The sequence below is a fragment of the Dromiciops gliroides genome, chromosome 1 (genome assembly GCF_019393635.1).
Source record: "Dromiciops gliroides isolate mDroGli1 chromosome 1, mDroGli1.pri, whole genome shotgun sequence".
NCBI classification, from domain to species: domain Eukaryota; kingdom Metazoa; phylum Chordata; class Mammalia; order Microbiotheria; family Microbiotheriidae; genus Dromiciops; species Dromiciops gliroides.
Window position 1 is genome coordinate 630248721 of NC_057861.1, and position 72089 is coordinate 630320809.

Here is a 72089-nt window from a genome sequence, read left to right on the forward strand (position 1 = left end):
CCACCGCAGAAGAGAAGCTGGTTTTTGTTTTTTTGTGGGACAATGAGGGTTAAGTGACTTGCCCAGAGTCACACAGCTAGTAAGTGTCAAGTGTCTGAGGCTGTATTTGAACTCAGGTCCTCCTCAATCCAGAGCCAGTGCTCTATCCACCACACCACCTAGCTGCCCCCCTCATTTCTAAAATATATAGGTAACTAAGTCAAATTTATAAGAGCACAAGTCATTCCCCAATTGAGAAATGGTCAAAGGATATGAATAGACAGTTTTCAGATGAAGAAATCAAAGCTATCTACTGCCATATGAAAAAATGCTCTAAAACACTATTGATTAGAGAAATGCAAATTAAAACAACTCTGAGGTACCACCTCACACCTATCAGATTGGCTAAGATGACAAAAAAGGCAAATAATGAATATTGGAGAACCTGTAGAAAAATTGGAATACTAATGCATTGTTGGTGGAATTGTGAACTGATCCAACCATTCTGGAGAACAATTTGAAACTATGCCCAAAGGGCTATTGGGCTGTGAATACCCTTTGACCCAGTAATACTACTACCAGGTCTGTATCCCAAAGAGATCATAAAAAAGAGAAAAAGACCCACATGTACAAAAATATTTATAGCAGCTCTCTTTGTGGTGGCAAAGAATTGGAAATCCAGAAGATGCCCATCAGTTGGGGAATGGCTGAATAAATTGTGGTATATGAATGTAATGGAATACTATTGTGCTATAAGAAATGATGAGCAGGCAGATTTCAGAAAAACCTGAAAAGACTTAAGTAGACTGAGCTAAGCAAAGTATGCAGAACCAAGAGAAGATTGTACACTGATAATCAGCTGTGATAGTCTTAGCTCCTCTCAGTAAAACAATGATCCAAGACAATTCCAAAGGACTCACAATGGAAAATGCTCTCCACATCCAGAAAAAAGAACTGTGGAATCTGAATGCAGATTGAACCATACTATTTCTACTTTTTTTTGTTTTTTGTTTTTCTTTTTTGAGATTTTTCCCTTTTGTTCTGGTTCTCTTTTCACATGACTAATGAAGAAATATGTTTAATGTAATTGTACATATATAATCTATATCAGATTGCTTTTTCTCTTGGAGGGGGGGAGGGAAGGGAAGGAGGGAAAAAATTTGAAACTCAAAATCTTATAAAAACAAATGTTGAAAACTATCTTTAGTCTTAGTTTAGTAACTGGAAAAAATACCAGTAAGATTGAAAAAAAGATTAAAAACAAAAAAGAAAAATATCCATAGGGAATGAAATGAACAAAATAAGAACAACAATTTATATTATATAACAACAGCCTCATAAAAATGAACAACATGTGAAACTATTTTTTTTTGGTGGGGCAATGAGGGTTAAGTGATTTGCCCAGGGTCACACTGCTAGTAAGTGTCAAGTGTCTGAGGCCAGATTTGAACTCAGGTCCTCCTGAATCCAGGGCCAATGCTTCATCCACTACACCACCTAGCTGCCCCCACATTTGGGACTCAACTCAAATCCATGTAATGACCACCTTTGATTCCAAAGAACTGATGAAGAATGCTACCCACCTCCTGACAAAGAGGTCACATGCTAAATATGAAGAATAAAACATTTTTGGACATGACCAATATAGAAATTTGTTTTGCTTGACCATGTGTATTTGTTACAAAGGTGTTTTCTCCCCACCCCCCCTACCCCCCTCATTGCCTCCCACCCCCCAACCCCTCCCCACACCAATAGAAGGGATGGTGAGAGGAGTTGGGAAAGAAGGGAAATAATTGCTTGCTATTTTTAACAAAGGTTTGATATTTAACATCTTCCCTAATTACATGTAAAAACAATTTTTAACATTCATTAAAAAATTTTTAGTTCCAAATTCTCTCCTTCCCTCCCTCTTCCCTCCTCCTTTTGAGAAGGCAAACAATTTGATATCTTATACATGTACAATAATTCAAAACGTATTTCAATATTAGTCATGTTGTAGAAAAAAACCACACACACCCCCATACACACACAAAAAATAGTTTTTTTTTAAAAAGTATGCTTCAATCTGTATTCAGTTCTTTCTCTGGAGGTGATAACATTTTTCATCATAAGTCCTTTGGAATTTACATGAACTAACACATAGTGAAATAAACCAGGAGAATGTTATATACAGTAACAGCAATATTATTCAACAAAGAATTGTAAATAATAGCTTTTCTCAGTAATATCACGATCCAAGACAATCCCAAAGTACTAATGATGAAGTGTACTATCCACTTCCAGGGAAACAATTGCTATTGCACACATATAACCAATATATGATTGTTTGCCATCTCAGGGAGGGGGGAAGTAAGAGAAGGAGAAAGGGAGGGACAGAATTTGGAACTCAAAATTTTAAATAAAAATGTTTTTTAAAATAAATCTTTTGGGGGGCAGCTAGGTGGCGAAGTGGATAACGGAGGACCTGAGTTCAAATCCGGCCTCAGACACTTGACACTTACTAGCTGTGTGACCCTGGGCAAGTCACTTAACCCCAATTGTCTCACTAAAAAAAAAAAAAGCTTTTGGAATTGTCTTGGATCATTATATTGATGAGAATACCTGTCATTCACAGCTGATCATTGTACAGTATAGCTGTTATGATATACAATGTTCTTCTAATTCTGCTTTTTAAAAAAAACATTATGTAGGTTATATATTTTTTATTATGTTAAACATTTCCCAATATCATTTTAATCTAGTTTGGGCCCTCAAGTTTGACACCTCTGATTTCCTTCCCCCCCACCATGGGTATATCAATTTGGGGTTCAGGTTTAATTTGGTTGAGTTAGAGTCATAGACAATAAATCTGAAATAAGGTTCCAACATCCTAAAGAGCTGGAAGTTGAATAACCTTAGTACATATCTATAAGGAAAAGAAGTAAATCCTTAATAATGACAACATCTTACCTTTCCATGTCACCAAATAAAATCAAGAATGCTCTGTTGAGCAACTAAACAAGCTAAACCACTAACATTTAAGTTAGTGGATAAGTACCGAGTACTTATATTTTATGAGTGACATCATACGCAAATAATTTCATATCTTAAACACTTTTATATTTCTTTTAAAATAATATGTATGAATATTCATTCTGACTGCATTTAGTAAGAATTTCTGAACCACCACTACAAATTTTTTCCCCTTTAGGAATTACTAGGTTTTTCTTGACTGAATATACCACAAAGTTAATGAATGCCTACTGTCATAGCCATAGCCAGCAGTAAGTTATATTGTTACATGAAGTATAGACCTAGTTCTCCTTTAGTGCTCAATATATAACTGATATTATTTAACAATGCATACTTTTAAGAGTACTAGTTCTGCTCATTTCACTTTGCTTCAGTTCATGTAAATCTTTCCAGGTTTTTCTGAGAGCATCCTCTTTGTTGTCCTTAATAGAACAATAGTATTTCATCACAACATGTTCAGCCATTCCTCAATTGATGGATATCCCTTCAATTTCCAATTCATTGCCACCACTAAATGAACTGTTATAAATACTTTTATACAAATACATCCGTTTTCTTTTCCTTTTTTATTTCCTTGAGATACAGACCTAGTAGTAGTATTGCTGGGTCAAAGGTTATGCCTGGTTTTATAGCCCTTGGGGCATAATTCCAAATTGCCCTCCAGAATGGTTGAATGAATTCACAACTCCACCAACAGTACATTAGTGTCTCAAATTTCCCACATCCCCTCCAACATTTTTTATTTTCCTTTTCTGTTATATTAGCCAATCTGATAGGTGTAGTATGTACCTCAGAGTTGTTTTGACTTGCATTTCTCTAATCAATAGTGATTTTAAATATTTTTTCGTGCCACTATAGAAAACAACTTTATTACTTCATCTGAAAACTTCCTATTCAAATCCTTTGACCATCTATTAATTGGGGAATGATTTGTATTCTTATAAATTTGACTCCATTTTCTATATATTTGAGAAATGAGGCATTTATCAGAGAAACTTGCTGTAAAAAGATTTTCAGTTATGATTACTATTTTCCTCCATCCTATTCCACCCCCATCCTCACCCCTTTCCCATTTATCCTAGTCTCTCCTTTCACTCTGCCCATCTGCAATCTGCCTCTCCCAATCTACACTACCTTCTACCAGCCCTCCCACACTTCTTTTTATCACTTTCCCTTCTTACTTTCCTGTAGGGTAAGGTAGATTTCTATACCCAACTGACTGTGTATGTTATTCTCTCAGCCAATTCCAATGAGAGGGAGGTTCAAACACTCTCCATGCCCCAAGTCCCCCATCTTCCCCTCCACTATAAAAGCTCTTTCATGCCTCTTTTATGTGAGATAATTTACCCCATTCTACCTCTCCCTTCCTCTTCTCCCAGGGCATTTCTCTCACCCCTTAATTTTATATTTTGATATATCATCCCATCATAATTAACTCATACACATGCCCCCTGTCTCTATGTAATCCTTCTAACTGCCCTAATAATGATAATGTTCTTAGGAGTTACAAGTATCATCTCCCCAAAAAGGAATGTAAACAATTTAACCTTATTAAATCCCTTATTATTTCTCTTTCTTGTTTACCTTTTTATGCTTGAGTCTTGTATTTGAAAGTCAAAGTTTCTATTCAGTTCTGGCCTTTTCATCAGGAATATCTGAAAATCCTCTATTTCATTGAATATCCTTTTTCCCCCTGAAAGATTATACTGTTTTACTGGGCTGGTGATTCCTGGTTGTAATAACAGTGCCTTTGCCCTCTGAAATGTCATATTCCAAGCCCTGTGATCCTTTACTGTAAAGCTGCTAAATTTTGTGTTATCCTGACTGTGGTTCCATGATCTTGGAATTGCTTCTTTCTCATCGCTTACAGTATTTTATCCTTGGCCTAGGGACTCTGGAATTTGGTTATAATATTCCCAAGAGTTTTCATTTTGGGATATCTTTCTGAAGGTTATTGGTGGATTCTTTCAATTTCTGTTTTATCCTCTGGCTCTAGAATATCAGGGCAGTTTCCCTTGATAATTTCTTTTGTTTTGTTTTGTTTTTTTGGGTTGTTTTTTTTTTAGTGAGGCAATTGGGGTTAAGTGATTTGCCCAGGGTCACACAGCTAGTAAGTGTTAAGTGTCTGAGGCTGGATTTGAACTCAGGTACTCCTGACTCCAAGGCTAGTGCTCTATCCGATAATTTCTTAAAAGATGATGCCTAGGTTATTTTTTTTGATCATGGCTTTCAGTCAGTCAAATAATTCTTAAATTTTCTCTCCTTGATCTATTTTCCAAGTCAACTGTGTTTCTAATAAAATATTTCACATTTTCTTCTATTTTTAAATTTTCAAAATTTTGTTTTATTGTTTATTTGTCTCATAGAGTCATTAGTTTCCACTTGCCCAGTTCTAATTTTTAAGGAATTATTTTCTTCAGTGAACTTTTGTACTCATTTTCCACGTGGCAAATTCTGCTTTTAATGGAGTTCTCTTCAGTGAATTTTTGTACATCCTTTCCCATATGGCCAATTCTACTTTTTAAGGAGTTCTCCTCATTGGATTTTTGTACCTCTTTTACCATTTGGCCTATTCTTTTTTTTTTTTTAGTATTATTTTCTCCAGTATTTTTTTGGTACCTCCTTTACCTCCTTTACTGTTGACTTTTTTCAGGATTTTCTTGCGTCACTGTTATTTCTTTTCCCAATTTTTTCTCTACCTCTCTTATTTGAGTTTTAAAATCCTTTTTGAGATCCTTCAAGGAATTCTTTTTGGATCTGAGACCAATTCACATTTTTCTTTGAGGCTTTGGATGTATCAGTTTGACTTTATTGTCTGCTGAGTTTGTGTTTGATCTTCCCTGTCACCACAATAACTTTCTAAGATCAGTCTCTTTTTGTTGTTGTTTGTTTGCTCATTTTTCTATCCTATTTCTTCACTTTTAACTCTGTTAGAGTGGGGCTCTGCTCCCAGGGTGAAGGGGGCACTGTCCCAAGCATCATGTTTTTTGTGCAGCTATTTCAGATTTAATTGGGAGGGGTAATATAAGTTTTCAGTTCTTTCAAGGTGATATGATCTAAGAAGTGTATTTACTGGAGTTAGTGAATCTTCCTTCTCCCAATAATCCCTTCTAGTACCCTTTTTTTTTTCTTTTTCTTTTTTGATTCAGGGCATTTATTTTAACAAACAGTTGACTCCTCAAGATGAACTAGATGCTGCAACAGATGCTTTCTTGGGTTTAGGTGTTGTTCCTTCATGGAATCCATTCCTGAATCAGCGGTAGACAATGTTTAGGTGCCTCATTCGACCAGTACCAGTAGTGTTGCATCACTTAGCCTTTGCACTCCAATTATACTTTCTCTTGCGTTTGGCAGGATACCCGCATTTGCCGCAGGTTGACTTCTGAAGATGGTACGCCTTAGAGCCACAGCAACGACCCAAAGTGTGCATCTTATTCCGGTGCTTACCAAACGAAAACGTTCCCTTCGTCATCTTCCTCCTGCTGCCAGGACCAAAGAGTAGTACCCTTTTTTTCAATCTCCAGTTCACTCTAGGCAAAAGGAATACCAGGGACAGCTCCATTTCTCTTCCCCCTTGCCATTAACAGCTATCCTTGGTTAGATTCCCATCTCCACCCCACTGCTTCATATGATGTAATTAATCAAGGCTCAGGTTTTGATAAGAGAAAGCAGCCAAGGTGCAGGAGAGGGTGTCCTACTGACCCTCCTTCATCATCCCTCTCACCCTCTTCCTCTACTTGTATTATCATTTTTTTTTATAAAGTGGATGCCTTACTTTTTTGATAAATATTTTTGAAGCTGGCATTTCTATTTCTTTTGTTGTTTTTTAAAGTGTTTTCAGATTTTTTTTCTGGGTTAGACAAGAAAGCCTGGATTATGATCTTCTTGTATCTTTGGGTTGGTTTGGGTTTTAGGTTTGGTTGTATTTGTTTATTTGTTTTTGATGTAATAATTTTTTTTTTTAGTAAGGCAATTGGGGTTAAGTGACTTGCCCAGGGTCACACAGCTAGTAAGTGTTAAGTGTCTGAGGCCAGATTTGAACTCAGGTACTCCTGAATCCAGGGCTGGTGCTCTATCCACTGCGCCATCTAGCTGCCCCTTGTAATAAAATTTTAAAATGGAAAAAAACTGTATTTACTATTCTCCTGGACTGTGCTCTGGTCTGTGATTGACCACAAGTATTCTTTTCTGCCCTAGAATTGTTATCATGGTCCCCCTGTGGCCAAAAAGATCTGGTGTGCTAATGCTTCTCCTTATCCTGGGACTATGACCCAGGACTGAGACCCTGATCTAAGTATAGCAATACAACAAAGTCCTGCACCCAGTGCCAGCAAAGGGACCCTTGGAAACTCCTTTTGACCAGTTGTCCAACCCCCTTATCTATAGGTTAAGACTTCTGAAAGCCAATGTTACCAATTCAGTTGCCCTCAAAGCCTGTTGCTTACTTGCCTGTGCTGAACTGCACTCCACTATCACCCCCATATAACAGACCTTTCCTGCCCACCTTCTATGTTGTCTTGGGGAGAAAATAATTTCAACCTGTCCTTTTGTGGGTTCTACTAATCCAGAATTTATTCTGAGGAATTACCTTAAAATTGTTTGGAGGGTTGAATCCCTCCCTTTTTTCATCATGACACTTTTATTGACAAAAATAATCCAACAAATGATATTCACAGATGGTGACTATGGTGACCACCCTTTCTGCAAGTGCTGTCAGAGGGGATTGGAGTGACATCCTCAGTCCACCCAATCTTCATTCCAGAACATGCCAGGGCTCTCAGGGCTGACTGTGCACCAGGGCCAGGTGTCTTAGTCCTATTTCCCCCTGTGGCCCGATGTTTGATGTGAAGGGCAGTGATGCCTAGTTCTTTACATCTCTGGGCAACGTCCTGAGTGGCTAACATAGCAGCATAGGGAGAAGGTCCATCTCTGTCAACCATGACCTTCATCCCACCAGTCACTCGGCAGATGGTTTCTTTGCCAGAGAGATGAGTCACATGGACAAAGGTGTCATTGAAGGAAGCAAAAATATGTCAGACACCAAACACATTCTCTCCCTCTGCAACCTGAGGTCCAAGGCTGATGACCTCCTCTTCCTTCTTTTCCTTCCCCTTGGGAGGTGCCATTTCTTTTTTTTTTTTTTTTTAGTGAGGCAATTGGGGTTAAGTGACTTGCCCAAGGTCACACAGCTCGTACGTGTTAAGTGTGTGAGGCTGGATTTGAACTCAGGTACTCCTGACTCCAGGGCCAGTGCTCTATCTACTGCGCCACCTAGCTGCCCTGAGAGGTACCATTTCTGCTCCTTCGCTTGGGCCACCAACACCGGAAAAGGCCTCCCTTTTTTTCTACTATCTTCATTCTTCCCCTTGAAAACAAATTTTTTAAAAGAAATCTATCGGGGCAGCTAGGTGGCACAGTGGATAGAGCACCGGCCCTGGATTCAGGAGTTCCTGAGTTCAAATTTGACCTCAGACACTTGACACGTACTAGCTGTGTGACCCTGGGCAAGTCACTTAACCCCAACTGCCTCACAAAAAGAAAGAAAGAAAGAAAGAAATATTGCAAGAAGTAATATAATAAAGTGAAAGCCCCTTGAGGGCAAGAATTCTCTCTCTCTCTCTCTCTCTCTCTCTCTCTCTCTCTCTCTCTCTCTCTCTCACACACACACACACACACACACACGTAAAAATCTTGTTCTCATTACGTCAAAAATCGGAATAATTCAGCCCAACACCTTATAGCTACCTAAAGGTAGGCATGCCCAAAAGTACCTCAAAATCTGTAAGTGCTTCTTTCTTTTAAGAACCTATGTTCATATTTCCTTTCTTCTATCCCTTTAAAAATTCTCCAGCATCCTTGTTAGCAACAGATCTATTCTCATGTTCTGAGAAATAAAAATTGTTATTAAAAGCCACTTACAATTCTATAGCACTTTAAGGTATACAAAGGGTACTTCCCATATAATACCAAGTGAGATGAATAGTACAAATACTACTGTCCCTAATTTATATCAATACATTCAAGTATCTCTGACTTTACTGGTATAGGAATTCCCTCCACTGTCACAGATTTTAATGTCTATTATTTGACCAATGAGTTGTAGAGTTACAAGGCAGAATTTAACCCAGGTCTTCCTTGTCCCAAGTCCATCACTCTAATCATTATGACATGTTGCCTTTCATCTTCATTTTACAGATAAAGAAACTGAGGCTCAAAGAAGTGATGTACTCATGGCCATACAACTTACAAGTGTTGGGGCCAGGATTTGGATGTTGGTCTTTCTGTTTCAAGGTTCATGCTCGTTTTACTATATCAAACTGTGTATCTGTAGAGACATTCAAAAGTGCCCAAGGAGAGAAAAAAACCATCTCTTTACATGGCTCTACCCCTTATAGAAATGGCATCCCAAAGTCCCCAAAGCAAAGTCTCTTTCACAAGATTTGTAAGTTTGGATGTGTCAGGGACTTTCTCAAAGGTGTCACCCCACACAAACACACTCAGAGAGCACATGGGTGGACAGAGGGAGGGAAATGTTCTATGGTGTAATCATCATTACCAAGCAATCATGTAGTACCAGTATATTTGGAGTGACAGGTATGAACCTTCCCTTGAATAGATTGTTACATCCCCAACACTCCTGAGACTATGAGAGTAGCCACTTGGGCAATTTAGATTCTGAAGTGATAAAATGTTTAGGGCTACCTGCCTGAGGGAACACGGTGTTCTGATTTGGGTTTGGGAATGTCTTCACAGAATTGTTTCAACTGTCAAAAACAATATACTCATTTCTATGTCAAACACATTCATTTTGAATACCACATGAACAATAATCCTTAGCAAATATCTTGATTGTGGGAACAAAAACCCATCAACAACACAAAAATCAGAATAGAGTTGTGAGAAGCCATTGGGTTCAAACAGTAATCAAAATATTGATAGGCACGATGGCATAATGGATCATGTTCTGGACTGAGTCAGGAAGACCGGAGTTCAAATCCTGCCTCTGATACTTACTAGCTATTTGATTTTAAGAAACTTACATAACCTTTGAGCTTCAGTTTTCTCATCTATAAAATGAGGGGGTTGAATTAGATGGCTCCTAAGCTTTCAGCTCCAAATCTACAATGAAGTGTCTACTGTGTACCAATTCCCCCATTTGAGTACCAATGCTGAGATACTCAAAACCAAGACACCTTGCTGCTCTCCAATTATCATTTATTCCAGTCTTTTTTTTTTTTAGTGAGGCAATTGGGGTTAAGTGACTTGCCCAGGGTCACACAGCTAGTAAATGTCAAGTGTCTGAAGATGCATTTGAATTTAGGTCGTCCTGAATCCAGGGCCAGTGCTTTAACCACTGTGTCACCTAGCTGCCCCAAAATTGAAGTTTTTAATCTAATGGGGCAAATGAGTTCCAGCTCCAGGTGCCACACAGCAAGAAATGGTCAAGCTGCACACAGGAAGGATTAGAAGCATCTCATAGTTTCACAAGATGTTGTTTTCCATTAACAAGAAAATGATTATAGAGAAAGCTTGGGAATCTCTGGAGGGGAGAGTTTGGGACATTTACAAAATAGTTTGAGGGATACTGTCTGATCGGCCTCGGGCAATTAATAGGGTCTGGGAATGGGGACTAGATCAGATTCAGTCAGCAGAGTTCGACCGAGGCCACAACTTTTGAGATACTCTTTTTAGACATTCAGGCACTGGGGACATGAAAAACCACAGAAGTTAGGAGGTTGCACCTCTATTCCTATCTTTGGGGATTGAAGGCAATATCAGGAAAGCTGAATCAGACACTGTGAGCTAACCAATCTGGAAATGGCCTGTGAAGGGTCTAGTCTGGGAGTACGGTTGAGGGGAGAGCAGATGGAGAAATGGACAGGACAGTTTCCCAAAAATTTCTTGAATGGGAAAAAGGCTAGAAAAAATAGTTCAAACCCTCAGTACTACTTTGCGTTTCCTATTTCCTCTCCAGTGCTTATAATCCGTGATCCTGAGAGAGGTCCCATATTCACAATCCCTTCCATGACCTTTGGAAGCAGGTGGTTTAAGTCTATTCCCTAGGTACCCCAAAGAAGTGGAAGAAGGTTTGGAGACTACTGGATAAAGCATTCCGCAAGTGCCAGACACGCAGCTTCTTTGCAATTTACTTTGTCTAATAAACCATAACGCCACCAGAAAAGTTGATTGCCTGTGAGCCATCAATATTTTTTTTGTTAAATTAATAAAGTATTTTATTTTTTTCCGTTACATGTAAAGATAGTTCTCAACCTTTGTTTATACAAGCTTTACTATTTCAGATTTTTCTCCCTCCCTCCCCCCTCCCCTAGACAACAGGTAATCTGATATAGATTATATATATATACACACATAATAACATTAATCCTATTTCTGCATTAGTCATGTTATAAGAGAAAAAAATCAGAGCAATGATGGAAAATCTCAAAATAGGAAAAAACAACAGCATCAAAAACAAAAGAAATAGTATGGTTCATTTAGCATCTATACTCCGCAGTTCTTTTTTTTTTTTTTCCTGGATTTGGAGATCCTCTTCCATCACGAGTTCCCTGGAACTCTTCTGTGCCATTGCATTGGTGAGAAGAATATAGTCCTTCACAGTAGATCAACACTCAATGCTGATGTTACTGTGTACAATGTTCTTCTGGTTCTGCTCATCTCACTCATCATCAGCCCATGCAAGACCCTCCAGGTTTCTCTGAACTCCTCCTGCTCATCGTTTCTTATAGCACAATAGTATTCCATTGTATTCATATACCACAACTTGTCCAGCCATTCCCCAATTGATGGGCACCCCCTCAACTTCCAATTCTTTGCCACCACTTAAAGAGCCGCTATAAATATTTTTGTACATGTGGGTCTCTTTCCCCCTTCCATGATCTCTTTGGGAAAAAGACGCAAAAGTGGTATTGCTGGGTCAAAGGGTATGCACAGCTTTATCGCCCTTTGGGCATAATTCCAAATTGTGAGCCATCAATATTGATAAATGTTAATAATACAGGAAGCCCTAGAGGTGGAAGTGGGAAGGGTAGTGCCATAGAGATCTCCTTATTTTAATAATCTTGAGACTGTTTTTAAAAAAACCACCCTGTCTCCCACAAAATGAGAAACCAGAGGGAAGCACAATTATCTAGACAAATACCCATTTTATTTCTCTTCAGCAAGATGGCATGCAATGCAAGGGGAAATCTGGAGAGAGACTCACCCGCTCCCTCCCTGCATTACTCAAGGAAGGGGATATTTAAACAGCCAGGCCACAGTTTTGGGGGGTACAGCTAAGATTTATGACCTTGTTTGTTCCCGGTAAGCTAGATGTCTGTACAGTCAGGAATCTGAAGGTGCTGATGACAAACACTTGGGTTCCTCATTCCATTCACAATCTGACACTTCAAGGCAAAGGCAAAGGGAAAGTCTCTGTAGATAAAGTGGAGCTGCTTCAGAGAGTTACCTCCTGGTCACTCCAAGGGATTGTTGGTCTGTTTTGACTGAGGTTACTTGCACAGGCTCACAAAAGGAATCTTGTGCATGGATATCAGTGTTGATGGAACCACTGGACTGGTGGCTGGAGTAGCTTATCATGTGGTCAGTCAAGTTATAAACCACATATACTTGCTAGTCTTTCTGTAGGCTTACAGAGAGCAGGATATGAGCCAATATAGCTATTGCTATTGCAGCCCTTTATGTTGTTTGGGATAGCCACCAGGCGAAATGCACTTTGCACCAAATGTTCCATACATGTGGGATAACCTGAGGCCCAGTGAAGGTAAGAGACTATGTATACATGAATATAAATATATATATATGCATATATAGATATATAATAAATGAGCATCACATATGTGATCAGCCACCTTGACCACTATCTCTCCTCAGACCCTGATGGAGGCAGCCCAGTGCCTTGAACCTAAGAGCCTTAGGAACAACCATGCTTCCAGCCCAGTAGCCTCCCCTCCGCCATAATCCTGGGAGGTATCCCCTGTGTAGATGCAGCCTGGAAACAGTTCCTTCCAGGCTATAGTCACAGTTACTGAAAGCCCAGAAGTCAAAGTTCTCGTGACCCAAGCCCTTGACATCGTCAAATGTCTCAACATCAGAAACTGCTATGATTTCATCAGTGGATATGACATTAAAGAAGCATTCCTAACTGCTCTGTTGCAGCACCCTAAGAACCAGGGCACTTTCCACCTGATCTGCAACTGAAACCTTCCAGATGTGTTTTCCTCCCACTTAGACTGTGAGCTCCTTGAGAGCAGGGACTGCCTTACTTGCATCCCCAGCATTTATCACTGCGCTTTGTGAATTGTGAGCACTTAATGAATGCTTCATTCTTACTTCTTTGCCTGCCATTGAACTTCAGTTAGTCTTAGCTGTGAATTTATAAGCACCTCAAAATGAGCCCTTTTCCCAGCTTCAGGAAGGACTAAGCTTGCTATATGGATGCGCTTGTCACACATGCATGACAAACCAACTTATACATGCTGAGCACTCACTGTGAGACAACCAGACAGGTCCTAAGCATCCTCTGCACATGTGTAGTTTTTAGCCGCCTAATTGGCAAGTTCAGCCCAGACTCCATACAGAGGTGAAGGAGGCAGAAGCAGCAGAATAGGCAGCCAGGGTAAGTGTTCTAAGGGAGCTTGCTTCTCTCCTCTTGGCAAAGAGAAATAGAAATGCAGAATGACATACATGTACCTTTTCATACATGCCCAATGACTATATTTGTTATAAGGGAGAGAAGGGAAGTTAGAAAGAAGTGATAGAGATGCTAAAAGATGAAGGAGAGAACCAAAAAAATACCCATAAAAAACAAGTTCAGAAGGGGACAGAAGTGATTGTACACATACAACCTATATCAGACTGCTTTCCATCATGTGGAGGAGGGAGGGAAGGGAGGGTGGGAGAAAAAAAAATCTGGAACTAAAAATCCTAGGAAAACAAATGTTGAAAACTATCCTCATATGTAACTAGAAAATAATAAAATACTTTTTTAAAAAAGGGGACAGAAGTAACCACTTGTATTGCTTGTCATGTTTAACATATACTTTAAAAATATAGCTAATGTGAACATTTGTTTTGTATGACTATACATATTTGTAATAGGTTTTGGGTTTGGCCTTCTCGTTCTTATAGGGAAGGGAGAGAATATGGAACTAAAAAGAATTTTTAAAATACATTTGATATATGTTTAATATGACTGTACGTATATAACATATCAGATTGCTTCCTGTCTTGGGGAAGGGGATGGGAAGGAAGGGAGGCATGGAGGGAGAAAAATTTAGAACTCAAAAATCTTACAGAAATGAATGTTGGAAACTATCTTTACATGTAATTGGAACAAAATAAGATACTATTAAGTGAAAAAAATTAACTGTCAGAAAAATGTATAAAAATAAAAACACATTAAAATACATTTGAAAAAAATTATGTAACAGTTCTTGGTCTTATGTGATCCTCTTGTTCTAAATGTACTGGAGTGTTTGTGTTTGCTAATGATTAAGATTATAATAAAAAAAATAAAGGAAGTAAAAGGAGAAAAAAAGACTTATGTGGTCTTCCCAAGAAGGCCCCTATCTTACAGGTCCCCAAATAAGGATTTGCGTTCCTTTGGGTCTGACATATCACAAGATCCCTACAGCTTGGTCTCTTTGGGAAGCTGGTAAAAGACAGGGCTTTACTACTGGGTAGGTCAAAAGTCAAAGGGACACTAGCCCTGGATTCAGGAGGACCTGAGTTCAAATGTGACCTCAGACACTTGACACTTACTAGCTGTGTGACCCTGGGCAAGTCACTTAACCCCCATTGCCCAGCAAAAAAAAAAAAAAAAAAAAAAGTCAAAGGGAAGTCAAAGACAGTCTGTAAGTACTATAAGTCTCCCAGAACCCAGTATAATGTTCTGACCTTTGTATAAACACACACACACACACACACACACACACACACACACTTCTAGAGTAATACTCATAGTAACAGAAAACTAAAACAAAGGGCCCACATTTCATGATGACCACAGTAATGTAAAGGAAAACAACACTAAAAGACATCAGTCATAGGTCCAACAGTGGTGAAGGCCTCTCAAACAGTCCCTACGTCTGCTGAGCCTGGGTAACTCAACTTCAGTTTGCCTGTTTCTTAATCTCTAAAATGGGGATAATAATAGTACCTACTTCCCAGGGTTGTTGAGAGGATCAAATGAGATAATACTTTAAAAGTGCTTAGCCTTAGCATAGGTCCTGGCACATACTAGGCCTTACATTATTATGATTATTATTATTTGAATCTAATAAGAGCCCACAGACTGAGAGGTGGCACAAGGCATACACCATCAGACATATCCTATCAATTTTGCTTCATTTCATTTCATTGTTACAAGGGAAGGAAGGTTCTATAGCTTTAAAAAGCAAAGGATCTTTGAAACAATCTTCTCATTTGACAGATAAGAAACTGAGGTGCAAAGAGGTCAAGTGATTTTCCTAATGCTACACTGGTAAGTGGTCGAACCAGGGATTTGAATCCAGCACCTCCAATTACAAATCCAGTGCTATTCCCCCTCCTACTATATGGAAAACCTTATACTGGAAGGGGACATATAAAAATAGTACTATTGTTAGGCTAGGGACTAAATATGTGATTTTGCTGACATAGAGAACTTCTGCCAATATAGATCTGTACTTTCTCAAAGTTTATGGCATAACTTAGGTTCCTACAGTACAGAGAGGCTGACTTCTGTAGGGTCACACACCCACTATGTGTCAGAGGCAGGACCTGAATCCAAGTCTTTCTGTCTCTGGGGCCAACTCTTTATTCACTCTGCCATGCTGCTTCTCATTAGTAAAAATACCAAAGTAATTTCTGTAGGACTTAAAAGTCAACCCAGTGAATTAGGAACTGCAAGTGTTATCACCATTTTGTGGATGAGGCACTTTAAGACTCAAAATAATGGACTTGCCTGTGAATGATTGATCACATGGCCAGTGTCAGTCTCTAGGCCAGATATTTCCCCAAATCTAGGGCTTTTAAAACTGTACCATATTGCTTCTCTTGAAGTGAGACCCTAATGGAGCTCACAACTGAAAAGCCTGTGAACAGATGGGGAGTTGGCCAGTCTCCTCTAGAATGTTACCCACATTCTTTCTGTTTCCTTCCAAGGACTAGAAATCTCATTTCTTTGCTCCTTCTCTTGTTCCAAAAGCAGGCTGCACCAGATGACAGTGCCCTTCTTTGAGCAGACTTCAACACATTTCATATTCTTGCAGATCAGTTATAATTTAGGGCAGAGGGAAACTGCTTTCTACATTATATGGGAGCTTCGCTCTGCTAAAGTCCTCAAGGAGTGCTGAAGGGCCTTCTTAGCCAATCCTCCAGAGGTCTCTAGCTCTGTGAATTCCCTTTCATGAATTATGCCTCCGCCCATTCCCCAGTCAATACCGGAGAGCATCGATGGCCTGTGATTTGACGCTGGGCCAGGTTTTATCCCAGGGAGTTTTGTCTCATTGGACACCAGCAAATTACCTGGATCTGTTCCCAGAAGCTTCACTCAGTCAGGTCAGCGATGACTGGGATGAAGGCTTAGATGGAATGTTTATCAGATTTGTAGAAGGCATTCAGCAGAGAGGGATAGTTAATCCATTGCATGACAGAATCAGGATCTCAAAATATCATAACAGACTATAGGAGTGGAATGTATCTAATAAGAACCTTTAAAAATCCATAGAAAGGAAAGATGAGGGAGGCATTCCTAAACAAAAGTTCAAGTGAAAAGATCAAGTGAAAAGATAGGGTGGGTTTAGTGGACTGAAAATTCCACAGAAGTCAATGGTGCAACATAGTAGACAAAGACCCTTACGATACTCTAAGTTAGAAACAGTATCCAGAAAGGATATTACAATCCCAGTTGTCCTCTGTCCATGTCAGACCACATCTGGAGTATTGTGTTCAGGTCTGGTACTACATATTAAGACATTTATAAGTTAGAGCAAGTCCAAAGGAAGGTGATCAGTATGGCAAGGAAACCTGAAACCACATCACATGAGGAGATCCTGAAGCAACTAGGGATGTTTAGCATGGAAAAGAGAAGGCAGGGGCAGCTAGGTGGCACAGTGGATAAAGCACCAGCCCTGGATTCCAGAGGACCTGAGTTCAAATCTGGCCTCAGACACTTGACACTAGCTGTGTGACCCTGGGCAAGTCACTTAACCTTCATTGCCCCACAAAAAATAATAAATAAAAAAGAGAAGGCAGAAGGATATGAGAGCTGGCTTCTTGTATATGAAAGGCTATCATGTGGAAGAAAGATCAGGTAAATGTGTCCATTTTCAAAAGAAATGAGGGGGTGGCTAGGTGGCGCAGTGGATAAAGCACCGGCCCTGGATTCAGGAGTACCTGAGTTCAAATCCGGCCTCAGACACTTGACACTTACTAGCTGTGTGACCCTGGGCAAGTCACTTAACCCCCATTGACTGGCAAAAAAAAAAAAAAAAGAAATGAGAATGGAGCCTGCAAAGTAAAGGCTAGTGAGTTTGACTTTGATTCCTAAAAAAAAATTATAGTATGTATTAAAGAGACAGTAAATATTTAGAAAAGAAGGTGTTATATCTAATTGGAAGGAGGGATAAAAATTGGAACTCAAAATTATAAATAGAAATGTTTATTACTTGTAAAAAAGAAAGAAAAGGTGTTCATCATAAATATAGAGCCTAGAATCATCAATAGCATGCCATGTATTTGTAATTATAGTCTAAGCATAGCACCCAATGTAGCAATGCCCGGGAATACAATTCATGAAAGGAATTCACAGAGCCAGAGACTGCAGGAGGACTGACCATAAAAATTCCTCCTCACTCCTTTTGGGAACAAAGGCAGAACAATAATAATGACAATAATATTCTTTCTGTAAACCAGGGATATTCCCCCATTGATGAACAGTATCTGTTAGGGAAAGAGGGCACCCATCAGGGAAGCACACACATTAGCATTATGGGGTTGGGAATTTGGGACTATTAAAGTTTAAACTGGCCAGCTAAACTGAAGGAGGAACACACCTTGAGAAGCAAGAGAGATAGATAAGTCCATTAGGTGTGGCTGCTGCCTAAATGGCACCAAAGGGACAGAAATAGCTGCAGAAATCAGAACAACTGCCCCTCATCCAACTTCTCCCAACCCACCCCCAATAAGAGACATTCCACCCTCAGGTGGTCACTCCTATCTACCACATATAGAAGCTTTTGCCTTTCTCCTGTTGGAGGAGATAGGTCTCTCAGAGAACCATGTCTCTGAACCATCTCCCCTCAAGAGAAGTCCAAGGACTTCTCTCTTGGTCTACTTTCTCAAATACCTAAATAAAAGATTACTTTATTCTAATTGGATTTGTGTGCAAGAGGGTGTAATTCTTCTTTTTTTTTTTTTGGTGAGGCAATTGGGGTTAAGTGACTTGCCCAGGGTCACACAGCTAGTAAGTGTTAAGTGTCTGAGGCCGGATTTGAACTCAGGTCCTCCTGACTCCAGGGCCGGTGCTCTATCCACTGTGCCACCTAGCTGCCCCAAGAGGGTATAATTCTTTAAAGAGGAATCCCTAAAGACCTCCACCACCAATTTCCCCATGACACAGAGACCCACGTGTCTGGGGTAGCTCAATTCTAGACTCTGGGCCACAAGTCTTTTATAGACCTTGGGTTCTGACCAAACATCAATTCACTGATAGGTGGGGCAGATCCACTTAGTCCATTCACCTTCTGTAACATCTTCTGTTACACACTTTCAGCCAAAGCAGAAACATTAAGTCTGGGATCTGCAGAGCTTTGTTAGGTTGGCTCCCTTGGCTGGGCTCTGAAGAGTTTACATCTCCAAAGCAACAGATGGCAATGCAGGGGAAAGTAAAATTAATGTCTTTTCTTCCTCCACTCAGCTCTTCTAAGCAGCAAAGTCAACTTCTTTTCTTCCTATATCAGGTGACAGTGCAAGATCTAAGCTTTCTACCCAGTCCCAACTAGAGATCTCTCCTGAGTCACCTTTGCTTTGTGTTCCTCTCTGCCGTAAGTTCTACCATCCTGCTGGTCCAAAGCAGGGTCTTTTCAGTGAGATAATTCACCTCTATCTTCTGATGATAATCCAAAATCCAAATTCCTGCCATTTATAGCATAACTAAGCATTTTATGTTTGTTCAATATTTACTGATAGTTCTAAGAATCCATTTCCCTAGCTACATTAACGAAGACATTCTCTCTTCTGATACTGATCAGCACTAACTCTATGACACAGAATTAGAATTTAAAATGACAACTATGAAGACTCCAGAGAAATGTGGGAAGAATTACGAACACTGACAGAGTAAGCAGAACAAGAAGCATATATGGAATGACTATAATGATACAAACAAAGGCAACGCAAAAAGGTATTGGTATTAAGTTCTAGAAAACTCTCATTAAGGACTAAGGGGAGTAGAGGAATGGAATCCTGCACGTGCTGTCAGTGGTCATTTTATCACTTGGTTTTGCTTAACTGTTTTTTCTTCATTATGAGGAAATGTTTAATGCGAGGTGTTATGGGCCTAGCATACCCCATTTTCTGACGTAAATCAAAAGAACCTTCTCCTTGAGAAACTAAAGCAAAGAACAGACCCTGGGGAGATGGGGTTGGGTGTGGCTGCTGCCTTTTTGGCCTGGTGTGAGGAGCAGAGAGATGACTTGAGAAATCCGAAGCCACCCCTCACCCAACTTCCCCCAGCCACCACCAGTGGGGGATGGTCCTCCCCCAATAAGGGAACTTTCCATTGTCAGATGATCACCCCCTTCAGTCTTCTATAAAAGTATCTGCCTATCTCCTGCTCAGGAGATAAGTATCTCAGAGCCACGCCTCCGCGCTATGCCTTCTCCCCATGAGAAGAAGTCCAAGGATTTCTCTCTTGGTTTCCTTTCCCTAGCACCCTAAATAAACTATTATTTTATTCTAATTGGATTTGTGTGCAAGAGGGTGTAATTCTTTAAAGATGAATTCCTAAGAACCCCTATCCCAATCCCCCACCAATTTCCCCATAACAGGAGGTAAGATCAAGAAATGATTGAGGTATAAAAAAAAAAAGACAAAAGTCATCAATGGAACAAAAGAAGAAAAACTTGTCAAGCCAAACTAATTTCATTTTCCTTTTTCACAGGTCATTAGATGGAAGATCGGGAAAATGCTACAAATCTAATTTCCCTAGATTTTAATATAGCATTGGGTAATCTATTGTGCTATTTCTGTAGAAAAGCTAGTCAGAGGATGACATATTTAGAGCTGCAAAAGACATTGGAGATATGGTCCAAACCTCTCATTTTACAGATGAGGACACTAAGGACCAGAAAGGTTAATTTACCAGCCTAAAAGCCACAAGGCATGAAGGGTCAGCCTCTGGATGGGAAGTGAAGCCAGCTCTACCAATTAGACCCAGTGCTGTTTTCACTACTAGATCATAGGTCAAGTAGGTGGACTAGGAACTGGTTGAAGGAATGACACCAAAGAACAGTCATAAATGGTAAAAATGTAAGTATCTGGAGGGAAGGGATTGCTTCAATTTTACATTCATATCCCTAGATTCTTGTGGTACCTCCTACACAGGAGGTGCTTCATTGGACTGAATTGTTCAGTATCAACCTGGAAGGCCTCCAGTGTCTGTTCAATGAACTATGCTTGGTCTTCTGTTTTAACATGTTTAATCAATAGCTTGGGTAAAGACATTTCTGGCATTCTTATCAAATGTACATATTACCTAAAGCTGGGAGGGACTGTTAGCACACTGAAAAGTGGAGTTAGAATCCAAAGAGCTCTTCATAACCTAGCATATTAGGACAAATCTAATAACATATTTTTTCTTTTTAAATCCTGACCTGTGTTTTTGTTGGTGTATGGAAGCCCAGTCTGGAAAGTTCCTCCACTGATGTAGATCCAGAATTCAACTAACTTAGAGTTGCTTGGAGCACTGAAAAGTTAAATGACTTGGACATGACTTGAAAACAGGCCTTTCATCTTGACACATACTGTCATCCCATGTGTCACCCTGTTGTGGGAACACAGTGGGACCTCAAGAAACCTAAAGATCCCAACCCCCAAGACCAAAGGAAAAACAGCTCTCTCTCTCCCACCTCAGGTATGAGGTGTGGCAGGACATAACCCCGGTATACTGATAAACAATACTGAGGTCTGCAAGAGTATATGGATGGGGCAGCTAGGTGGCTCAGTGGATAAAGCACTGGCCCTGGATTCAGGAGGATCTGAGTTCAAATCTGACCTCAGACACTTGACACTTACTAGCTGTGTGACCCTGGGCAAGTCACTTAACCCTTGTTGCCCTGCAAAAAAAAAAAAAGAAAAAAGAAAAAAAAAAGAGTATAAGGATGGATACTGCATATTCTACTGATACCCCTTAGTTACTGGGTCCCAGTCTTTCATTTCCCCTTGCCTTGTAATTACCTTCCCTTTCTTTGTTTTGTAAAGATACAAAAGACCAGGTCTTTTCTTACTCCAATGGGACAGTCACCAAGGTGATCTGTTCCCTGGCCATATCTTCCTCTCCTAATAAATTTCTTTTTATTTTATAAGATTCGTGATGAGCCTCCAATTCTTTGGGTGAGCTAGATCCCCGAACCAGGTCACAAGTCCCCCCCAAACAACACTACCTCATAAATGTGGCCCCAGCTTTGGCATCATCCACAAGGGGCAGAAAGATGTGGAGCAAGAAAAACCTGCTAGATGGGAGGTTACCTCAGGCAGTCAAGTGTCACTCATGACCCTAACCTTAGAAGGAGACTGGTAGGAAGGAGAGGAAGGAAGCCATTGAAAGCAGTGAGACATTCAAGAGAAGTCATTCAAAAGCAACTGCTGAAAAATGAGCCATGAGGACAAGCTAGAGGGTCAGACCAGTAGAGCCATGGCTAAGAGAACAATGTACCCAGATTGCAGGTGGTGGGGATAGGACTGATTTCCAGTGAAAAGAGAAGAGTCCTCTAGGGCAGCAAGAGAGGCATTTAGCCCAGTTTCTTCTTCCCTGTTCACCCCCATTGGAACCCCAAGGAGAAGTCACCCTCTTGGAGCCAGTAATCTCTTCTACCTCTTTTCTTTCCTTCTTCTTCTTCTTCTTTTTTTCCCCCTGGGGCAATGAGGGTTAAGTGACTTGCCCAGAGTCACACAGCTAGTAAGTGTCAAGTGTCTGAGGCTGCATTTGAACTCAGGTCCTTCTGAATCCAGGGCTGGTGCTCTATCCACTGCACCACCTAGCTGCCCCTTCTTCTACCTCTTATTGAAAACTGCAAATCTCCTTTCCAGCTATTAGCTAAAGTAGACCATTGTGAACAAACTTGTTTATTCCTTACCTGTTACTTCAGATTTTTAAATTTTACTTATAGGGGCAGCTAGGTGGTACCAGAGGATAGAGCACCAGCCCTGGTGTCAGGAGTACCTGAGTTCAAATCCAACCTCAGACACTTAACACTTACTAGCTGTGTGACCCTGGGCAAGTCACTTAACCCCAATTGCCTCACTAAAAAATAAAATAATAATAATATAAAAAATTTTACTTATAAAAATCACTAGCCAGTGATTCTTTCCTTGCCCCCATGCAACCTGAGACAGAGATCAAAGTTATTACTATTTTATAAACTAGATTGTAAATTCAATCTAGAGTTTGCTATTGCAAACTGGCTAGGGTTTTGGAGCCACCCACTTAAGAGAGGTGAAAATTTATTAAGTTGTTGTAACAAGTGTCCAGAAAGAAAAAAAAAATGGTCTTCTCTGAGAAGATTAATCTAAGAAATACAAGCCAGTATAGGTACAGAAGCAGGAAGAACAGGTGAGGTAGATAGCTATTTTCCTTCCCCCAGAAAGGAGAATAATTGGTTTTCCCCAGAAGGGAAACAAGTTACCAGGAAAAACCAGCCACCTTGAAAGGAAAGCAAGTGGGTGCTTTCTGCTAGGTGTCGCAGAAAATCAGTGCAAGCAAAATTATAAGGAAAGCAGAAAACTAGAAAAGATCTTTTGTAACAAGTACCTCTGATAAAGGCCTGTTTCTCAAATATATAGAGAATTGAGTCAAATTTACAAAAATACAAGTCATTCCTCAATGGATAAATGATTAAAGGAAATGAAGAGGCAGGGTTTTTTTTGTTATTTTGGGGGGCTTTGGGGGGGACTATGAGGGTTATGTGACTTGCCCAGGGTCACACAGCTAGTAAGTGTCAAGTGTCTAAGGCCGGATTTGAACTCAGGTCCTCCTGAATCCAGGGCCAGTACTTTATTCACTGTGCCACCTAGCTGTCCCCCAAGAGGCAGTTTTTTGGGTTTTTTGTTTTTTGTTTTTTGGCAGGGTAATGGGGCTTAAGTGACTTGCCCAAGGTCACACAGCTGGTAAGTGTCAAGTGTCTGAGGCAGGATCTGAACTCAGGAACTCCTGAATCCAGGGCCGGTGCTTTATCCACTGTGCCACCTAGCTGCCCCAAGAGGCAGTTTTAAGACAAAGAAATCAAATCTATCTATGGTCACATGAAACAATGCTCTAAATCGGGGGCAGCTAGGTGGCACGGTGGATAAAGCACCGGCCCTGGATTCAGGAGTTCCTGAGTTCAGATCCTGCCTCAGACACTTGACACCAGCTGTGTGACCCTGGGCAAGTCACTTAACTCCCATTGCCCTGCCAAAAAAAAAAAAATGCTCTAAATCACAACTGATCAGAGAAATGCAAATTAAAACAACTCTGAGGTACCACCTCACACCTATCAGAGTGGCTAATATAACAAAAATGGAAAATGTTGCATGTCGGAAGGGATGTAGGAAAACTGGAACACTAATCTTTATTGTGCTATAAGAAATAATAAGCAGGGGGCAGCTAGGTGGCACAGTGGATACAGCATGGCCCTGAAGTCAGGAGGACCTGAGTTCAAATCCAGTCTCAGACACTTGACACTTACTAGCTGTATTACCTTGGGCAAGTCACTTAACCCAAATTGCCTCACCAAAGAAAAAAAAGAAATAATAAGCAGGATGATTTCAGAAAGGCCTGGACAGATTTATATGAACTGATGTATAGTGAAGTGAGCAGAATCAGGAGAACGTTGTGCACAGTGATAGCAATATTGTTTGATGAAGAACTGCAAATGACTTAACCATTCTCAGCATTACAATGATCCAAGAGAATCCCAAAGGACTAATGATGAAGCATACTATCCACCTCCAAAGAAAGAACTGATATGAATTGAAAACAAACTGAAACATGCTATTTTTCACTTTCTCTCATTTCTTTTTATTTTGTTCAATTCTTCTTATACAAAATGACTAATATGGTAACGTTTTACATGATTGCACATGTATGGCCTAGATGGTTGCTTACCACCTCAGGAAGGGGGAAGGAAAGGGATAGAATTTGAAATTCAAAACTTGAAATAAAAATGTTTATTAAAACTTAAAAAAAAAGAAATGTTGAGCAAACAGATTTCAGAAAAACTTGGAAAGACTTACATGAACTGGTGCTGAATGAAGTGAGCAGACCAGAACATTACACACAGTAACAACAACAACGTGCAATGATCAAGTATGATAGACTTAGCTCTTGTCAGCAATACAATGATCCAAGACAGTTCCAAAGGACTCATGACAGAAAATGCTATCCACATCTAGAGAAAGATCTATGGAGTCTGAATGAAAATTGAGGCATACTATTTTAATTTTTTCTTTGCTTTTTATTTCTTGAGATTTTTTCCCTTTTGTTCTGATTTTTTTCTTTCACAACATGACTAATGTGGAAATCTATTTAACATGATTGTATAACATCAGATTGCTTGCTTGCTGCCTTGGGGAGGAGAGAGGGGAGGGAAGGAGGGAGAAAAATTTGGAACTCAAAATCTTGCAAAAATGAATGTTGAAAACTATCTTTACATGTAATTGGGGAAAAAATACTATTAAGTAGGGAAAAAAACAAAAAGAAGTGGCATTGATGTCAGGACATGGAGATAGGGGTAAGTTTGCCCACTTGTTCCCAAATGAGAAGGCCATACACTCAAGGCACTGAAAGTCAAGAATACCCCCAAAACCATATGGTTCCTTTGCCAAGAAGTCTCTGAATGCAGCAGAAAGGCATATACCACTTTCTGTGCACATGAATTCCAGCAACTTCCATGAAGGAAGTGATATCTTTCTTTCTTTCTTTCTTTCTCTCTCTCTCTCTTTTTTTTTTGTGGGGCAATGAGGGTTAAGTGACTTGCCCAGGGTCACACAGCTAGTAAGTGTCAAGTGTCTGAGGCTGGATTTCAACTCAGGTCCTCCTGAATCCAGGGCCGGATAAAATCCACTGCACCACCTAATTGCCTGATCTATTTCTTTTCTGCTGTGTTGAAGATGGGATGGGGAAGAAGAAGAGAGAGAAGTAGATTTGTTGTTTCTAATCCCTAGGGACTTGGGAGTTGGTGTTTTGAGGGTAAAAGGTATAATGAATGTTTGCTACGGGGTGTTAACCCTTTATTTACTTTGCCTTTTGTCTTTAAAGCCAATGTCTTTTAGTAATAATCTTTTCTTTTCTTTCTTTTTTTTTTTTTTGGTGAGACAATTGGGGTTAAGTGACTTGCCCAGGGTCACACAGCTAGTAAGTATCAAGTATCTGAGACCGGAAGCTTAAGGTATTATATACAGGTTATAATGAACAGGATACTATCAGAAAAACCTGGAAAGACTTACATGAACTGAAGCAGAGTACTGTATACAAAATAACAGCAATAGTGGGGGATGATCTGCTGGGAAGCATGTGGTTATTTTCAGCAAGGCAGTGATCCAATATAACCCTGAAGGACTTATGAAGATTGCAGCTCATCTGCAGAGAAAGAACTGATAGTATCTGAAAACAGATGGAAACGCATTTTTTAAAAAAATTTTTTTTCTTTTCCTCTTTGACAATTCCTTAATCTGAAGTTTTGGGTTGTTTTGACTGTTCTCTCTCACAACTAGCTAATATGGGAATTTTTCCATGACTACTCATGTATAACTTATTTTGAATTGCTTGAGTTCTTGTGGGTGGGGGGTGGGAATGGAAGAGGGAAGAGAAGTTGGAACACAAAGTTTTTTTTAAATTGATGTTAAAATTTTGGTTTTACATATATTTTGGAAAATAAAATTCTATTTTAAAAAATGAAGGGATTGGACAAGATGATTATTTGGGGGGGGGCGGGGTTTTAGTTTTTTTGCAGGGCAATGGGGGTTAAGTGACTTGCCCAGGGTCACACAGCTAGTAAGTGTCAAGTGTCTGAGGCTGGATTTGAACTCAGGTACTCCTGAATCCAGGGCCGGTGCTTTATCCACTGTGCCACCTAGCCGACCCCAGACAAGATGATTATTAAAGCCTCTTTCACATCTGAAATCCTTATTATTTTATGTAAGAAGATTGTGGCATTGTGAAAAGATAGCACAATTTAGAGTCAGACCTGGCATGCAGTATGTCAGCTGTGCAACCTTGGACAAAACACATAACTCCTCTCAGTTTCCACCTTCTACCTTCCATCTGTGCATATAATAATACTCTATCTAACAAGGTTATGATGATGTTCTATATTTAAAATGTCTGATAACTAGAAAATCCTGTTAGAAATATAAGATAATACTATTTTTTAAAAACCCTATCTCGGGGCAGCTTGGTGGCGCAGTGGATAGAGCACCAGCCCTGGAGTCAGGAGGATCTGAGTTCAAATCCGACCTCAGACACTTACCAGCTGTGTGACCCTAGGCAAGTCACTTCACCCCAATTGCCTCACTAAAAACAAACAAACAAAAAAAACCCTATGTCTTTTACTTAACTTTTAAGTCATGTATTTCATTAGGTGTTTATTGTGATAGGTTAACAGAAATTCTTTGTCAGGCACTGTGGTAAACACTGTGAATCCAGAGGCAAAAGTTAAATAGTCCCAGTTTTGATTGTGTGTTATACTGCAGCATAGACCTGGGGGGCACAGGGGGAAAGGGGCTCCTGAGAGCAGTCCAGAGACCTATTCAGTCCTTGAGACAGTCCCATACTCCAGATGGGCTGAGAGAACAATGAGCCTAGATGAGTGATGGAGAAGGGCCTTCAGTTGGTTGGAGACACATTTTGAAATCAAGAACATAAAGAAGGACAGGTCAGGAGACACACGAGTACAAACTTTTTAATGGCTGTGAGCTCCAGGCTTGCTGAGGCCCTGTGACCTGTGCTGAGTATGTCACCTAACACTGCCTTGGCACAGTTCACAAGGCAGTCGAGAAGGAAAGCTAATGCAGCCTGGAAGAAGCAGGCTTACACAGGCATTTACATGATACATACAAAGTAGATGCAGTGTAACCTTAGAGAAAGCGGGCACAGACTGCTGGGAGAGGTGGGGGTGGCCAAAGGAACCTGAAAGGTCTCCTGTAGAAGGCAGAGCTTGAACTTGACCTTGAAGAAAACTAGGATTTCCAGGAGGGAGGTAGAAAGAAGGAGAGGGATCATTCCTGACATAAGGAACAGCCAAAGCTGGGACAAGAGATGGGAGTACTGTGTGTGGGGATCAACTAATAGGCCGGGGGGGGGGGGGGGGGGGGGGGGGTGCGCTAGATTATAGAGGGAGGAAGTAATACATGAAAAAGACTAGGGAGTTAAGAAGGGTCCAGGTTTTAAATAGTTTGTGTTTGATCTTAGTGCTAACAAGTAACCACCAGAATTTACTGAGTAGAGGGTGGCAGTGACAGACCTTTTCTTTAGAAAAGTCACTTTGACAACTGTGTGTTGGATGGATTGGAGTTTGGAGGGGTTTAAAGACAGAGAGAGGAGGTTATTGCAATAGCAAATTGAAAAGTCAAGAGGACACACTCCTGAAAGGTGCAGAGATAGAAATGGCAAGGTTTGGCAACTGAATGAATGTCAGTGACAGGGAGGAGAAAAGGATGACTCTGAGTTTGCAAGCCTGAGGACTGCAAGGAGGGTGATATCCTCAACATAAAAAAGGGAAGGTGGGGGAAGCTAGGTGGCTTAGTGGATAAAGCACCAGCCCTGGATTCAGGAGGACCTGAGTTCAAATTTGGCCTCAGGGGCAGCTAGGTGGCGCAGTGAATAGAGCACTGGTCCTGGAGTCAGGAGTACCTGAGTTCAAATCCAGCCTCAGACACTTAACACATACTAGCTGTGTGACCCTGGGCAAGTCACCTAACCCCAATTGCCTCACCAAAAAAAAAAATAAAATAAAATAAAAAATTTGGCCTCAGATACTTGACACCTACTAGCTGTGTGACCCTGGGCAAGTCACTTAACCCTCATTGCCCCACAAAAAAAAAAAAAAAGGGAAGGTGAAGGGTCCTGTTTTGGATAGGTTGAGTTTGAGAGCCATCCAATTAGAGCTGTCCAAAATGCAACTGTATGCAGGATTGGAAGCAACTGAGCTTAGGCAGAAAGTTGTCCTGGGGGAGGGGCAGGAGGTACTAGGCAAGTCCGACCATGGCCATCACCTCAACCATCACATTCCCTCGGGGCCTGGCCCAAGAGTCCCAGGGACTGCAGTGCCCCCTGACCACTTTTCCTGTTCCCAGTTCAGTTTCCACCAGCAAAAGGGCAACCCTTATGGAGACAGAAGGTCTCAGCCAAACCACCGCTGAGGTACAATAGCCTCTGAAGACCCCAAAAAGAAAGTTCTGGCCACCAAAGTCCAGAGCACTGGCAAATGTTTCAATTTCAGAAACAAATATGGTTTTATCAACAGAAAGAACATCAAAGTATGATGCATTACCACCTGCTTTGCTTCTGTGCTTGGAAGACACCTGCACCTTTCTATTTGATTTAAAGCTGAAATCTAATTTACATTTTCCCCCCAGGGCAATGAGGGTGAAGTGACTTGCCCAGGGTCACACAGCTAGTAAGTGTCAAGTGTCTGAGGCTGGATTTGAACTCAGGTCCTCCTGAATCCAGGGCCAGTGCTTTGTCCACTGCGCCACCTAGCTGCCCCTGCTGAAATCTAATTTAAAGAAAAGACTATACTCCCAGAACTTATTACAGTGCTTTGTTGAAGCAGGCACTTAATAAATGTTTTCATTCATTCAAATAGTTGAAGGACAGTCATGGGGGAGAGAGGTTGGACTTGTTCTGCTTGCCTCTGGATGGCTGACCTAGTAGAAGTTGCAGAGAGGCAGGTTTTGATTCAGCATAAGAATTTCCCAAACAGTTTGAGCTATTCAAGAATAGGGTGCCTTGAGGGGATACTTCCTTGGGATGCTATAAATTATCTTCCCGGGGCCAATACTGATTGCATTACATTGTAGATGGCCAATGTGGTCCTTTTCAACTGGAAATAACATTGTTTCAGGATTCTGGGAAATACTTATATTACAAAAGAGACCAGGACCTATATTGGCTTTGCATATGTAATTCACTTATCTGTGTACATTATTCTTGCAGGAGAATGCAAGCTTCTCAAAGGCAGGGCTTGTTTTGTTTCCGGTTTTTGTTTTCCCAGCATCTTGCCTATGGCAGAGTGGGTGCTGGGGAAGTGCTTGTGGAATGAATTACAGACTTTTTTTTTCACATTTTAATTTTCTTTATTATTCAAAAAAAATGTCCTTTTTATTTACTTTTTTGACTCTGTGCCAGTGCCTTCAACACCTTCACAACAATTTTCTGCTCCTCAATCAGGAAAGCACGCTTGATCCTGTCACAGACACATTTAGCACACATGGAGCCACCATAAGCCCTGCTGACATGCTTTTTGGTCTTTGATAGCCTCATAAGAACTTTAGGTCTCACTGCACAAACACCTCAAAGTCTTCCTGGGCACACACCACAGGCTGATTTTCCAACTTTCTTAGTATAAAGGTAAACAATTCTGTTACCTGGGGTTCGTGACAGCCGAGTTTTGTTGGAAGCTGTATTGTAGGGCAACCTATGGCGATATGTCAGATGCTGAACCATTTTTAATTTCTGTCAAGTCCATCACCAGAAGAGGGAAGAGCCAGACTTTTTTTTTTTTCTGGGGCAATGAGGGTTAAGTGACTTGCCCAGAGTCACACAGCTAGTAAGTGTCAAGTGTCTAATCCGGATTTAAACTCAGGTCCTCCTGAATTCAGGGGCGGTGCTTTATCCACTGCGCCACCTAGCTGCCCCCCAGACTTATTTTTAAGATATGAACAGGGAAGGCTCACCTGTGAAACCATGAGGAAGTTAAAGGCAGCAAAGTGGTGCATTGGAGAGTACTGGGCCTGGAGTCAGGAAACCTGAGCGTAAATCCAATCTCAGATAAGTCCTAGATGTGTAACCCTGGTTAAATCGTGTAAGCTCTATTTGTCTCAGTTTCCCCATCTATAAAATGGGTATAATAATCGCGCCTACCTCCCAGGGTTGTTGCAAAGTCTCAAATGAGATACTAAAGTGCTTAGCATAGGAGCTACATAAATGCCAGGATTATTATTATACATTACTTATTCTTGCTAAGCAAGAGATGTGTGCAGGCAGAGGGGTAGGCCAGATTCATTGTGATTTCAGCAAATATTTATTAAGCAACATATCATACAACATTCTGGGAATACAAAGGTATGGGTGGATGGGGCCAAAGTCTGGACTCATTCTCCCAACCCCCACTCAGACTAGCCAGCTAGGTCCCTACATCTCCTTTCAGGCATTAGAAGGTAACCCTGAGGGGCTGGGAGAGACTTTCTAGTATTATTGTCATGCTTTCTGGGGAGTGAATATAGGGTGTTCTGGGAGGGCAAGCACCCCTGGATTGAGGGATTACCAAACCCTTTTATGGGCTGCTCATACATCTTTAGTGTCCACCTGTCACCCAACTTTCACCTCCAAGACTCTGCAACATGCACAGTGGCTACAATCCAGTAAAACTCTCTTTGCAGATGGGCTAAACCAGACTGAGGGGAACCAACAGGCTTCAAACCCATTGGTGAGTTAGGAGGATCACTACCCCAAACATGTGAAGACGTAGCTGGGTGGAATGGGCAGATGAGAACAGTATCTTCCAACAGCTATGAAGGTGGATGAAGCAGACATTGTAGAGAGCTTAGAGCTTGGTCAGACATTGAAGAAGCCAAGGTCATCCATTGCCCACTGCATCCCAGGACATTACCAGTTGTCCTGATTTTTGTCTTGTCACTGGACTTCGATGACTGGAAGGGAGAGGCTGATGACTGTGCAATTCTGCTTCACTTCAATCCAATTCATGCACAAGTCAAAACATTGCCCAGTGATGTCATGAATTCTCTTCCAAAATGAAGGACAAACAATGCACCACTGATTGTTGGCATAATGAGCTTGTAGAAACAGATGTTTATTAAAGTGGCATAAGAACAGTCTAAACACCCCATCTCACCCCAAACTAGGGGTATACTCCTGCACGGTAAATCCAGAGTCCCGAGGAAAGTGGACTTAACCTAAGAGAACACACATGGCAATGAGTTAACACAGCTCTTGAGGGCTGGAAGACCTTTTCTCCCATTTGTGAAGTCCTTAGTAAATCCTCTAAAGGATGATGCAGCTTTCTGCTGGGCTCCTTGTAAAGTCATGAAGCTGTTTTCCCCCAGAGAGTCTAGTTTGTCAAGTCCTGAGGAAGATATTAGCAACACATCATATCCCAGGAACACTGTTAGGACATCAGAGAACTTCAAATCCTCCAACCTTTTGAAGGTCAAAGAAAGCTGGAAAGTCTGAGACAGAGACTTTTCTCTTCCTAGACAAGCAATTCCCTCTTAGGGACTTAGCTGCAACTCCTCGTACCCGGAGCTGACCTGTTACTCAAAAGCTCAAATCCCAATTGGCTTGCTATTTTATACCGACTCTTGTAAAAGGCTCTTTGCCTAATCCCAAATACATCATCCTTTGATTTCATTCAATGACTTTCACTCCTTCCAAATTGCTTAAGTACTTTGTGTACCTACTTTAACACCTTTGGTTGACTGATTCAATAGAAGTATTCTAACATAAAGTAAGGTAGTTACTTCAAGTGGGATGGGTGACAAATTTAAACATTCACCACCCCACCCCCTTATGATAGTTAAGTTAGAACTAAAAGGGACCAAGGCTCTGAGAACTCATAAAGTCTCTTTATAGGCAAGAAAAAGCCAAAGTCCTAAGGATTTCCCCTAGTCTAATTACTGGGAATAGAATGGGCTCTACTTTTCTAAAAGAGCTGTACCATAAGCCTTTGGGCTTTAAGTTAAAAGGTGAGTTAGCTGTGCCAATTCTTTGTTGAAGAGATGCATCTTAGCACCTCTAAGCTCCAGCTGAAGCCAAATGCTGAAATCAATCAGTAAGTAAGCATGTATTAAGAACCTATCAATAGGGGGCAGCTAGGTGGCACAGTGGATAAAACACTGGGCCTGGATTCAGGAGGACCTGAGTTCAAATCTGACCTCAGACACTTGACACTTACTAGCTGTGTGACCCTGGGCAAGTCACTTAACCCTCATTGCCCAGCAAAAAAAAAAAAAAAAAGAACCTATCAAGAGCTTATATAAACCATAAACTCATTTCCAATAAACCCAATTGTGGTAGCAGTCACAAGATAATCACAAAAGTCAAGCGGTAGGAATGCCTATCAGCAGAGACTACCAGTCATGTCCAGAAACCTTCCAATGCCTACTCAGTCAGAAGAGACTGCTTGCCTCAAGATGCTGGTCAAGAAGGGGCTGACAAGGAACAGTGCTATACCAGAGAACATCAATGGCCCTTTTAGGTCAAAACTGTGAGTTGTTCCTGCATGTCCACGGACCTCCATGTGTATACTTTTCCTAATCACCATGTATATATCTGTGGAAGCATGTGCATCAGATTTATGGGGAAACTTATTACTATTTTTCTTTCCATGCAATTTCATTAAATGCCTTTGCTTTGAATTAGTTATATGGCTGATTAGTAAACACATCAGTGAGGTCATGTGAACTATATCTGTATCTGCACAGACCTACAAAGTACCATGGATGTGGGACCAAGTTTTGGAGGACCTACTTAAGAGTTGAGAAGTGCTGCCAGGTGATCCACAAATATAGAAAATGAAACAGCTCCTGACTTCAAGAAGCTTACAATTTACTTGGGAGGAAGCTGTTTTTCAGTCTTATAGGTCTTTTCATGATCCCATTTGGCATTTTCTTGGCAAAGACATTGCAGTGGTTTGCCCTTTTCTTCTCCAGCTCATTACACAAGTGAGAAAATGGAGACAGACAGGGGTAAGTGACTTGCCCAGGGTCACCCAGCTAGTAAGTGTCTGAGGCCACATTTGAACTCAGCAAGATGAGTCTTCTTGACTTCCAGGTCCAGGATTATTCACTGTACCACCTACCTGCAGCAGGAAAAGAGGCTATGTGTGCACAAATAAGATTGCTCTAAAGCCTAGCTTCATGACCCCATGGGGTCACATAAGTGAATGTGGGGATGGGGAAAAATCTGGCAACAGTAAAAGGTCACATATACCTGTTTTATACACCTATATGCCCAGGGTCTTATAAAAATTTCCTTGGCAAAATGGAGTGGAAAAGTTTAAGAAACCCTCATCTAAAGTTCAACAGCATAAAAGAAAAGGAATAACCTCCAGTTGAACTAATCTGTGAAAATTTGGGGTGGACCAGGAAAGGCTTCATGGAAGAGTTGAGAACTGAGCTGAAGGAATTGATTTTGGCAGATGGCAAGGAAGATAAAATACATTCCACTTATAGAAAAACAGACTACACCAAGGCCCAGAGGAAAGGTAGATTGGAACTATATCACGGACAGTGGTTTGTATTTTATTGTATGCTGTAACTGGGAGCCACTGATTACCTTCAAGGTACTTTCCAGGTCTGAAGGTCTACGATTTCTAAATCTGGGGATCAGAGGAAGGCCTTTTGGAGGAAATAGCATTTCAGCTGGGTCTTGAAAAGACAGGATGATAAAGGTATTTCTAAGATCTCTCCCATCTCTGAGATGGACTTTCAGTAAATACGTAATACACCTTAAATATCTTAATATACAGGCTGAATAGATGTGACCTTTTCCATCATCTATGCGGAGTGTCCCCAGTTTAGTGTTCTAAACTAGTAAAAAATTAAGAAAGCGCAGGGACCCCCAGAGGTGAGACTGAAGGGATGACCTTGGGAGTCGGAGGATCAGAATTCGAATATGACTCGGCATCTTACAGCCTGAGTAACCCTGGGCAATGGTCTTGATCTCTCTGGGCCCGGTAGCCTCCACCGTCCAATGGAAGGGATGTCTCCCAAGGTCTCCTGCAGCTTCTAGGGCTATGAGCCTCCAGCAGATCGTAGGGCGGTCCTGCCCGGGGCTCTCGGGAACTCTTGAAGCCTCCCCTCTACCGTCTACTAGCGACCCAAGGGAAGGCAAATGGAGTTTGCACTATATATAGGAGGGAGGGCCTCGAGTTAGGCCCAGGGAGGCAGGCCGTTCGAAGCTCACCCACTAAATTCCTCCCCCTCCCTGGCCCCGGGTCCTTCGTTCTCTCTCCTCCCCCACACTGTAGCCTACCCCTCCCCCATTCTGTCCTGGCCCCTGCTGTCATTTAGGGACCGTCTACAATTCTCCTTCCGTTTGTCCTGCGAGAGTCGGAATTTTGTATCGAACCCTCTCATTGGTTTAATGAGAGGTAAGCCCCGCCCGTTCCTCCAAAGTGACCAATCCGGAAAGGTTTCAGAGGTCTCTGTGCTTGTGGGAGTCATCCGGATACCGAGATGCTCGGGTCAATCTGTAGGCCTCAGCGGGCTTTTCCCTAAGGTCCTTGGTTCTACCTGACTAGGGGACCTCGGGAATTGGCAGCTTTGGGGTTTCCCTCCGAGCATCTGAAGAGCCCTTGGGATTTCCTGCGCTCCCTTTTCGTTATTCTTTTTACGCGTATCTTCAGATGAACGAACTCATTCCGAAAGATAGTTTGCAGACGGTCCCTAATATTAGGGACGCGGCTCCTTTAAGTGCACAGGTGGCTAAGTCCCTGCCTGTGGAAGAAATCGCTCCTCGTGGGTCCCTACGCCCGATGTTCGTACCCCGTCGCGTTCCCTGGGGAGGCGAACCGGTCTAGCTAGTGGGGCCGGTGGGGCTACGAAGGCACGGACGAGAAGGGGAGGGGGAAGGGGAGCCGCGGGAGCGGCGGGGGTGGTGGCGGCGGCGGCGCGCGGGCGCAGGCGGGCGGCGGGGCAGCCCGCGGCTCCCTCCCCCCTCCCCCCGCCCCGCCCCGCGCCGCGCCGCGCCGGGGTCCTGCCGTCCTGGGTCCGGCTGCGCGCGGAGCGGGCTCCGGAGGGAAAGTCCCGAGACAAAGGGAAGCGCCTCCGTAGCCACAGACCATCCGGGCACCTTCCGCCTCGATCCGGGACACTTGCCGGGGGCCGCGGCCGCGCTGAGGTGAGGCGACCCCCTCTGGGCCGGGTCGGACCGAGTTGCGCCGAGCTGGGCCCGGCGGCGGCGGCGGTAGTAGCGCCGCTTCCCTCCTCCCTCTCCCTCCTCCCTCTTGGTGAGGCCCGGCGAGGCCCCGCTCCCTCCTCTTCTCCGTCCCCGCCTGAGGCTGCGGCCGTCGGACCGGACCTGGCCTGGCCAATGGAGTGGGGCTGAGCAGGGTCCGTGCCCCTGGAGACCGGCTGGGAGCTGGGACGCTTCCCTCTCCGGGGACTGGGCCGGGCCACCTCGGGCGCGTCTGTCTGCCCCTGAGGAAGCCGGAGGTGGGGGTGGGGGTGGGGGTGGGCAGGCCGGCTTCGGCTGCCAGCTCCCCCCCTCCCCCAATCCATTCCTCCCTCTCTGGAATGTCCGAGGCCCCCGAAGGGCCCATCAAAGTAGGTAGACAGAGAGGACGCATCCCCCCTCTTCATCCGTGGGGAGGGAGAGTCATCCTAGCTGAAAGATCCTCGACAGAAGGGGCCAAGAGCTCATCTTGTCCAAGTCTCCCCTTTTGCAGATAGGGAAACTGAGGTTCGGGGAGGTGAAAGCGACTTGCCCAAGGTCACATGTCGAGATTGAGTCAGCTCCATCATCTCTTGGTCGCCTGATTCTTCGCGTTAAGTCCTGCTAGTGGGGAGATGGGAGAGACTTAGGAGAGGGATACCAGGTATTTAGGGTGATTTTTTTTTTCTTTTAAACTGAGAAAAGGCTAGAGAACTGTCCTAGGAATGTGGTGGCTTTCTTAAAAACAGTATTAAAAGGCTGCTGATGTCTCTCCAAACACCCCTCCCCCATCCCGTCTTTTCCCAACAATTTTGATTGATTAGACTTCTGGAGCGATGGGACACTTTAGCACATTACAGAGCTTGTGTGCACTGCTTTGAGGCACTTGAGGAACTTTAAGGCCCCTAGAATTGAGTTTTTCCCCAAAGCATGGACCTAGTTATCACAGTGTTCCGGTAGTAGCACTGCAACCAAAATAATACCCACGTGAAGCTAGTGAGAGTGTAAGAGATTGGTGAATTAGTCCAAAATCCCCTGTGATGTTACTGATGGAACTTTAAACATTATCTAGAGTTAGAGAAAAACTTAATTGGGTTATTTAGCTTCTCGGTGATAGCAGTGATTGCTCCCTCTTTTGCCCCATCTCCGAAAAGAAAAAGTAACGATCCATTTGGTCTAATAGAGGGATACAAAGCCAAAACGTGACTGGTTGGACTAAAAGAACATGGGACACTGGAGTTTTTGTGTGTGTGGTTTTTGGTTTTGTTTTTTTAGTTTTCTTCCAATCTCTGAGCTTAATTTTATTAACAACTCTTGGGTTTGCTAGCCAAGTCTTGCTTGATGTAGAGCAGAAATCGAGAGAAGTTAGCAAGAGGGAAAATTGGATTGCCATTTTGTCCCTTCAAAGTAGAATTTCATAGGATGTGTTGGCTAGAAACCTTACGCCCTACACACTAATGCTTTTTTGGAAGTGTGAACAATTAATTTTCCCTATTTTTTCCTTGATTTCTCTTCACTTTTTAAAGAATACCCATTCTCTCTTGTATTCCTGGCAGTGTTTCAGAGATGCCCTATGCCTTTAGGAAGAGTGAAAGGAAAATCCAGCTTTCCAGTTGTGAGTGGGGAAGACAACAGTTGGCAAGAATACAAATGTACAATAAGTCTACCCCCAAAAAAAGCTTTTAAAATTATTTCTTTGATTCATAGGCGCGATTAGCATTCTTAGAGAAAATTGTGAACAGACAAAGAAATAAGACAAGGTCCTTTTTTTGGTTTTAGTGGTTTAAGATCAAAACAAAACATTGACAAGACTTCAGGTTTTCCTGAAATATACTCATTCCAAATGATGGGACACATTAAAAAATTTTTTTAATGTCTTTATTTTTCATTATCACAGTTCATAGTGTTACTAGTTATTGGAGTGATTAAAACAAAGTTACATTTAAAATGAGGTGAAATTAGAAATTAGGTCCATAATTAATTTTTTTTTTTAATTTAAGCTTTTACTCGATTAACAAAGGAATGGTGGCTTTAAAAACATTTTAAGTATCTCATTAATAGGGAAGGTGCTGTTAGAATCTGATATCAAGAGGGGACTTTTCTAGGATTTAATGAAATTTTGAATTCATTACACATGTTGTGGTTTTGTTACAAAAATAGGTAACATCCCAGAGTCTTGAATGGTTAGGAGATAGATGCTTTAGATTGGTTTCAGTTTCTAGCTCTGAATTGTTAAACATGTGGAAGAACTTAGTTTTCACTAAGTGATAGATCTCATTGTTACTGGCCTGTGCCTAACAGTTATACAAGCTTTTTAGGTGTGATTCAGGCTACCATGTAAGAATCAAGCCAGTCAAAGGGATTGTAAGAAAGAAAAATGGAAACATTGCAATTTTGTAATTCACCATACTTAAGGAGTGTTTTTACCTTGTCTCAGAACACTTGATAAAATTATTATCTCTTCATGATTCATTTTTCTGCTTTTAAACTACTAGAAACACTTGATTAGTCCATTAAGAGATTGGTTTCTGAAGTTAGACCAATTTTAAAATGGAATCTTGCATCAATTATAAGATATCTTAACTTTTCCCTTGATTAACAGAGAATCCTAGAATTGGAAGGGGCTTTACGAATTTAAGCCCTCTTTAGTAGCATTTCTAAAAAAGCAGGAAACACTTTGTTTAGTATTTAACCAGATACACTAAAGGAGAACAGGTAATTTAGGCTAAGACTAAGGGTTGGAATTGACCTTGAGAGATTACTTTGTCTAACAACCCCTTCGTTCAAACAATGAATAATTTCAGGAGAAGCCATCATATAATTTGATTTTTTTTTTCTTTTCTGTATATAGGTAGTTAGACTTGTATTATAGAACAGAAGTAAGAAGTTCCTGCCCAGTGTACCTGTGGAATCAGAGACAGTTGTAGCGCTTCCATTCTCCTACCTTTCTTATAAAATCATAGAATCTAGAGCAGGAAGGGACTTTAGAAATCATCTGATCCAATGCTCTCATTTTACAGATAGTGAAATTGAGACTCAGACTGGTTGAGTGACTGGCTCAAAGTCCTTCAAGTAGTAAGCTGCAAAGCCTGGACTCAGCTCAGATCCTTTAATCCCCAAAGTCATTATTATTTGCCCTTTTCCTTTCTTTTCTCCATACTTGCACTTCACGCTTGCTTGTAGGCATTGCTTATTCCTATTGATAGTACTCAAAGCCATAAAGGTTTGACCTCCGCACTACTGGATAGAACAGTGGTCTAGGAATCAAAAGAACTGTTTTGATTTCAAGCTCTTGCTGGATGACCTTGAACATCACTTCAATCTTTCTACATTTCATTATCTTTGAACTGGCTGTGTTGATTTTTTTTTCCCTCCCTCATCCCTTAGGGATATTATATGGATCAAATGAAATTTTTCTAAGTTTATTGAGCTCTCTGAGCTCTTGCAGCAGTTTATAGATCTAAGGTGGTTCAGGATTAATATTAAAACAGAGATGCCACTGAGTTTGAAGTTTTGTTTATAAGTGAGAACCCTCATTTATGGCCTTTCAGAAGTGATATGGTAACTTCTTTGGTGATACATTCAACTGTATATTGCCTTCCTTAACTTCCTTTTTGGATCCAGTTATGGGAGACTGAATAATGTATATTTGTGATAGACTGGCTAGAAATCTGGAGGAATACTGTTTTTTTGCTTTGGGGGTTTTCATAATAATAAACATATTAAGCATATATATAGTCTTATTTAGTCTTAGCCTAAAGAGAGCTTAAATGTACACCTGTAAGAATGGTATAGTCCCTTCCAATTCTAGGCTTCTCTGTTTATCAAGGCAAAAGTTAAGATATTTTATAACATATGTATGTATACATTTGTATGTATGTACTCGTGCATAGACACACATATACACATACATATAAGCACTATGTTAATCATTAAGGAAGAATCTAAAAATTACATGGTTCTTGTTTTCTCAAGGAACTTACAGTTTCTAGGGGGTTTTTTTACATTTAATTTTTTTCCATTACCCATAAATAAAAATTTTTAACATTTGTTTTTAAAATTTTGAGTTCCAAACAATTTGATATAGACTAAACGTGCAGCCACGTAAAACATTTCCATATTAGCCAAGTTGCAAGAGAAAATGCAGATCTAACCAAAAAAATAAAAAAAAAATGCCTTTATTTGTATTCAGACTTCATCAGCTCTTTCTCTGGAGGTAGATAGCATTTTTCACCATAAGTCCTTTGGAATTGTCTTCGATCATTGTATTGCTGAGAATAGCAAAGTCTATTACAAATTCATCATAGCACAGTGTTGCTGTTACTGTGTACAATGTTCTTCTTGCTTGTCCCTCTTTTTTTTCCTTTTCCTTTTTTTGGTGGGGCAATGAGGATTACAAGTGACTTGCCCAGAGTCACTCAGCTAGTAAGCGTCAAGTGTCTGAAGCTGGGTTTGAACTCAGTTCCTCTTGAATCCAGGGCCAGTGCTCTATCCACTGCGCCACCTAGCTGCCCCCGATTGTCACTTTTTATAGGATTCCATCACAGTCATATACTACAACTTGTTCAGCCATTTCCCAATTGATGGGCATCCCCTCAATTTCCAATTATTTGTTACCACTATAAATATTTTTGTACATAGAGGTCTGGAGAAGTACTGTTGCTAAAAACATTAATTCTGTCCAAATTTGATGTTTTTATCATTTGGATGCATTTTTTATGAAGGAGGGATTAAAAAGCTTTCTGTCTGTAGTTAAACACACACTAGTAAATCCTTGAGACCTAGTTCTTTTGGTACTTTGGAGATCTTTAATTGGAGGGTGTTTTTTACTCTGGTTTTCCTGGACTGATAAGATGTATATGAGTATCTTTCCTGCCACATGATACATGTTTATTGAACTATTTTGCTGTATGTTAGCTGGGAGAGTGGTGAAAGTCAAGTAATCAGCATTGTTCTTTAGTAGCTCTCGTAGAGAGTGGATGGCAGTGGATGGGGGCAGTATCATAATTGAGTAGAGAGAAGTATTTAAGCCACCACTAAGTGACAAATGTATGAGGCTTTCACTTTTCTGTACTGGGCCTTCCTTCTATTGTTAGTGTTACTGTCCAAAGCATCATTGTGAGTAACTTTCCCTGGATTCTAGTACCGATTCTGAAGATAAGTTGTGCCTTACATGGGGCATTTCTTTTCACTAGAACTGGGGGAATGGTCCTTGCATAAAACTGAGAAGCGACTAAAGTAGACAGTCATACTAATTTGTAATACAGAATTGGTATCGCTACCTTTTTTCTGTAGGAAACAACGGATAATCTGAAAGCTTGTGCCCATACGGCTTAGGGTATTCTCTTAATAGCACATCTAATACATAATACGGTCTAGCTTTTGTAGTCCCGCTTGTAAGTGAAAGGCACCTTTGCCTGCACAAGCCTCGAGGGCTAGTGTTTGTTAGGTATTTGAGCCTCTGTCTGAGGCCTCTGTCTGAGGAGCTTTTATGCCCACAAGGACACTGACACCCTCCGAGGTTGGTAGGGCTAGTAGTTAGCACTGTTTTATGGATGAGGAGAGTGGGGCTTGGGCTAAGTCATTTCTCTAAACCAATAGTTCCCGTTATCTCCCGATCACATTTCACAGGGTATCTGTATGGATTTGACAGATAGAGTACTCAGCATGGTAGCTTAAGTTTCATTTTTCCTTTGTCTGCCCCACTTTGTAAAGTGCCTAACAAGAAGGAAAAGGTCTGCCAGATGGGGTAGGGAGCAAGGTGTCTTGGTAATCTAGTTAATTGTATTTAGTGACTATCTACCATCACAGTTTTCTTTTTCTTCGCTCTTGGATGTCTTCTTTTGCCCTTTCTTTGTGAATAAGGGAACTCTAGGTTTCATCCACAATTAACAGCCTAAAGCTCTTTATTCTTTGAATGTGACTTTTTTCCACTTGGGGCTCATATTTGAATTGTGGGCTCCAGGACGGGTTCCCATATTCTTTTTGTTAACTGTAAAATAAGCAGTTCTTCCTTCTGGAGAACTCCATAATGATACGGTTGGTATCTGTGCTAAATAACTGCCAAAGTAGATGCCGCCTGCCCTCAACAGCTTAGGAGCAAACACTGAAACCAGTGGCAAAAGTTCCAAATTCATATGATGCCACAGGCCATCCTTTGTATGCCCTAACCTTGCCAACATCACTCCTTTGCTGTTTTGGCCTTCATTCTAATGAGGTGGTAAGACTGGCCTGCTTCAATTCTGATCATCTAGATAGGATGAAGAAACTGAGAGGCAGAGTAAGTGATGTACCCAAAATTACATGAAGTAGTAAGTGGGAGAGCCAGGAGTTGAACCATGTAGACTAATCCCAATTCAGTAAGCATTTATTAAAATCTTACTATGTTGTAAAGCAATGCATTAGGCTCTGGGGTTAGGACAAATTTTAAAACAACCCTTGCCCTCACAAGGAGCCGACCTTTCACTCAAAAGAAGGGAAGATCAAGATTTGGGGGATCAGGGTGAGTGTTATTACAGTACTTTTGTGCTTGTGACCCTTTAGGAAGGCTAATAGGTGTGCGTCTGTGTGTCTGTCTGTTTGTCTCTCTCTGTACAAGATGGAGCACAAGGTCTGGAAATGATATTTAGAACTATAGGCCAGATCTGATGTCTTGATTCTTTTGAGAAGGTCTTGTTTTGACCACTGCTTTAGTCTTGTCAATATAGTGAGCACTAATTTCCTTTTAGTGTAGTACAAACATCAAACACTGGGTGGAGTTATCTTTCCAGCATGACAGTCTCTTGAATATTAATTTTGATTCCTTTAGTAATCTGTGCTTGCTTGTGGCAAAAAGTAATGGATAAGAATTGTCAGGCTTCCTTTGCCTCCCCCCAAAAAAGTGGTGCTAGGGAGAGGGTATAAAACCAACTTAGTGCCTTACAACAGAATAGTCAGAAGACTGTCCTGACCTAACACTGTCTCTCTCACATTTGTACTAGAGGGACTTTGAATATGTCTGGAATAGCCCTCAGCAGACTTGCACAGGAGCGGAAAGCCTGGAGAAAAGATCATCCTTTTGTAAGTACAATACTGTTTGTCTTGTGCAAAGTGTGATTTAGCGGGGGGGGGGGGGGGGGGGGGGGGGGGCAGTGAGGGTTAAGTGACTTGCCTAGGGTCACACAGCTAGTAAGTGATAAGTGTCTGAGGCCAAATTTGAATTCAGGTCTTCCTGAATCCAGGGCTGGTGCTTTATCCACTGCGCCACCTAGCTGCCCCCTTTAGCTTTTTTTTTTTAATTGAACCACCAGCTAGGAACTATTTATTCAGGTGTGTGACCATGTGCCAAACTGGTTGATCTAGTTAATAGGATTTACGTTTCCAGAGCACTTGCTCACAGTGAGATCCTTCAGCTGATGCTTTTGTTTTTGTTTTTTAAACTTAGGGCTTTGTAGCAGTACCTACGAAAAATCCAGATGGCACAATGAATCTCATGAACTGGGAGTGTGCCATTCCAGGGAAGAAAGGGGTAAGATTTCTCAGTAGCTTGCCTTTTCCACAGGTCTCATACTTCAACAAAGGCTTCCTCTGGGTTCAGAATTGGCCTATGGAAAGCAAACTAAAGTGAAAACCTAGTGATGTAACTTTTTCCCAAATAAACTGACTGCTTGTCGGTTTTCCCATTTGCACATCCTTTCAAGGTACTGTTAGTGTCCTGGCCATCCATCCATTTAAACTTCTAGGTATTCACATATAAGTGGGCCATCTTATCTTCTGATTAGAATATAGGTCCGGTTGGGGAGTTGAACAATCTAAATTCCTTTACTAGGCTAGTTCACTTCTATTCCAGTGCTAGAGACTGCAACTTTAACCCTGGTCAGCCATCTTCAGAGTTGGTTTAGATGGCTCAGTACAACCCGTTCTGGTGCTGGAAGGTTAATACAAAATATATGCTAATAATGGGCTAAGATTGCCATCGTCACATGTAGAGAGACTGTCTGCATGTTGGTAACCATGTCACTTTCTACTTCGATGGCGGTGAATAGAAGGAAACCCCATGATATTCAGCTACTAACTTGTTTTCTTCAGTAAAATTTCCAGAGTAAGGCTTTGGTTGGATAATTTGGAGAAGAGTGAATAGAATGAATAAAGGTAGTTGATCAGGACCTGGTAGGACAAGATCACAAGGACTATTTAGCATGAAAGAACTCTGGGGAAATATAGTACCAAAAGAGAACTTGCAGGAACTCTTTGCTAGAAACTTTTGGAACTGAGACATGATAGTTTATCCAGTTCAAGTGTTAGGCATGAAGTGATTATAATTCCTCTGATTCCATGAATCATGCATATCCTTTTTGACTTCAGAAACGTGGAGACATGACTTATTTCAGTCTATTAGCAAACATTTATTAAGTGCCTGTTTTTTGCCAGGCACCCATCTAGATGCTAGAAATAGAAATACAAAGCATGAAAGAATTCCTGCTGTCAGGGAACTTAAAGAAAACAATACTGTGGTGGTCAACATTTGACTCTTAAACTTTTTTTTTCTTTTTGGGGGCAATGAGGTTTAAGTGACTTGCCCAGGGTCACACAGCTAGTAAGTGTCAAGTGTCTGAGGCCGGTTTTGAACTCAGGTCCTCCTGAATCCAGGGCCGGTGCTTTATCCACTGTGCCACCTAGCTGCCCCTAACTCTTAAACTAAGGAATATATGCTAAAACCTTTGGTCAAAGTAGTTACTTGGGTATGTCTCTTTCCTCAGGCATGTAATTCCTAGAAAAACAGTGTTGCATCCCAACCAGTCTATTCAGCCTGTTCCTCCCCCCCTCCCCCCCCCCAAAAAAAAAGCCAAAACAAAACAAAAACTATTTTGAATGGGACCTACTTAGATTTGTCTTTACAAACAGGCAGCTTCTTATTCCATTCTTTTGTGAGCGATCTTAGGGAGATGTATAAAATGTCTAATGCCTTTATTTTGACCTTGGACCATTCAGCCATTCTTTGATACCCTGTTTCCAAGATAAGGCAGATGCATTTCCCAAAGAACAAGTTGGCAAAGAGTGGTATTTCATAAAGTAAAAATATAGTTGCGGTTTTTCTGTACTGGAACCCTCAGATTCATCTCATTTGGAGCAAGGAACACAGCCTCTGTTTTGACAGCCAAAAATCTCCTACTCACCTAAGATGAGTAACAGAGATTGTATCTAATTGAAATTATGGGGAAAACTTGGCTAGCAGAATGTAGCCACATAGATTGTAATCTTTTATACTCCCGTACCCTTTGCCAAACACTGTTTGTGAGATTTAGAACTATGAGAAACTTTCAAAGACTTTTAGTCTAGGCCCATTCTTTCATATCATTGCTTTCAGTGCTTCTCTGGGGTATGAATGCAAAGCAGAGATCTCCACCAGATCCTATTATCTACAAATCCTAATTGTGACCTTCTTTCCTGCCCTCCCCCCCAAGTATAGGTCTGACTTTGTCACCTCAGTAAACTCCAGTAGCTTCCTGTTAACTTCAGGATCAAATAGAAAATCCTTTGACATTTAAAGCTGTTCATTACCTGCTCAGCTCCTCCCTTCTTTTATTCTACTCTATAATCCAGTCATACTGTCATTTAAACAACACACTCCACCTTCTGTCTCTATGCCTAGAATGTACTCACCCCCCCCCCCCCATTTCTGATTCTTAGAATCCCTAGATTCCTTTAAAGCTTTAGCTCAAACACCACCTACTGTAGGAGGCCTTTCTTAATTCCCCCTAGCTACTGGTGCCATCTCTAAAGTTAGCTTCTATCTTCTCCGTATTTATCTTGTGGGGCAGGAACTGTTTGTGTTTTTGTTTTTGTTTTGTATCCTTAGCCCTTTGCACAGTAGCTGGTACAAAATAAGTGCTCTCAATAAATGCCTGCTGATCAATTAAAATTGTGTGCCAGCTCTGCCTCTCTGTCAGCTCTTCCCTGTATGGTTTTTTGTTTTGTTTTGGTTTTCGACAGGGTAATAAGAGTTAAGTGACTTGCCCAAGGTCGCACAGCTAGTGTCAAGTGTCTGAGGCTGGATTTGAATTCAGGTCCTCCTGAATCCAGGGCCAGTGGTTTATCCACTGTGCCACCTAACTCTCCTGTCCCCTATATGTTTATTAGGCAATTTTGTTTAAAGTGACTATCGTGATATCAGATCTGGGGTGTATAGTAGGCATCAATAATTGTCCTCCCTATTTCTACTTATCCTTTGCCAGAGACAAATGTCACACCTAACTTTAGTTTAATTTCTTGGCAGACACCATGGGAAGGAGGTTTATTTAAACTACGGATGCTTTTTAAGGATGATTATCCATCTTCACCACCAAAATGTAAGTAGTCTTAAGTAGGCAGGTGGTCTTAACTTTTTCTACTATAGCAGTAGCCAAAAGTCTCTTGCTTGCTAAAACCCTTGGGCCTACCAAAGGAGAATTCTTTAACCATTAAGAGGTTAATTGGGTAATTGAGATGGATGTGACTAACTTGAGATTCACTCTGATTCCTAGTTCAGATGCTTTATAGCAACAGTTTGAACCACAGAAGTTCATGTTCTATGTGCACCAAGGTTGTCAAGTCTTGGCCTGGAAATTGCAGAACATTACCTGTTCAAAAAAGCCCTTTTTGTGCCTGGGGATTTTACTGGCCAGGTTCAGAAATTCTTCTTAATTCAGTGTACAAAACTCATTTGTTGTCTTCTGTTGCTTGTATCTTGGATAAGCTACAGACTGCTAAACAAGAGGCTCAGTTTGGGGAAAAGATGCAACCACATTTGAAATTCAGGATCCTTAAAAACCTCAATATTTTGGTATATAATTCATGGACAGTAGTTTGCAGCAAAAATTGTTGATGTGAGTGAACCTTCAGAGCTATTTTCCTGGGAAAATTCTTCCAATACTGTTGGATGATTTTTATTCTAAATTGATGTATTCCCCACCAATTTAAAATCTGGACTATGGCTTTTTCATTGAACAGATGGCCTAAGTTGGCCAAGTCCTTTGGTGCCGTTGACAGTCCCATACCAACCCATGTAACCATAGGATGTTTGAACTGAAAAAGGATTTTAGAGATCATATAGTCCATTCTCTTCCTTTTAAAGATGAAGAAACTGAGAGGCAGAGTAAGTGATGTACCGTACCCAAAGTTACATGAAGTAGTAAGTGGGAGAGCCAGGAGTTGAACCATGTAGACTAATCCCAAATGGTGTTTATACTATAACGTACCATGGTCTCTGGCTACTTGGGGAACATGTGCTAGATCACAAAAAACAGGGGTGGGGCAAAGAGATCATCTTGGTTCCACTAATCCCTGTAGGAAAAAGGAATAGATGAATGAGATTGTTAGATTGTGTTGTCTCCTTTCCAAGAATCTCTGGACTACTTTTTTTTTTAAGTCTTAATAGTATTTTTTTCTAGTTACATGTAAAGATAGTTTTCAATATTTTAAGATTTTGAGTTCCAAATTTTTCTCCTTCCCTCCTCCCTCCCCAAGACAGAAAGCAATCTGATATAGCTTATATATGTACAATCCCATTAAACATATTTCCCCATTAGTCATCTTGTGAAAGAAGAATAAGGACAAAAGGGGAAAACAAAACAAAACAAAAATACAAAGTAAAAACAGTATGGTTCAATCTGCATTCAGATTCCATAGTTTGTTGTTGTTTTTTTTTTATGTGAAGAGCAATTTCCATCATGAGTTTGGACTACTTTATAGTATTCTTCAAATTATAAAGGAGTTTGGTTTTTTTTCTCCCTCTCTCTAGATCACAGTTGCAGTTTGTAATTTTGTCTAAAAGAGATGTTAGCATTTTCCTTGCAGTTTAGCAAGGGCTCTGGGGATTGACTTATTGGTGTTGGGATTTGGGGGCTTTTGGGGGTGGGGGGAGACTATTAAATCTCAAGATGTAGTAACCACTGGTAGGCTTTAGATCTAGCAGTAGTAGCTATTTCTTATAAAATAAATTGGAACTCTACATTTTAACCTGGGTTGCTTTCTTTCCCACCATTATCTAGGTAAATTTGAACCACCATTATTTCACCCAAATGTGTATCCTTCAGGCACAGTGTGCCTGTCCATCTTAGAGGAAGATAAGGATTGGAGGCCAGCAATCACAATTAAACAGGTAGGAAACTCTTTCCAGCTGAAGGGTTGGCAGAGAGACTTTGTGTAATTTTTAACAAACCTTGACATTGAAGCTTCCTTTGCAGAACGACAGGATTTTGCTTTTTTGGAAAGGCTTGACTCAACTTTTCTTTTCTTCTGTACAGATCTTGTTAGGAATACAGGAACTTCTAAATGAACCAAATATTCAAGACCCAGCTCAAGCAGAGGCTTACACAATTTACTGGTTAGTAGTTCATTCTAATACTTGTTTATATTGTATATAATTTATTTCTTTTGACTTGTGCACATTTGACAAAAAGCCTGTTTTTTTTTTTTTTAAAGTGCCTTGTTTGTAGGGTTGACTATATACAGCTAGAAGTTACTATGATGTGCTTCAAACAAGAATAAGCCATTTGAATGACTGACTACAAATTCCACATTTACTGCAGAAGAAAGTAACTCCCTTTGTAGTTTTGCTTTGAGCTGCTGTAGATACTTGGGAATAGGCAGGGTGTATCTGTTTGATGGTGGTGATTAATAGTAATGTAAAGCCTTTTGCCACCTATAGCCTTCCTTAAATTTAGAGGGAAAGGGACCATGTTGCTTCACTGTATTGACCTACCTACACCCCTACTTTATCATGTAGAAGGGCCAATGATGTGCATAAGGAACATTGAGAAGGAACAGAATAGCTATATTTATGTAACAAAAGGATACCTGTTATAAATGTCATCTTTTTGTGGACATAGAAAAAACGTAAGGGGCAGCTAGATGGCACACAGGCCCTGGATTCAGGAGGACCTGAGTTTAAATCTGGCCTCAGACACTTGACATTAGCTGTGTGACCCTGGGCAAGTCACTTAACCCTCATTGCCCCGCAAAAAAGAAAAAGCATAAGGGACTTGGGCATTATAATTTCAATGATGGCTATGCAACTTTAGTTCCTTACTTTTACCTTTATAACTTGCCATTTATTCTCCTTAATTTTCCTCCCCTTTGACTATGTTAGGTCAACATTTAATTATAATCAGGTCCATTTACATAATTTTCCACCATCCTTGGTTATAGAGCACTGTTATGATTTATTCAGAATCCCAAATAAGACATTAAATTTATTTTATCGGCAAGATAAAAGGGAAAGCACATTTTTTGCAGAGAGTTAAGCTGCCCAGTCCTTTCCTAGGCCTAGTGTCTTGGGATCTTTCTGATCTGCTTTTATAATTTCAGAGGTATTGAATCTTTAGATGCTCTGGGGGGAGGGTAGGTGATAAGATTTTCCTTAGGTCTTAGTTTTCCAGGCCTGTAGAGTTTGAACATTTGTCTATTTCTTCTCCTTCCCACAAGGCCACGTATAGAAGTTATCTGGGTTTGGGAGGCAGCTCAGAGAGGAGGAAGGGAGCAAGGAATATAGGAAAAGCAGCCAATTGTTTCAACTTTGGTATGAGTGATTTGGTGTATTACCCCATCCTTAAATCCTCCTTGCAGAGAGGCATAGATGAATGCATTTTCTGTGGGTAAAATTAGATAAAAGATGTGCAGGTACTCTTCACAGTGTAACACCTTATATATCCAGATGGAAATGAGGTTGTTGATGAATAATGTGACATATTATCCCCATCCCAGTGGGAGACAAAATGGCTCTTCTGTGCCTGTGGTCTAACTCTTAGGGCAATGGGGAAGAGCAGATAAAGTTTGTTTAGATTTCACTTTTTGGAGGGAAAGAGGGAATTTGAGAGTTGTGGTGGATAACCTGAAGTCATATGTAAATATTAAAAGGATTTGGGGGGCAGCTAGGTGGTTCAGTGGATAGAGCACCAGCCCTAGATGCAGGAGTACCTGAGTTCAAATCTGACCTCAGACACTTAACACTTATTAGCTGTGTGACCCTGGGCAAATCACTTAACCCCAGTTGCCTCACTAAAAAAAAAAAATAATAAAGAAATAAAATAAAAATGATTTGGGAACCTATAACATAAAAATTCTTGAGTAAAGGCAGTCATGTAAAGGAAGAAAAGTAAATCTCTTTTTAAAAATGGGTTCTGGTCTACATATGGGAACCAGGTACTAGGGTACCCCTCAAGCAAATAGTCTGAAGTTTTGGAGGTATAAAAATGACTAGAGAACGAAGTTGCTAATGTAATTTTGCGAGAATATTCACTGTTAAGATTCCTTTAAAAAAGCTTCCTTTTTGTATTTACTCAATTTGTAGAATTTAGAGAGGTATATCTATTTAAGGTAGCATTTCAATAGAGTTATGACTCTATTCTAGGGGGAGGCTATAAATACTGAAGTAGAGCCAGATGAACACATGACCTTTTATACGCATGAAACAGGTGAGCTGGGGTAGAATTAGTGCCGGCACATCACAAAATGGTGTTCCTTCAACTAGGCAAGGGTGTTACCTTCTCATGGAAAACCAACCTTCTTGAGAACACAAACATTTTTATTTGGAAGCTAAACTTAAGCTCGAACTCTTAAATTTTATTTTAAAGTTGTTGACTTGGAAAACTTGCCCCTCTTGTTACTGTTTCATGAAAAGCTAAACTAAACTGTGATTAGTTCTAGATGATAGGCATAACCCAAATACTCTTGGCTCTCTTGAAACAGGCCCCTTGAAGGGCCAGTACAGCAGCCTGCCAAGTCTCTAGGAAAGGAGGGTCCAAAAGTCAACATGGAGAAGTCAGTGCTTGGAGGGGTGTTCTTGTGTCCTTTGGGTTGGCAGGAAATGCTGTCTTTGGGGTAAGGTTTTGTGCAAAAGAATAAAGCTCTTAATTTGGGGTTGGATGCCAGTTAAATGGCATTTGGCATTTTAAAAAAATTCTTAGGTGATGCACCATTCTTAGAAAGATATTTTGGTTTTGGTTTCATGGGGTTTTCTAATTGTATAGCTCAGTAGGAAAGTTGGATAGCAGTTCATATTTCCTCCTCTAATCTAGGAGTTAAAAGCTAGACTGGTATATGACCAGTATCTTTTAACCAATTGGGGGACTTAGTGCTGGGCAAAATTCTGAGAAAGCCACCTTTTTCTTAGCTCAGGTCCCTTCTGTCAGGAAATTCCTGTAATGAGAGAGAGAGAATATGAATAAATGAAAGAATGGACTGAACTAGCCAAGGAATGGAAATTCATTGGCAGTTTTTCTGCCAGGTAGTACCGATACAAGCTTCTTAATGTCTGTTAAGTAGTGGTGAGTTCAGGAGAGAGCCTATAAATATTACCTTCCTCAGTCATTTCCCCAAATGTTTTCTACTCCTTGCAGCAATCTCTTCTTCAGCCAAATATAAAATTGTCCACCCTTACCACAGGATTATAGATTCAGAACTGGAAGAACATTTTTAGAGGTTCTTTAGTCCAGTCCTCTCATTTAACAAATAAGGAAATTAAGGTCTAGAGAAATGAAATGACTTGTCTAAGTTTACAGTGAGTGTCAGAGGTAGGATTCAAATTCAGGTCCTGGGATTCCATGGTCAGCCCTTTTCCCTCTCTGCCATATCAGTTATTTCCATTTATAACTACAGTCTGGTAGTGGTTGTGTTAATGCTGACCATGTTTCCTTTTGAAAATGAGCAGTGTCTGCCACTCTAGCACGTCCTAAAGGACAGGTAAATATAACTTTGAGGGGTTAGACTTTCACCATGAAAAGAGTTACATTAGAAACAAAAGAAATCAAAAGCTATTTCTGGCTTGTCTAAAGAATTAGAAATTCAAGTGAAAAGATTTTGTTATTTAAAATGTGTGAATGTTTCGAGAACAAAACTTTCAGTGTCAACCAGAATTTTGCTCATGTTTTCCAATTGCATTTCACTCTCCTAACTGATTAATGGTTTCAGTTTTTCCTATCTCTAAGCCAATGTATGTTATGCTAGATGGTTGTCTTTTTTTTTAATGTATAAGGTATTTTATTTTTTCTATTACATGTAAAGATAGTTCTCAACTTTTGTTTATACAAGCTTTACAATTTCAGATTTTTCTCCTTCCCTCCCCTCCCTCCCCCCCTCCCCTAGACAGCAGGTAATCTGATATAGGTTATATCTATATATCTCTATACATATACATATACATATACATATACATATACATATACATATATACACACACATATATATACACATAATAACATTAATCCTATTTCTGCATTAATCCTGTTACACGAGAAAAAATCAGAGCAGTGATGCAAAACCTCAAAATAGAAAAAAAACCCAACAGCACCCAAAACAAAAGAAATAATATGGTTCAATCAGCATCTATACTCCACAGTTCTTTCTTTTTTTTTCTTGGATTTGGAGATCCTCTTCTATCATGAGTTCCCTGGAACTCTTCTGTAGATGGTTGTCTTTTGTAATGGAAAGCAAGAGATTTGAATAGATAAAAACTTTTGTGTGTATGACAGTTGAAAGAGATTTTGTTAGTGTAGGAAGTGCTGTCAGATGCTGGCACAGCCAATAAATGCCTTCTCCTTTCCTTCCCATCTTTCCTTTTTCACATGCTCCTGAGAAGGCAATGTTGAATGGATTGTTTTCCCTCCTGCCTCTCAGCTGATGTTAACTTGGTATTCTACATTATTAACCTATTCATTGAGCAGAGTTGAAATGTAGTTTCTCCCAAAATCATACCTTGCCTCTTCGGTAAAAATAATTCATCCCTCTCACCCACCTTCCCCCTCCTATCAGGATTTAGTGATGTCCATTTATAGGTTTCCATTTATAATTAGATACTACCCTGCATCTGTCCTAACTCTTCTTCATATAATAGCTGGCTTTGGAGTTGGAGGACCTAGTTCAAATCCTGCATCTGTCATAAAATACCCATGGGCAAGTCATAATCTCTCTAGGCCTCATTCTCATTTTTAAAATGAGGAGGTAGATTAGATGACCTTTTATGTTCCTTCCAGCTCTATGATTTTATACTTCTGCCTCTCACGGTCCTAGAAGAACATTCACCTACTTATTTCTAGAATAATCTTCGTCTAATTTGGCTGTTTCCCTCTGGATTCTTTTCTTGCCCTGGGCTGAGTGTTCTTTCTTCATGGATTCTGTGTACAGTTTGTCTGAGATCTACTATGCAAAACCAAACATTTGTGGTAGTAGGAGCTGGTTTATCTAACATGCATTTCTTTCTCTTTCTCTCTCTCTTTTTATTTTTTTAAACCTTAGCCAAAACAGAGTGGAATATGAGAAAAGGGTTCGAGCACAAGCCAAGAAGTTTGCACCCTCATAAACATCGATCTTGTGGCATCTTAAAAAGGAAGGGATTGGTTTGGCAAGAACTTGTTTACAAAATTTTTGCAAAATCTAATGTTGCTATGTACAATGACTATTCACTTAGGGGAGGGGGTTGTGTGTGTGCCATTTTCCATTTTCGCCACTTGTATACAGTTCTGAATTCGCTGAATTGCCCCCAGTTTTTTCATACAGGGTCTCTTCCTTCAGTCTTTTGTATTTTTGATTGTTATGTAAAACTTGCTTTTATTTTAATATTGATGTCAGTATTTCAACTGCTGTAAAATTATAAACTTTTATACTTCTATAAATTCCCTAGTATCTAGTTTCATTTGCTCTCTGATGCAGGCATGCTTACAAATGTTTAGAACTCTATTTAGCCTCTAGCTGGCTGTATAAAAAAGGAAATTCATAACCTCTCCCTTTCCCTACCCTTAATTTGTTTTTCTATCTTTCAGAGACTAGGTTATATTGCTTATGAGCCCCAGAGATCCAAAGTCAGCCAGCATCTTGTTTCTGCATCACTTCCTTGTGTTTATATGGCGTTTTGTCTGTGTTGCTGTTTAGAGTAAATAAACTGTTTATATAAAGGTTTTTGTTTCATTATCTTCTTCATTAAAATGAGTGCAAAGAGGAGGCTTGTAGTTTAGACTTTGTCTTCAAACTAACATAGCCACCTTTCTGTTGCCTACTCTGTAAAGACCTCTGTGTATAGACTTATCTCACTAGCCCTCTATACTAGGGCCAGCCTGGGAGCATTCCAATTATTTGTTTGGCTTCTTGGTGACCTAGGAAGCCCTGATTGGCTCTTATACCTTGTCCTTATCCTTTTGTAAATACTGCTATGTTAAAAAAAAAATATATATATATATATATATATCTCTGTATGTATAAGGGTTTTTTGTTCTTTTCCTCCCTACCTTTGGGGCTATTCACTATTGGATATATTTTAAACCTGGTTAATCTGAATTGGTTTGAATTCTCCCTTTTAAACATCCAACTAAGAGATTGGTGAGTACATGGTCCATTGCCCTGCTGAAATGCAGAGCTTCAGTGGTTCCAAGAGGCATTTTGATAACTAAGTTCTAAGTACTAAATGCCAGACCAAAACTAAGACTACACTAAGGTTTAAAAGATTTTAAAGACTGGATATAAAGCAATAACTGAGCAAGCCAGTCTGAAAGCTGGGTATACCTGGCTAGGGACCCAAACCTAGATTAACCAGATGATAATACACTTGTGCTATGTACTTTAACTCACTGGTAACAAATGAGCTTTCCTCTTTTTGAAAATAGCATCCTTCTACTCCAAAGAGATCTGTTGCAACAGTGGGATGGAGTTGATGACTTGGATAACACTCCCCTTTTAATATATTTGCAAAAGACTCTCAACTCTTGGAAGTGAGCATCATAGGGTGGAAATCCCTGCTTTGTGAAAGGAATGACCTCATTCTTCATCTCTCTGTAGGGAAGATCTGGGGAGAAAGCAACTCACGATCAGTGCCCTCTCACAGTAACCATACTCTTCCTGTTTCTCTTTGTTTGAAAATGTACTGAATGGCTTTGCAAACAGTTTGAAGGTTTGATCCTAAGTCACATGCTTCTGGTATCAATGGCTGTCTTAGAATCACTTGCATGTTCCTTATTGCGTGCTCTTGTAGGCAGTCTTTCCAGAGATTCCCCTAGAGTAGGCTTTTAAACCATGTAGGTCACAGGCATTCACTCCAGCTGCATGCTTTGCCTCCAGTGGTTCAGTCCACAAGTGAAAGTCTGCACGTGCATCCAACACATAGAGCTGTGGGGTGCAGACAGATGCTTTTCCAGCAGGCAGTTAACTTTCTATGTATCTAGGGAATAACACTGTACTCACTTAGTGGTTTCTGTTGCATGAGACTCCAATTGGGCACCTGAATATTGTTTCTGGCACATGCCCTGTAACCTCAGTTATACACTGAGAATGTAGTGAATCATAGTCAATAAGCATCTAAAGGGCCTCTTCATTTGGCTCTTAAGCTTCCTGAAATTGTTTTCTATTAAATAAGGTCATTCTAATTTTTAAAATTACCTTTAATTCGTTGGAACAGGAGACTTGGGGGGCGGGGGAAGAAGGCCCTTTCTTACCTTCTCCACCTCCCTCAACCCTAGCTGCAGAGTATGACTTTGGGGGTGGGTGGGAGGGAAACTGCCAAGCAGTCTCTGCTCCAGACTTTCAATAGCTGGTTTGCTGAGCCTTTGTCAGTCATGAAAGAGGACTCTCATAGCTGTTCCCATGCACTGATGTGTGGTGATTGAGTTAAGGACTGATGTTTGAGGTGGGCCTTAAACATAACTTTAAGGCATCTCAGCATCTTGGAGTCAAGTCTCACTCTAGCTTTGGTTATCAAATTCTGCCAGTTTGGGCAAAAAAAAAAAAGTGTTGGAAGTAGATAGGAATTAAGAGGTGATGGGGAGCACCCAGTGTTCATTAAAAAAACAAACATTCCTCCCTGATATTGGGAATGTAGGGATCTTAGTGTTTTAAGTTTTCAAGAGCATCAGATGGTGTAATTGACCAGACCTTTTCTCAGAGCTGTGAAGATGGAGAGTAACTGATTCCAAGTTAGAGCAACCACTTTTAAGAATTATGTTAAATTCATTGCTCTTTATGGAAATAGACCTTTCTTAGATCAGGGTTCCCATTTTAAACAGTCTAGAGGCTGAATCTAGCTCTCCAAACCCTCTTTTCACTAAAATGATCAGACATGAAGTTGAGCTGTCTGGTGTCCAGAGGCAAGGGAGTCATTCATTTGAAACACTGTCAGGCTGGTGGCTCCAAGTGGTTACCAGACCAGTGGCTAGCTCACATACTATTGCTGACTTCCCCTATGGAGAACCCTTTCATTGGGGAAAACTCATTGGAAGGAAGATGCAAGGGCTTCATGTATTCTCCATATAGGGAAAGACTGTTTCTGCCCTAAATTAAACAGGATATGGAATCATATTTTTTTATTTTCAAAAATAGATTTCCCATCTAACACCCCTAGGCTAGATGCCTTCTAGCATGTTGTCATCTAGAACTTGGTTCAATTCAAGGTTAATTTTTAAGACTTAGGATTTTCATTCACTTCCAACTCCATTTGAGGTACGAGTGCCTTGTTTGCTTGCTTAATATATTTTGTATTGTTCACTAGTTCCTCAGTTTGATATTTGCAATTTATTTATAATGCAAAGAATATGACATGGGTAATTCAGCTGGATTGTATATTTGTAGCCTGCTCCCAGAATGTCTTATTTTGTAATGACTGAACTAAATCTAGTAATAGTTAAACATGTATATGGTTAATATATATGGAAATACAATATATTTTATAGTTAAAGTATTCTAAAGTAATTGATGTTTCTAGCAAATTGTAGTGATTTAAGGCTAATGAAATGTTTCTTTTGTACCACAATTCTTGACTTAACAAAGATGTGAATCTTGTAATGCGAGGACTATGAAATTTGATCATCCTGTTTTTAAATGTAAGGAAAAAGATTGTGTTCCCAGCATGAGAATCCTATAGTAAGGAATTGTGGGAAATAGGTAACCACTGTATCTGAGAATCCTCTCATTAAAAAAATTTCCATAAAATTGACATGTAGGATGTTTCCTTTTCATGCACTGCCCTTGTCGTTCTCCTGGGTGGTAATGAGCTTTGGAAGGTAGAGACCGGTGTTGGCATCTTTGCCCCAAGGGGCCTTCTCCCATCCATTCCCCTTGGACTCTTAAGTTCACCCAGGAATCCTGGGAGGAGCTCCATAGCGAGAAGAGGTTTACTTGTGAGGATATAACTCCTTGGGTGTCTTAGGGACATCCGCTAAATTAATACCTCCCCTTTAGATCTGGTGCTTTGATGTCCTTAGGCAGCTACCAAACTCGGGGTTAAGTACGTATAGTAAACCCATTGATTTTGCCTTGGTAGGGTTCTGCACAGGATTTAGGGGATTGGGATATATCACCTCCTTAAGGGAAAGGAAGAATTCGGCAGAGCTAATGGGCATTGACCCTTCTTTTTAGGATCATAGGATTGTACATTTAGAGCTGGGAGGGACCTTAGCAGCCATTGAGTCCAATGCCTATCTTTTACAGACAGGAAATTGAAGCTCAAAGAGAGGTGAGTTGTAGAGGGTTACACCAGTATTAAGCATTTGAGGCTGCATCTTCAGTCCACTCTTGTTGCTAGCTCCAGAGCTATTACTCTATCAAGAGCTAGGCTGTTTCTTGTGCATCCCCCTTCCCCTTGCTTTTCCTAATGCTCTTCAAAGAAGACACTCCATATGGGCAGAGCAGAAGGAGCCTTTAGAGATCTGCTGGCTGGTCATAGCCTTTAAATTGCCTTTTGGCTCTGTGTTATATGAACAGAGTTCACATACAAGATGTATGATTGAAACACTGATGGTGCCCATCTCTACTCTGCTCTTCAGAGTTGTATCAGACATCAGCCCTGCCTTGTAAGAGCTGAGTGATGCCTTTCACACATTGTCAGGTTCCTCTCCCTAAAGATTGGATTCTGCTGTTCTAGGTCCCAGTTTGGATCTTCACCAGCTCAGATAAATGATGCAAAGCCTTACACATGAGGTGTTAACCAACACTTTGGCCAGCATCCCTTAGCAGATCTGGTTAAATTTCAGGTACTTTTTTTATTCAGCTTCTTTCTCTCAGGGTAGCATAGTCCAGGAGAAAGAATACGGGATTTGGAATTAATGGACCCGGGTTCAAATTCCATCAATACTACTTGCTGCCTGCATGACCTTTGGCAAGTCATTTAACCTCTTTCAGGCTTAGTTTGCTCATCTGTAAAAAGAGGGAGTTGGCATAGATGGCTTTTGAGGTTTCTTCTGACTATTGTTCTAAGATCCATTTCTTGTCATGCTTCAGCCTCTAGACCCCCTTTCCTAATTCGGTAGCTGTTTTTTGCTTTGAGGGCTCCCAGGTGAGCTCTCTAGGCTCCTGTGGCCATATTGGGGTTCCTCTCAACTACAGAGTTAGTTAAGTGGTAAAAACTCAGTCCCAGGTGATGAGGAATGTGGTCTTATTTGAAGTCACCAGTGTAGAAGGGTGGGTGTCTTGAGTACATGTTGGGTGGAGGAAAATCCTCATTTCTCACCCTAGCACAAGACCTTGCTCCTAAGTACTCAGTAAATGTTCATTGATCTTTGAACTGCTTTTCTGATAGAACTTGGTAGCTTAAAAGTTGAACTAAGACTAAGTTCCCGGAGGGGTGGACTTCTCTATGGTCATCCTACCCTCTCTGAAGCATGGTCAAGGCTGAACGCTGTATTATGAAATAAGCCTATAAAGGGGCATAAATGGCCACATTTGGGGAAGATGACAGCGGGCCCGGGAGCTTGTGGACGTCACAGGGTGGGGGCAAGGGAGACACACAAAGCTAGTTTATAATATGTATTGCTTCTCAAAAGCTGCTGAGTGTGTTAGTGGTAATAAGCACCAATCAGCTGAAGATGTGATGCCTGAACAAGGGCTACTTGTTGGGGGGGGGGGTTGAAGGGGATTGTATATATTTGGAGGAGGGAGTAGGCAGTTGTTCCTAACAGATGGTCAGAAAAGACTCTAGGCCCCCATACGTGTTACCTATTGCACTGAGTGGTTGAAGTGAGGCTAGTAGAAGAACGCAAAGGTGCTAAGAACAGTGGGATTACCAGAATTCCCTCTGAATGCAGGACCTCTTGGCATGCTGTGTTTACACATCTATTCTAGCCCGGTACATGATAGGCATATATCTCTTCCAGGGGGTGGAAGGGAGGGAGATAAGGAGAATAATGTTAACAGCATAGCATCTGAACACAGTCTCCCTCCTCAGATAGCCTTTGTCCCCTGCAGACAACCCACAAAGAAGGGCATTGCTGGCCCAGTGCATTTCAGAACTTGGTTTCTAGGTACCCTGGTAAAGACTAGAGTCTGTGTGCATTACACTTTCATCTGAAATCCTCTGAAGACCATCGGAAGCTGATTGAGACCCTTATCAAAAGGGCCAGGCTCAGTTTCTCCTGTGCACACCTCTTCAGTCTTGCTAATCTTAAAGTTGATTTGGGGGCTCCAATATATTTATGCAGATATCCTCACCGTAGGATGAAGGAGAAAATACTATTCGGTATTTTCAGAAAATGGGCAGCCTTTGGGGTTTGCTGCTCATCCATTGTGTCTGGCAATTCCCAGCTGCCCCTAAACCTGGCTTTCCACTTGTAAAATGCTTCCAGTTGTCGTCCTGCTTTTGATAAAGGGTACCTGATTTAACAGTAACGTCTGTTATTAGAGGAAGAGAAGTTGAGGTGAGTATACCCCTTCTCCCCCCCAGCCCACCCCATGCAACTCTTTGGCTATAATTCAGAAGGCATGAGTGCCACCCTCGAAGTCTAGGGGGAGGATCAGAACAAATACTAGCCTCCTGTCCTCCTCTGGGACCAGGCTCGGTCCTGTACCTGAAACATGGCGGCTTGTAGCCAATGCCAGAAAAGACAGTCACATGACTCCAGAGCCTCGACTAGCTTGGGGTTGCCATGGAAACGGGCCTGACCAGTTCATTTTACAAAGTGTGAGAACAGCAGCTTGCGCTTGGTTGCTTTTCATCTTGCCTCACAAGTTGCTGCCCACCCACATGCCTGAGGTGAGTAGTGTTTTTCCTCGAGTGTTTTGAGAAGAATTCTGGGCTCTTGGAGCTGTGAGGGACTTCAGAGGTCGCCTAGTCCAACCAGCTGCCCATTGTGAGAGCCTGCTGGACAGGTGTTTGTTTGGTCTGCTCTGATTCTTCTAGTGACAGAAAACTGATTTCTTAGCCAAAGCAGACTGTCCCATTCCTTCCATTGATAGACTGCAGGCTTTACTTACTGCTAAATAGCTGTTTGCTTTTCCCCTTTCTGTACCAGTTTCCTCTTTTTGAGTAGATTATTCATATAAGGTCCTTTCCGGTACCAACATTCTGTGATCTTGGGTATCTTTTGAAGCTGGCCTTCCTAAAGAATGTTCCTCTTGGGTCACTGCACACATGCACACACACACACACACACACACACACACACACACACACACACACACACACACACACACACACCCCTAGAATTATCTTGGATGAAGATTCTAAGGGATAATTTGGAGGATGACCCAGAAATTTTTCTCCATGGCATCAGCTTGACTTGGAATGCTTCCAATCCTCAGCTTTAAAAAAAAAAAAAAAAAGAGGAAGTGTTTTGGGCATTGATATCCAAACTCCTGCAGTGGTGGGTGGGGAAAAAGTAAAATGCTGGAGACCGTGGGACCTGGCAGCTGAATATGACCACGTCTGGCAACTTTGACCTCCCCTTTCCTAGCACATGGGGCATACTGGAGTGGATTCAACCACTGGAGGGAGCTAAGATATGTTTTGGCTACATTCAACCAAGTACCAGCTTCACCTCCCCGAAGTCAGGGGAGGTGAACCCTATCCTAGCTTTCAAATTCACCTTTGTCCCTTCCCCTCTTTTTTTATCTTCCCCTTCTATAAGTCCTCTCCTAGGATGCCACATGAAGAGCAGAATTTGAAGTACCTTTACAAAGAAGGATCATTCATAGGTTTCAAGCTGGGGAAGGCCTTTTACAGATGTGGAAACTGAGGCCTGGAGAGGTGTAGAGTTTGCCCAAGGTAGCATAGGCATGGCAAAACCAGGATTCAAACTCCTATCCTCTGATTCTAGGGAGTTCATTAATGGCTTGTTCAATTTCTTTTTCTAATATGGGCTTATTTAAGGATTTTATTTCCTCTTCAGTTAACCTGGGCAGTTTGTATTTTTGTAAATATTTATCTATTTCATTTAGATTGTCAGATTTATTGGCATACAGTTGGGCAAAATAATTCCTAATTATTGATTTAATTTCCACTTCATTGGTGGTCACATCACCCCTTTCATTTTTGATACTGGTAATTTGGTTTTCTTCTTTCTTTTTTTTCATAAAACCAGCTCTTAGTTTTATTGATTAATTCTTTAGTTTTCTTGCTTTCCGTTTTATTAATTTCTCCTTTAATTTTCAGGATTTCTAGTTTCTATCCTCTGATTCTAAACCTAGCCCAGCACCATGCCACACCGTTCCTCAGTCCTAAGTGTCCTGTATGCCAGAATCTTCCCAGTATCATGGTGCTGTGAAAAGAGGTCTGGACTGGGAATCAGGAAGATCAGACTGGCTCCATTGTAACCTTGGGCAAGTGACCTTCCTTTTCTGGACCTCAGTCTCCTATGTAAAAGGAGAGGGTTGGATTAGATGACCTCTACAGTCCCTTCTAGTTCTTTGGTCTAAGATGCTGCCTTTCTGAAAATGTCAGCACCTAAATAGCAGAGACCAAGGCTTGGGAACTTTAATCATACAGACAACAACCAGCATACCCTCTTGCTGGCCAAATTAGGAATTCCTAGCTAACAATTACATTCATTTCCTGAGATTTGTTAGGCAGCAGGGACACATTCAAAACACTTCCAGCCCTCATAGAGCATTCTATCAGGTGAGACAATTGGTAGACATGTATGGAAATACAAAGTAATTTTGGGGGTCACCAGCCGCTGGAGGCTCCGGGAAGGTTTCCTGTAGGCATCCCTTGAGTTGAGCTTTGAAAGAAGCTAGGGAATCTTAAAGGGCAGAGGTGAGGGAGGAGAGCATTCCAGGAATGGGAGATAGACTGCAAAGGTCTGGAGATGAGCGATGGGAGGGTCATGCATGAGGAAAGGCCAGAAGGTCATTCCGACTGGACCTAGAATATATGATGGTCAGCAGTAATGACTATAAGCCTGGAAGTAGGTTGGAACCAGGTTGTGAACTGCTTTAAATGCCAAATAGTGTAGTTTATATTTGATGCTAGATTAAATATTTGATACAGACCTGTGTGGCCTAAGGTCACTGGCTCCTTTATGAGTTAGTAGAAGCAGCCCTGAACCTGGAATACAGAGACCTGACTTTCAGTTCTGGCCCTAGCTCTAGCTAGCTTGTATGTTGTATTTTTTTGTTTTGTTTTGTTTTTGGAGAGGGGTAATGAGGGTTAAGTGACTTGCCCATGGTCGTAGCTAATAAGTGTCAAGTGTCTGAGGCTGGATTTGAACTCAGGTCCTCTTGAATCCAGGGCTGATGCTTTATCCACTGCACCACCCAGCTGCCCCTAGCTTGTATGTTTTTAGGCAAATCATCTTCCTTTTCTATGCCTCACTTTCCTCATCTGTAAAACAAAGGGATTGGATCAGATTATCTCTAAGGTCCTTTCAAGCCCCAACATTCTGTGACTGGATGAAAAACAACATTCAAGGATGCCAACCTGCTTCCACTGTTTCTCAGAGCGTTTTCCCCTAAAACTGATTTGTTTGCTCATTGGTTTGAAAACGAACCACAACCCTACAACAAACCTAGCTCTGGTCTTCTATGACCCTGAAGGATGGCAATTAGGGCTGAATGGAAAGGACCGGTAATCTGATAATGAAGGCATTAGAGAAGACTATTTGCGGTTAATAAAGGGGGCCCCCTGAATCAGGCACCTTCAGCGCCTAAGAAATTTCTTCCACTGAGCAGGGTATTTTTCTGGCTCCCCCAAAAACCCACCTCAGATTGAGCAGGAGGAAAGGAGGGAGCAACAAGAAGAGGAGGACTGATTGTGACTACATACTATTGCCTCCACATCTCCCCTCAAAAAAAAAATAAAAAAGGGTGGTTACAAGTCTGAAGATGGAGGCTTTGTGGTCAGTCATTTTGCAGGCAGGCATGTCCTCTTTGTGACCCCATTTGGGGTTTTCTTGGCAAAGATACTGCAGTGGTTTAGCCATTTCCTTCTCCAGCACATTTTACAGATGAGAAAACTGAGACTTAAAAAAAAAAAAAACAGTATTCTCACAGGTGTATCATCTAGTTGTACCCATATCTGAATTAGAATAACTTAAACAGTATTTCTCCACTAAAAAAAAGACCCCATTACCTCCTTGAACAATGACTTTTCTCCATTGATCCCAGTTCTGCTTTCTGGGGCCAAGAACAACAGTAGCTAGAATGTATATAGTGCCTACTATGTGCCAGGCACATGCTAAGTGCTTTACAAATTTACAATAATTCTAATCACTCTTCCCTATGGCAGCCCTTCAGTCAAATACAGCCAATACATGTTCCCCCTAAAGTCCTCTTTGAGTTCCTTCAGTCGATTGTCATATGGACATGGTCCCCTCATCAGACTTAGGCCCATCCTCTTGATGTATTCCAGTTTGTCAGTGTACTTTGTAAAACTACTCAAAACTGATGGTCATACTTTAGGTAGGGCCTGATCAAGGCCAAATACAGGAAAAAAGGAAGGAAATGAGCATTTATTAAGTGCCTCCTATGTGCTAGGCACTATAAGTGCTTTACAGATTTTAATCTCATTTAATCTTCAGGTGGTCTTATTGTCCCTATTTTATAGATGAGGAAACCAAGGCAAACAGAGTGACTTGCCCAAGGTCACTCAGCTAGTAAGTATCTGAGACCATTTGAACTCAAGTCTTCCTGACTCTGGGCTCAGTGCTTTCTCCACTTAGCAGCTCTTTCAACTGCATTCTGGATACTATGCCTCCCATTGTAGTCTAGAACAAAGCTTCTTAAACTGGGTCACGACCCCACATGGGGTTGTAACTCATAAAAAGTGAAGGGTTGCAAAAAAATTAGCAACAGTAAAAGGTTATATATACCTATTTCATATACCTGTATGCCCGGGGTCATGTAAAAATTTCCCCAGCGAAAAAGGGTCACAGGTGGAAAAAGTTTAAAAAGCCCCGATCTAGAATAACATCAGCCTTTTGGATCAAGGGTCATGCAGTTAGCTCATAATGAACTTGTAATCCACTAAATTTTTTTTTGAGTAATTGTTAAATACTTCATATATAGCTGATTCATTTTCATTGAATCATTGAATTCATTGAATATAGGATTTTGTATTTGTCTTAACCTCTTAATAAATTTGACCCAGGAGTCTAGTCTGTTAGAATCATTGATTCTGTCATCTCATCTTAATTAAACTTTCACAGCTTTCTGCCATTTTCAAATTTGATAAGCATTGCCCTCTGGGCCAACATTCAACTCACTGCCTAAAATGTTGAACCCAGAGCCAACAACATGTTCTGGAGATTTCCCTCTATATTGGCATTGATCCATCAACAATACTTTTTGGGTACAAGCGTCAGAGCCAGGACTTGCATTTAGCGCTTCTGATTCCCCCACAACAAGTTGCCTCTTATCTGCATAATGAGCATAACACTTGCCTTGACCACTATCTTGTATCAAAAATTCAATCCCTTTTTAATCTCTACTCTCCCTACTCCTGCCACTACTATCAGAGTGGAGGCTGAGTCAACCTTTTGGGCTGGTGCCTGATTTTACTGTCAAGTTATTGCCTGAATTCTTGTGGCACATACTGATCATCCTGGCTATAGGCACTACACATGCCCTCAGGATCTAAGCCCCTATGCAAACTGATGTGCCTGGTCCTTCCAGCATTTCTGTTCGCAATCTTGTCACCTCTCCCTCCCTGCTTAGGGACGTAGGCCACTCAGACTCCAGGCAGATACCATCTCATGAACCCCCTAAAAATCTAGGGTCTGCAGCTTCCAAACCTCAACTTTTCCCTATCCAGGTATTCTCAAGTCCCTCAAGCTACCTCAGTCCATCTCAGGTACAGAAGATATTCTTGCTGCTATTTGAGAAGTCTTTAAATAGCGCAGAGTAGGGGAAGAAACTTGGCCACATCCTTATCAATTATTTTTTCCCCTTGCCTGCCCTTCGTGTCTGAGGACAGCAGACTTAGTATTTGTTCTCTGAGCTGGGTCAGTAGAAGCATGAGAAACAATGCCTCTTAGTATGTGAGAAGCGGCCTGCTATAGTTGGTCATTGTTATGAATCTAGCAAGCATCCAGGAAAGTACTGATTTTAAAGAAAAGAAAGGGAACTGTTTACTAATGTTTTTGCCAGGATCAAGACATCTTGGGGTGGGGGAACCTAATCAGTAAAAGGAAAGAATCCTAGAGGATAGAGAGAAGAATCTAGAGAGAGCAGAGAGAAGGCTGGTATCTGATGGTGGAAGAGTTCAAGGGCATGATTAAATCCCTGATGTGGAATAATAACAGTAATAATCACTGACTCATACTGTCTTAAGGTTTCTAAAATTGTTTATATACATTATCTTATTTGGTCTTCACAGCAACTCTGTAAGGTAATTGATGTAGTTATTATCCAGTTCTACAGAGGAGGAAACAGGCTGAGACATTTGCCTGGCGTCACAGCTATTAATCCAGGGGGCAGCTAGGTGGCACAAGTGGATAGAGCACTGGCCCTGGAGTCAGGAGGACCTGAGTTCAAATCCGGCCTCAGACACTTAACACTTACTAGCTGTGTGACCCTGGGCAAGTCACTTAACCCCAATTGCCTCACTAAAAAAACAAAAGAGTCTCCGGGTAGGATTCAAACCCAGGTCTTCTGACCAGCACCTTAAAGAGGTGTCAAACTCTTGGCCCAAAAGCCACCTGTAATACTCCCCCCAATGCAGCCTGAACCAGATTAAAATGTAATTAGGGAACGTTTAACAAAATTAAAACACAACACAATGTAGATAATGTTAATTTGTGGTTTTCTAAGTCAATATGCAGCCAGCAGGGATCTCTTTCTATTTTGAGTTTCACATTACACTGGTGAGACCTCTCTGGAAAGAGCATCAGATTTATCAGCTAAGATTATAGTTGATAGGCTCAGATGTAGGGCTTGAAAGGACCATAAAGACCTTTAAGGCTAACTCCATCATTTTCTACATGAGGAAGCAGACCCAGAAAGTGACAACCAAGACCACATAGCTACTTTTAAAAAGAGCCAGTGTTTGAACTCCCATGTCCCCTTAACTTCAGGTTTTCAGGACTCTATCTTCCAATCCAATTGAAAATGCTCTTCTGGGGATGTGGAGAAATAGGTACACTAATACATTGTTGGAGTTGTGAACTGGTCAAACCATTCTGGAGAACGATTCAGAACTATGCCCTAAGGTTGATAAAACTGCATATTCTTTGACCCAGAAATACCACTACTAGGTCTGGATTCCAGAGAAACCAAACAAAAGGGAAAAGGATTTTATGTACAAAAACCATTTATAGCAGCTTCTTTTGTGGTAGCAAAGAATAGGATGCCCATCAATTGGGGAATGACTGAACAAATCGTGGTATATGATTGTGATAGAATACTATTGTGCTATAAGAAATGATGAACAGGATGGTTTCAGAAACACCTGGAAAGACTTACATGAACTGATACAAAATGAAGGGAGCAGAACCAGTAGAGTAACAGCAGTATTGAAATAATGTGATCAACTGTGAAAGACTTAGCTACTCTTATCAAGACAATTCCCAAGGACCCATGCTAAAAAATGCTGTCTGCCTCCAGAGAAAGAACTGATGAACTCAGAGAGCAAATTGAAGTTTACTTTTATTACTTTATTTTTCTTGCCATTTTTTCCCCTCCAAATGTGGCTGATAAGGAAATAAAAAAGAAAAAGAAAAGAATACTCATCTGCTACTTACTACTTGTGACCTAAAACAAGATATTTTTCTTTCTTCTCTGGGACTTCTCTCAACAAAAAATTGAATGGGTTGAATTAGATGAACCCAACACCCCTTCCAACTTAGGAGCCAGACAAAACTTGGAGGAGCTAAATCGTTGGAGGGGAGTCTAACTGGAACCAGCCCCAGAGGAATGAGAGTGGGGCTCACAGACCTGCTTACCTGGAGATGAGAGGGAGGGAAGGAGAGGTATTTATGGATTTCTTTCATTTTGCACTGGTCATTTATTTATATTTGTAATAAAAATGCTTTTGACACCTTTTTTGTGGGTTCACTGTGCTTCAACAACAGATGGGGCTGTCCAGTAAAGACATTTTCGGGGACTGTGGGTAAGGGAGTCTTTGCAGTGTAGAGCAAAGAAATCCTGTTACACCTACAATTCAGGTAAACTGCCACCAACTATAATCTTAGCTGATAAATCTGATTCCTCCCTTCCCTACCTCTGCCAAACTACAGTGGGTGTGTATATTCAGGGAGTGATAGAGAAAGTAAAGGAATCACTTAAAGGCTTTAAGGGAAATTTAGGGAATCATCTGTTCTAATTCCCCTCATTTTACAGTTGAGAAAACAGGCTCAGAGAGAAAGGGACTTGCCCAAGTCACACTGATAACAAGTGATACACTATGATTCAACCCATCATTGTCTGGGCTAGCTCTATGACTGCCCCCCCCCAAAAGATATATATATATATAGAGAGAGAGATATATATTTATGTATGTATATATAGTGATAATAATTGTAAAATTAATTATAATAATGGACTCTACCTATCTATGGACATGTTACAGATTACAAAATACTTTCCATGGCCCTGGGAAGTAGATAGTCCTAAAGTTTTATTATCCCATTGTATGAATGAAGAAACTGAAACTTGAACTTCATTTGCCATAGCAACAAGGCCAGTAGATGGTTTTTGAACCCAGGTCTTTTCAGTATTCTTTCCATGAATATCTTCTTCCCGCCCCCCCCCTTTGTTTTTGTTGTTTTGTTTTTGGTGGGGCGATGAGGGTTAAGTGACTTGCCCAGGGTCACACAGCTAGTAAGTGTTAAGTGTCTGAGGCTGGATTTGAACTCAGGTCCTCCTGAATCCAGGGCCAGTGCTTTATCCACTGTGCCACCTAGCTCCCCCATGATATTCTTCAAAGCAACAAGATTTAGTGGAAAGATTTCTGCTGGACTTGGAATTAGGTTGGGGCCTCTAGTGGGTTTAAAAACCTGTTCTGATAACTAACTCCTGGCTGTATGACCATGGTTGTTATTTCACTCTAAGCCTCAGTTTCTTCAGCTGTAAAATTCAGTAACCTGCCCTGCAGGATTGTTGTGATGAAAGCACTTAGTAAACCTTAAAAGTGTTAAAGAAATATAGGCATGGGGGCAGCTAGGGGGCGCAGTGGATAAAGCACAGGCCCTGGATTCAGGAGGACCAGAGTTCAAATCTGACCTCAGACACTTGACATTTACTAGCTGTGTGACCCTGGGCAAGTCACTTAACCCTCATTGCCCTGGGGTTTTTGCTGTTTTTTTTTAAAGAAATATAGGAGTTATGATGGACCCCTCTCCCTCAGTGCACTCGCCTGCTTCTTTGCAGGTTGTGGTACTATGCATTCCATCTCTCAGTAACTGGTGGTATCTTTAAGGTGTGAGGTCCTGTGCTATGAAGACTGATAAATCAGCAAGAGTCCCAGTTTACTGTCCTGAATTGATTGTGTACCTTGAACTTGCCTGCATTCAGACTCAGTTTCCCCCTCTCTGAAATGAGGGTGTTGGACAAACTAAGGACCCTTCTAGTTTCTGATGTCCTGTCCTATGCTCTCTGAGGCTGATGCCGTCCTGTGTTCTGTGTCTGAAGTTCTCCCTCTCCCTCTGCCCCACCTCTCCCAGCTGAGACTAGGTCTGCAATGTCCCCCAGGAGTTCTCCTTCCCCTCCTCCCCAGCCCTTCAGGCCTATTTTAGGCCTCTGCATAATCTCCTCATCTCTTCCCCCCAACCGCCATCCCTCACCATGGCCAACCGGGGGACTTGTTTGTTTAAGCAGGTTAGTAGAACCTGCTTGCTGCACAGGGCTGGTGTTTGGGAAAAAGGCAGACTGGAAGAGCTGCAGAAGACTCACGACATCCTCCAAGGTTGAAGGAGGCAGGGGCAAAGATTACTTATTCCTCTTCCTTGCCCCTTAACCATCCGCATGGAAAGAAGGGGCCTGGTATTTGGGAAGGAGATGTCCTTTCACTTGAACCCACGGTTGCTCCCTGTAAATGGGCAGAGGACAGTGAGTGGAGGTCAGTAAGGATAGGGGCCAATTACAACCTTCTGGGAAGCCCCACATGTCAAAGATCATGGTTAAACATGTCCATAACTTAAGATCTCAAATGTCATGTCCCAGGCATATTATTGTTAGTTATTTTTGAAGTGGTAGAGTGAATAGAGAACCCACCTCTAAGCCAGGAAAACTTGGGTTCCAGTATCTTCTCTGACATCGTGGGTATGTAACCCAATGAAAGCTCTCTTAACCTTGCATCTCTCTAGGACAGGAACCCCTCTGATGAAGCCTTTGGATCCCTTCTCAGAACAATAGTGAAAAAAATAAAATAGATAAGATCACAAAGATGCCCAATTATACCAAAATAAAGATGTCATCCCCCCCCCCCATCTCCTTGGGGATCATAGATCCCAGGTTAAGAAGCCTTGCTCTAGTACTATAAGTTGCAAAGAATACACTGGAGAAAAGATTCCTTACTGGGAGCTCGGGACACTGATGAAATTGCAGGTTGGTCAAAAAGAAAACCACTTTTTTGGTCAACAACTAAGAAACATTTATGGAGTATCTACTGTCTCCTAGGCTTTGTGGTAGTGTGGGAAAGATGGATTTAGTCCCTGCCCTCTAGAGATTCATGGTCTAATTGAAAGAGAGGCACATATGGAAAGAAAACAGAGATGGGGACTGGACCTGTGTTCTCACTGGCACAAGGAACCTCCCTGGAGAGCAAACTCCTTCTACCAGTGCATGTTGGCACCATATGGTCTTAGAGTTGCCTATAGCAGTGATGCCAAATGAGGCCACCAAACCATGCATAAGGATCCTTGTAGGCCATGTATTGATTTAAAACAAAAACTACATATTAACATTATCTATGTTCTATTGTATTTTTATTTTGTTCCATATTTTCCAATTACATTTTAATCTGACCTAGAAAGGTTAAACAACTTCCCCGTGGTCAAACAGCCAATATGATAAGTCAGAGGCCAGATGTTTCTTAGTTCCAAGGCCCAATCTCTCCCCAGCATGAAAGCTGCCTTTCATAAGATAAGAAGAAAGATAATGCCAAAAAGCATAGTAATATCTATCTTTCCTGGGGGCTCAACATTCATTTCAGACTCCCTTGGGCTCTTATCTCATCTACTATTCATTTCAACAGACATTTATTAGGGGCATTTATCATGCGGCAAGGAACTATGCGAGGCCCTGGGGAGACAAGGACAGATGCCACAAAGACACTGTGCTATGGTGTATTGGTGTGCTTTACACCCCTCTGTTAGACTGACCTTTATGAAAACAGGGACTATCTTTTCTTCACTTCTCTATCTCCCTTACTCTATGGGGAACTCCATCTCCTAGTTTTTGTTGAACTATGTCAGTGTTTGTTGAATTGAAATGTATAATCTAAACTCTAGGGGCTGCTGAACCGTAGAAGAGGGAGCAATCAAGTTTTTGAAGGGATGGAAAAAATTCAGAAGAGTGAATGACCTTCATCTTTCTAATGAGACTAAGCAGGGACCTGACTTGTCCTCCATTTCCTGCTCTTCCTTTCTTCCTCCTGCTCCTCCTGTCTTCCCAAAATCAAACTGGACACACCTTAGGAGCCACTCAGTTAAGACTGATTTCCTGGGGGCAGCTAGGTGGTGCAGTGGATAAAGCACCAGCCCTGGATTCAGGAGGACCTGAGTTCAAATCCGGTCTCAGACACTTGACACTTACTAACTGTGTGACCCTGGGCAAGTCACTTAACCCTCATTGCCCCACCAAAAAAAAAAAAGACTGATTTCTTGACAAACACCCCATCGGTTTCAGAGTTAATCAGCAATCCTTTATTAATGGACTGCTATGTGCTAGGCACCTTACCAGGCACTAAGGATACTGAGATAAAAATGAAACTGTCGGGGCAGCTAGGTGGCACAGTGGATAGAGCACCGGCGCTGGAGTAAGGAATACCTGAGTTCAAATCTGGCCTCAGACACTTAATACTTACTAGCTGTGTGACCCTGGGCAAGTCACTTAACCCCAATTGCCTCACTAAAAAAAAAAAAAAAGAAACTGTCCTTACCCTCAGGGAGCTTCCATTCCATTAGGTACATAGATAATAGGCAATTTTTAAGTACTATGTGCCAGGCACTGTGCTAAATGTTAGGGATACAAATACAAGCAAACAAAATAATCCCTGACTTCAAGGAACTTACATTCTCATAGGAGAAGACAGTGCATAAAAAGAAGCTGAAAAGCAGGTGGAGGCAAGTCCTTCCGGAGGCAAGCCGTTGAATGGGTTGAGCTGGGGGTGAAACCAGCACGTCTAAGGCCTCTGATTAGTAAATGAAAATAGGAACAAAGTTAATGGGGGACAGGGCATTAGGAGTTGGGGGAGGAAGATCAGGAGAAGCCATCTATGAAGGACATGGTACTTGAGCTGAGCTTTGAAAGAAGATGATTTCAAAAAAACAAGGCGGGGGGGCGGGGTAGGAAATTCAGAAGAGAAGCCTTTTCGAAGCTTCCTGTCTGAGATGGAGGTCCTCCTGGGAAACCCATTTACGCCGAGTGTCCTTGAGGGCTAGAAGAGCCAGAAGTTTGACCAGTTTTGTGATCTTGGGCAAATCACTCTGTGATTTTGAAATGGGGATGATAATCCCTATGCTACCTCCTTCACAAAATTGTTGGGAGGAAAGCCTTTATAAACCTTCAAGGACTGTATAAATTGGAGTTAGTATGTAGGGTTAGGATGGCTATGGAATCGCTCCTCATTGGACTTTGGGCTCTTTGTCCTGCATAAATCAGGGGGCCAGCTAATTTTGCTCTGGAGGTTAGAAAATAGGATTGAATGGCGCAGTGTATGATAGAGCACTGGTCCTGGAGTCAGGAGGACCTGAGTTCAAATCCAGCCTCAAACACTTAACACTTACTAGCTGTGTGACCCTGGGCAAGTCACTTAACCCCAATTGCCTCACTAAAAAAAAAGAAAGAAAGAAAATAGGATTGAGAGGCTCTATCTTGATGGCATGACTATTTGGGGAGGGGGTAGTAGACTCATTTTATGTCTTTTTCTACACCCCTCGCCTGTCTCTCATCTGCCCCTTCATCCCTCCCATCCCTTTCTCTACCTCTAGCTTGAATATAGGCAGCTAGGTATGGGTAGATCTCTGGACCGAGACTTAGGAAGACCCGAGTTCAAATCCCACCTCAGAGACTTACCAGTTGTGTGACCCTGGGCAAGTCACTTAACCTCTGCCTGTCTTAGTTCCCTCATCTATAAAAGGGAAATGATGATGATGATGATGATAGTATCTTCTCTATCTCCCAGGGTACTTATGAGGATAAAATGAAGTAATATTTGTAAAGTGCTTTGTAAACCTTAAAGTGGGGGGCAGCTAGGTGGTGCAATAAATAAAGCACCGTCCCTGGATTCAGGAGGACCTGAGTTCAAATCTAGCCTCAGACACTTGACTAGCTGTGTGACCCTGGGTAAGTCACTTAACCCTCATTGACCTGCAAGAAAAAACAAAGCAAAACGAAACAAAAAAATACCTAAGAAGTCTCTCCT

The 72089-nt window shown here is 41.3% G+C and overlaps 2 protein-coding genes and 3 pseudogenes across 2 annotated transcripts; 1 reads left to right on the forward strand and 4 right to left on the reverse strand.

The window, feature by feature from the left end:
- Positions 1 to 6127: 6127 nt before the first annotated feature.
- On the reverse strand, positions 6128 to 6463 carry LOC122735750 (annotated as a pseudogene).
- A 1198-nt stretch (positions 6464 to 7661) lies between these two features.
- On the reverse strand, positions 7662 to 8117 carry LOC122753007 (annotated as a pseudogene).
- A 21454-nt stretch (positions 8118 to 29571) lies between these two features.
- On the reverse strand, positions 29572 to 29917 carry LOC122736200 (annotated as a pseudogene).
- Positions 29918 to 35030: 5113 nt separating this feature from the next.
- Positions 35031 to 35753, reverse strand: LOC122753018 (translation initiation factor IF-2-like). The gene has a single exon (XM_044000084.1). It carries the CDS (start codon positions 35751 to 35753, stop codon positions 35031 to 35033), a length of 723 nt encoding a protein of 240 aa, XP_043856019.1.
- UBE2I (ubiquitin conjugating enzyme E2 I) lies at positions 35153 to 56294 on the forward strand. Its single transcript, XM_044005554.1, has 7 exons — positions 35153 to 35332; positions 42346 to 42424; positions 42789 to 42872; positions 45621 to 45693; positions 47374 to 47483; positions 47629 to 47708; positions 52616 to 56294. The coding sequence occupies exons 2-7, from the start codon at positions 42359 to 42361 to the stop codon at positions 52677 to 52679; spliced, it is 477 nt and encodes a 158-aa protein (XP_043861489.1). The 5' UTR covers positions 35153 to 35332; positions 42346 to 42358; the 3' UTR covers positions 52680 to 56294.
- The last annotated feature ends 15795 nt before the right edge of the window (positions 56295 to 72089 follow it).

Bases quoted from the DNA above. Each gene is read 5' to 3' on its own strand.
- LOC122753018 (XM_044000084.1), bottom strand. From the start codon at position 35,753: ATGGGCCCTTCGGGGGCCTCGGACATTCCAGAGAGGGAGGAATGGATT.
- UBE2I (XM_044005554.1), top strand. From the start codon at position 42,359: ATGTCTGGAATAGCCCTCAGCAGACTTGCACAGGAGCGGAAAGCCTGG. The intron at 42,425-42,788 runs GTAAGTACAATA...TTTTAAACTTAG, and splicing joins GGAGAAAAGATCATCCTTTT to GGCTTTGTAGCAGTACCTAC. The intron at 47,709-52,615 runs GTTAGTAGTTCA...TTTAAACCTTAG, and splicing joins GAGGCTTACACAATTTACTG to CCAAAACAGAGTGGAATATG.